General features: G+C 39.4%; 1 protein-coding gene across 1 annotated transcript; it reads right to left on the reverse strand.

Moving 5' to 3' along the window:
• Positions 1–5,492: 5,492 nt before the first annotated feature.
• TAF1B (TATA-box binding protein associated factor, RNA polymerase I subunit B) lies at positions 5,493–57,804 on the reverse strand. The gene is made up of 15 exons (XM_054822348.1): positions 57,608–57,804; positions 56,609–56,707; positions 56,037–56,124; positions 54,119–54,216; positions 53,730–53,825; positions 52,436–52,568; positions 48,411–48,567; positions 40,095–40,194; positions 18,536–18,683; positions 16,250–16,427; positions 15,907–15,953; positions 13,044–13,134; positions 12,532–12,602; positions 10,193–10,418; positions 5,493–6,152 (listed from the first exon to the last, which is right to left on the reverse strand). Exons 1-15 carry the CDS (start codon positions 57,623–57,625, stop codon positions 5,960–5,962), a joined length of 1,743 nt encoding a protein of 580 aa, XP_054678323.1. The 5' UTR covers positions 57,626–57,804; the 3' UTR covers positions 5,493–5,959.
• Between the last annotated feature and the right edge of the window lie 14,285 nt (positions 57,805–72,089).

A 72,089-nucleotide genomic window follows, 5' to 3' on the forward strand; every position in this document is an offset into this window, starting at 1 on the left:
GTTTTAAAATTTCATACCTGATAATTATCATCTACATGCACTGGCCATTCATACCTGTGTAATAAACAAGTTGCATCAAGTTTGTAACAGTACTTTTGATTTCACAAAACACATCAGGGAGTCAAAACAAGATACTTTCTACTTAATCTGAACTCCTCAGATGCGAGAGCCAGGCTGCGGAGCTGGCTGTAAAAAGCAGCGAATCTTCTATACTTCTCTCCATTACGCAGCACACCAGGCAAGCTTTTCTCTTCTGCAGTAGGGCTGTGGTCACTAATGACAGAGCTGGAAAAGAAAGCCCAAAACTAATCACTGACCCCCACAGAACCAGCCTGAAGGCATCAAAGGGCTGAAAAAGAGAGAAGAGCCCAGGCAGAGGTTCATGAACTCACTAGGAAGTGAGGTGAAAGCAGGCACAGCAGAAAGAAATAGATAAGTGACAGTGGAAAAGATAAAATGGAAAAAGCCAGGGGGAAAAAAAAGGGTAAAGAAATAAATGAAAGCATAATATGTGAATTACAAAACAGGACGGAGAAACAGTTTGCTTTTCACTTCAGTCACATCCCTATACGCAATCTTGCAGGCATTCCTTAAAGATTCCCCTTTTGATTCGGTATTTAGCCCTAAAGATAATGTAAATACTGTTGAGAGCATACAGACCATACAGGGGCAGGAGGTGCAGCTCCATCAGCCTGACTGAGGGTGCTCTGAAATGACTACAACGTAAATTAATCAATTTTGCTGTAGCCTATACATTAAAAAAAAAAGTTGTCAGCCTGAAGCCTAGAATTTTATCGACGATAAAATCTTTAGCATGCTACCCAGTCTCACTGGACATTTCTCATCTTTGCTCAATATTGTGCTTCCTCTGGGTTTGACTTCTGTGTACATAGGTCCTGCTGCACAGGCCGATAGTGGTGTAGCAAGAGAACAGCGTGTGCAGCTCTTTTGCTGCATACTGTTCTTTGCCTAATCCGCTTTGCTCTGCAGCATGGAAAACACCCAGTTGTCCAGTTAGGAGTTACAAATGCCACAGGTCTCAGTTCAGTAAACAAAAATGTTTTGTCACAATCTTAGATCAACATCGCGCAACTTGCTGTGCTGATGAGATCCAGGGCCAGGTGGATTCCTTCACATCCTAGCGTCAGAGCAAACTGCAAGTGGCTGTCATGGGGAGCCCTGCTGCACCGTGTTGAGGGACCCCAGTCAAAGTCCTGCTCAGAAGCACAAGAGCCAGCCTGCAGCCACGAAGCCTGCCTAGCTGCGAGGAGCTGACGGTTCACTGGGAACTCACTAGCTCTGCAGTCTGATATCCTGACCTTGAGAGCTGGGGCACTTGGATGTAGTTTTAGGATGCCCTTCTCTTCCCTGGGCTGTAAACGGTTGGTGTCTTCACCCCCTCGCTCGCAGCAGCCTCTACTCTGCACCCCTCAGGCGGCCCTGTCAGAGGCAAGCAATGCTCAGCCAACCACTGCAGGTACCCCCCATGAGAGGCAGCACAGAAGCATCCCAGGACCCAGATCGAGCTATCAGATCACAACACAGACACTAACCATGCTCCGTGGCATACTCACGAGGCAATGGCAGGTCTGCAGTTGATGAGCAAAGCCAGTGCTAGGGGAACAGGGCAGTCTATGAGCAGACACAGAATACTTCTACAATACAGAGGACCCATGGGAGATTATCAGAGGAATGCGCTTGTATTTTTTTTTTAAACTACCTGATGTACTGCCGGAGGCAGAGTGTAGATGCTGAGGATCAAGGAGGAGTGTTCTGGCTCTCAAAGTGCTGCCATTAGCAGTTGTACAAGGGCAGCTATGACCTCACGTGAGGACACAAGCATTCATCATCTCCTGTTCTGCCAATCCTTACTCACTCTCTTGTTCACTGTTTCAGCATCATCCTAGCACAAGCAGCAGTGAGGAAAGCTCTTTCACGTACGCCTGTTTCCACATCTTGGCATCCCCTTTATGCTCTCTCTCATCTCATCTGGTCAGGAACAAAGGAGCTTCACATGTGAGGAGCAACAGGACCAGTAACTGCGGAGGAGATGCTGGAAAGCAAGCATTCTGCATTTACTGCGGGGACAAAAGCACTGAGACACTGCTTTGACCAACCCACGCACTAATGTGCTCAGCCAGGAAATAGATATGACTGTATGTACCGAGGAGCCCATTTCCTTTTGGATCAAAATAGAAGATTCATTAAACAGTTATTCTGACTCTTTCTTAAAACTTACTCAACCTGACACAGGGAAAAGACCGATGAACCAGGGAGCAGACACCTTATTTGGGAACTTAACATTTTTCAGACTTTACCCTACCAAAAGCCCAGCGGGTCCTGGGTCTTTTGCTCCTGGCTCTGCAAAAGCATCCTCTTGACAACTTACTGTATATACCCTGAAAAATTTTTTCAGGACCATCAGCAAAAGTCTTGCTGACTATAAAGGAAGAAAAGTCATTCTGAAGAAGGAACTTCTGAGCTTTTCAAGAAGTTACAAGAAAGCAAGCTATTCACTGTGTTGCCTGCAACACTGCATGAAGCTTTCTCAAATCTTCCAAACATGATTGTTTCAGGGGTCATGCTAAAAATAGGTTAGGAAAGATGTAGTTGCAGTGAAGCCCACAGAACACACTATGTCCAGTAAATTAGACTAGCATTGCTACAGGCATTGGGCTTTGCTGAGTCTCATTCTCTGGTTAAATCAGGTTCAAGGCCCTCACTCTGCATAAGAGGTTAAGGAGAATGTCAAACACCTCCTTCATGTCTGGAAAATGTAAAAAGAAAAATGTATTTGCCTAGGACTAAGTTGATATTGAGAATGTAGAAACACTGAGGTAGTGGAAAACTAGTAAGGTAAAATACCAATTCTGCTGAAGGCTGTACCTTTCAAAAGAAAATGAGACATCTGTCATATTTCTCCACTGAAACAACAGAAAGGTTGCATTATTTAAGAGAATTCATAAAAAAGGTTACTTTTGAACTCTTAGAGATACAAAAAACCCCAGTGTGTTGAAATATAACACACAAACTAGGAAAAAGCCTAAATTCACTTTAGAAGGTGCATCAAGGTCTCAGAATAACTGATTTGCTATTGTCTAAGTTAATAATTACTTAACTATTCTAAGTATTCTCAATATATACTGTTTTAAAAGTTTAATCTAAAAAAGAAAACCTGCACTTGCCTTTATCTATATACTTCAGAACTCTCACTCAACTTTTAGAGTAAGAAACAAAACAAATCGAGTCTCTTTAGGTAGAATTTCCACAGGAAGAGGTAAAAAAAGAGTAGCTGAGCTTTCACCCGGTCATTTTCAGCAAATAGTTACAGAAAGGAGCTGTAACTTAAAAGTAGATAAAAGAGGTGTTTGGAACTGCTGGGTTGCAGCAAACACCCTACCCTTCAGCTATCCGCCGGTAGCTGTATGTTCAGCCAGCGCGGCTCCACCTCAGGGTTGTATTAACTGGACTGGAAGTAGTTGTCCCAAGAGACCTCAACTACACTTCACTGAAGATAAGGCACTCTTGCGGCTCGTCAGCTTCTGAAACATCATTACTCCCAACGTAAGTGTTGATTGATTAAACTGGATAGAACTAACATTAAGTATTTTAGGGGCACACCCTCTACTTTTAAATCTGACTCCTAACCTATGTGTCCAGAAGGCACATGGCTCTTGATGATTAACTGCAAGCTTTATTCCAGTTTATTAAAGTACAGCTTTAATTTATTCTAACATCTAAGGGAGCTTTGTTACATTTGTAACAATGTAACAATGAGCACAGTATTTTTAATTTATGAAGCTCAGATTTTACTACTACAGTAGTTTTAAAAGAAAGGTGTACCTATAATTAAGCGCGTCTTTCAAATAAAGACTTCTGAATTAAATTAATCCTTTATATATAATAAAGTCTTTTAGATAGTTAATTCAAAACTTTAACAGACATTATAGTAAAAAGAATGAGACACTTTAAGTTGCTTGAGCAAGCACTGTTGAAAACACTGACAACGTGTATTACACTTCTGCAGATTTTTAACTGATACAAATACTCATCTAGAACAACAACAATGAATAATTTTACTAAATATTTACAAACTTTAGTTATTCACTCAGATAAGGTCAAACATAATAAATAATGGCTGATTTTAAAACACAAACACCAGACACAAGATGAGATTCAAACTGGTAGATTCTGAGTCCATTAATGTAAACAGCAGTTCAAGACGTATCTCATCAGAAGTCTGAGGTATCTAACACAACATGGCAATTGATTTAGACATACTAAACTGTACCCACTTAGGAAATCTCAAACACATGCAACAAGTAACAACTCAATCTGCTCTTTCCTCTTCCCCCATCGAGCGCAGTTTAGCTCTGTATGGCTAAAACGATGCCTTCTCATGTGCATGTTACAATCACTTCATAGGACCATTGTTCTAAATCCCTGTTCTACAATAACTACTTAAAATATCTGAAAAAGCAAACACTTTCACTCAAACTGCGTTTTTTCTGTCACCTTAAATCAGGACACCATGCTTAATTACCTCCTGCCTCTACTCAGCCAGCGAAGCCTCCTGGTTTGCCAGTATTTCCAAGCGACTATTACAATTTAACTTTAATAGTCCTGTCTGCTCTACCCATGCTTGAAATCCTGCTTTATCACTTTGCTCCAGACAGGTAGGGCAGCACATATCCACTCCTATCATTCACCTGTTCTCAATTTTTAGACAATGGCATCACAGATTGAACTGCAACAGATTTTAAACCCTTCCATTATATTCAAAGTCTACTTGCTGAACTGATTACCTTCCCAGATCACATCTCACTGAAGCCCTTGCTCAGGAAGGGAGCTACTACTCTTTTTAAAGTCTGCAGACACCATTTTTCTTGTCTTTAACAATGGTTAGAAACAACTGTTGATTTTGGTTTTGATCAAATAGATTTGGCAACTTCTGTACTCTGTACTGATGGTTGGAGTTGCTGAATTTTATTTCATCTGACTGAAAGCAACATTATTCATCTGGGTATCTACTCAACATCTCTGTTCAACATATACATATGTTATGGTGTCTTTCATGTAGTGGCAGCACCCAACTTCATTTACACGTTGTCTGGGACAGTTTAAAAACACGGTGCATAAATAAGGTTGAGCGTGAGAAACTGGTAGAATGGCTGAGGTGGAAGCTGCTGAAGATGCTGGATTATAAAGCGGTCAGAAGAAAGTCAAATGACAACAGTAGCCTTGCAAAAGAAGAATGACAGGAGGACCTGGCAGCTACCGTTGCACAAGAAATAGGATGGGCAGTTCCACGTGTAAAAGTAGCTGCAAAAATCTGTGAAGCCTGGAGTGGAACGTGGACCTGAGAGGCTCATGTATAACAAGAGACTGGGAGATACACAGGATGGAAGGAAATGTAGAATATAGTGCCAGAGCTGCTCCAGAACAGCCTGTTTAGAAACAATGACTAAAAAACTCACTGCAGTGAAAACATCCACCAACTGCTCCTTTTATTTGTTAACACACCATTTCAAAACAAAGTAAACATTACTTTCTAGGAATATATTTGCTGTCATACAACAGTAGGTAAAAAAATAATATTTTTAATTGCAAAATCTCACAATGTAATTAGATGCTAACGGACTGTCCAGTACACTCAAAATATGTACAATTATGCCAAAAAAATGGTAAATTCATATCTTCCTGTTGGCTCTGATACAAAGTGACGATATAAATTGTGATAAACAGTTTCCTTGGTAACTTTCCCAGCTGGAAACCAGTGACTTAAATTATAGATAAAATGATATTACAACTAAAGTACCATAGTAGATCTCAGCACTAATATCGTAACAGAAAATTTCCATGCAGGCAGAAGGATCAGTATAAGTTTAGATGTAATACCATGGTTTGGGATCCAACCAACTAATTTACACGATTTTAATACTGTTATTTTTAAGCCTTTTTACTTCCTCAGGCCTATATTGTATTTTGGCTTTTTACAGAGTTTTTTATTAAAAAGTTTGTGTTCTATCACGCACACCTCATCATGGATATAAGAGGGCTGTATCCTCAGAAGAAAGGAGAATAACCTTAGTACAAAATGGTAACTCTGGGGAAAGTCCACTTCTCTGTAATGAGCCAGATGACCGCACAATCTGGAAAAAAAAGGGGGAGGGGGGAAGCACCCTAAATTACAAGTCTAGTTCATATTTAACTAGTATTTACATATTTAAATGTAATTAAGAGGAAAACTTTACATTTTACCAACAGCACAGATCACAATTCTGGTCTACAATGTCGATTCTATGAAGGCATCCACTCCTGCGAAACCTCCAAGTAGACAATCGGACCAAGACATGTTCAGAGATGGTGCAGACAGGGTAAGAAGGAAAACTGTGTACAGAGCTTCTTGCACTGTGAATCAGGATCATACTCAGTCAGGCAAAGAATATGTTCTTTGCCTTTCAGGACTAAATTGAACCAATGTTCATTCTGCCAGCTTTTAGCAAATGTTGCTAAGTGTGAAAATGACTACCTTACCCTATTTTTAAAATTTCTAAGACTACCCAATGCAGACACCTCAGGCTCTTTTCTCTATTCTTTGCCCACACTCTCCGTAGGGTCTCCTCTCTTCTTTCTGACACTAGGCCATATGATGGTAACCCATCCATTTCTTGTCCATTGCCCTTCTGTGTTAAATAGAAATTACCATCTAGAAAAATCTAAGTTCAAGCCAATGGAGTAAGAGAAAAACACTGGGGCAAACATTGGCCAGGTTTGACAGAAAGTAGTTAGTGCTATAGCAGCCTTCTGCTTAATTATTTTGTAGCTTTCATGGTGAAAATGATGATGTAATTTTATTGATGAAGTATATAAAGAAAATAGCAGACTGCTGGTAACAAGTGTCAGACTGAACAAAAGATGACACAGAGGACAGACTGCAGAAATAGCTCTGTAAACTCTAAGTTCAGCAATTTAGGTTGGAAAAATACCTTGTTCTGGGTTAGCCCAAAATTTGTTTTTATTAAAAGTGGTAAGACTAAAATAGTATAAAATTCAGCTGTCTCAATTTTTAAAAAATCTTTTACATTCATGCAGGGATTTAGGTGCTCTTCACCGTATAAGCCCTATGCATCTCCTAGCTCACTAGGCATTGCCCTGGGATGTGGAGCAGCACAGTTTAAAATTTCCCCTCTGTCTGATTCAGAGTAGCGGTCTTAAATATTCACCAGAACAAGGACTGGAACCTGTCTGTCCCAATTTATGGGCAAGTGAGCTAATTACTAGACTATAGAGTCATTTGCTCGCTCCCTCTGGCCCAACAAACATTTACATTTTACCTCAAACAGGAGGAACAGACGGACCCATCCCAGAGTGCCACGCAAGGCACGCTTTGGGGAGCAGAGTCTTTGTTGAAAGCCTCCCGAAGTCTGGCAGATTGGAAACCTGAAACTAGGTCTCTCACACCAGAGGTCCCATCCTCTGCCCTGCCTCAGATTCCCTGAAAGCTGCCGGCAACTTCTTACAAAAACTATAATAATGAGACATTTCAGCAGCATCGTAACAAATTAGCTGACCCCTCAACCCAACGTGTTTGCTAAATTCAAGCTTCATTGAGAAATGTCTGTCTTAATTCATATTAGCTCAAAAATGCATTTTGCTACGTCCTAGTCTTACCCCTGAGATTCAGCAATTACAGCTCTTATGGCAACTTAGGTGTCAAATCTCAGTTTTCACTGGGGGGGAGGGGAGTGATATTCTATATTCTGAGGCAAATGCATATTGCATCAATACTATAAAACACCTACTTGATTAATTGGAGTTACACTTTTCACAAGAGTACCTAAACACACAGACATTTTTGCCTCATTTTGTGCTATTTACCCTGAGAGCATCTCTGAAGAGCTAAAAAAAAATCCCAAGCAATTTAAAATTTAGATGTAATAAGGGAAATCTATTTTTCTCAATATTTTTCACATATTGTAATACCGCATCATGTATCACCTAAAGATTTCTATAGCAAATGAATTTTCTAAATTCAGTTTAAAATGGAAAGTTTTAAAATACATTGTACGTTTTTTAAAAGCATTTTACCAACCATCTGACTGATCTCAGCTTTGGCCACACTGAAATCATACCTTAGTCCTAGGATTAAAGCATTTCAGTAGTCCCAGTTAGACCATGCTGATTTTTAGAGAAAGAAAATTCGTAAGTTTGTTTTTAGTTCTATTATACATACACACACTTGCATAGTATAAAACCTCATATCTGAGGGAGTAGATGTTGTTTTCCAAAGTTAAGTAAGTGTCAGATGTATAATTAACTACTTGCATTGCAAATGATATAATGGGAAATTTAACCGGTAAGAATTTAAATTCAAATCTTGTTTCATGAAGGCTATGACAGTTTTCCATTAACATTTTAATATATTACATATGAAAATGTAGGCTTAAAAACAGACTTTGCATGAAAGATTATTCACACAAACATACACCGAAATATCCACTCATTCAGTGTGTACATAAGATTTACGCAAATTTGTGGTAAAAGGATTATTACCTCTCCTCCCTAAAAAAAAAAAAAAAAGCTTCTTATTCATACAAAAGAATGAATCCATACAACCAAAGGTCTTGTAATATAACACTGTGTTTACATTATTCCAACCCATTTCTGTCATGGTGGATATGTGAAAGGTAATATGAAAAAGAAAATAAAGATAAGCAAATAAATCCACTGAAAGACAGAAAAGACTGCATACATGTAAAAGCCAGTTATTTTCAAGGGGAATATTCAAGGTTTTAAAAATCAGGAACGTATCACTAAGATTTTGTAGGGGCTGTTGCTCTCTTAAGCATGACATTTAGAAGTATATACCAGATAAAGATTTAAGATGTTATCCAATGCACTAATGAAATCTCATTTCACATTAACATTCCCTGAACTCTTTTCCAAAAACCACCAATTGCATGCACAAGAAATTCAGAAGAATCCAATTCATCCTCAAAGTTCATCTTTTTCACTGATACATTCATTTTCTGGATTAGGATTTCATGATACAACCAATGGCAGAACCAAAATCTGGTGTATGATCCAGAAGCCTTATCTAAACCACCAAGGGAGTTTGTGAGAAACACTATTTTAGATATTTTTGATTCCCTGGAGTAAATGCTGCCAAACTCCTACACTCCCTCAGCAGGGGGTTTTGCCTTCTAGCTCTGGCCATGGTTCTCTGCCAGCACCCACCAAATAGAAAACTAACCCATTTTTGCAGAATATGACACGAGAAGATAGTAAAGGAAGAGTGAGAAGTTCAACACAAACCAGGCAGATACTGAAATATCTCTGTAACCTCATACAAGGCTGGATTATCTGGCCTATCATTCCCCTTGCTACTTAAGTCCTTTAGAGAAAAGAATTTTGCTAACAAATAGCATGACTGTTTTGATATACCCTTAACTGAAAGAAAACAAAAGTCAGGATTTGGGAACAGTTTTCTAATAAAGATGGACACTAAACTTCCTTACTAGCACAAAATGTTTTCTTTTCCCATATTTCTTCTTTTACTTTTCCAGTAGAAGAAATTTCTTCTTTTACTTTTCTGCTTGCAAAAAATACAACTGTTGATTGCCGATATACTTAGATGAAATAGTGATAGAGTCCTTCTCACTCGTAGTTATTCTTTAAAAAATATGTTCTGGAGGCATTAATTGCCTACTTATTTGAACTCTGACTGATACTTGTAATTTTCATTTTGATTAAGGGCACCACAAAAGGACAATAGTAATTAAAAAAATTAATTTCCTGTGCTTTTTTGGGGTCCAGGGGAGAGAGGAATGGAACCATTTTCCCATTCTCTGGAGAGCTGTGGCACAAGTTTTTTTCTAAAATACTACGAAGAAGGAAGTGAATATTTGTATCTAGCTGCCACTCTTGCCACGTGACTCTAGTTGTTGATTTTGTCTCATCTCCTCTGTTCTCAAAAGCTCACTTTGATCACTCCTCATATTATGATTTGTCTACTCCCAATCCAAGACTAACCATTCCACACACACCCCTTTCTACAAATGATTTTAACTATATGTGAGTACATAGCTGTGTACATGCCCCATAGTTGTCATTTGTAAAAATATATATATGGCACTTTACTTTCAGGAGAACTTTCCAAAATGTATTTAACAAAAATTTGAATACTTACTTCTCAGTACATAGTTTAACTGTACACAGCCAATAGTCAGGGTTCATGGCTGTAAGTAAACCACATTTTTCTTGCAAAATTCCCTTCAGGCTATGCCCGTGAAAACAACTCCCATCTGTGTTTTCTTCAGACCAACTTAACTGAAAACTGGAAGGATTTGGTTTTTCAGCAGGTCGCACTGAACCAGACAGCTTGCCAAACTGATTTTGTAAGTTCACAACTATTTCTGTACAAATAGAAACAAAAAAACACCAAGGCAAAAGTATTAAGTATTAGAATACTGTTTAGAGATAATTAATACAGGAAGAAAACAGGGTATTTGTGCTTTTCAAAAAAAATTTTTTTTTTAAAGTCTGTGTGTAATACTGAGAAACCTTGAAGGTCTGTATGTTCTCTCCCACATTCCATTTAAAATTCAACTGTGTCACATGTTTTAGGGAAAGATTTTGAAAGATAATTCAAATTGCCATGTCTTTCACACCTAATGATATTAATACTGGGGTACTCCAAAATAATTCCCCAAGTAAAACCTCTAAAATACTGCTGGTATTTTTATTCTGATAGAAAACACATGCCAGGATGCCTTTCACTATATTTACCTGGTCATATGCTATCACTCCGACTGGCTAAGATTTTTTGAGTAGATTCCTGTGTATCAGAATTAAGGAAGCCTGGTTTCATACACATATGGATTTAAAGTTAAGCTTTTCATAGTGCACATTTCAACTGGGGGGAAAAAAAAACCACCACCAACAAAACCACTCCACCTTTCCCCGCTGCTAGTGAAAGAATGACAAACTTTCCTAAGTTACTGAGACTGAGAAGGGAAAGAAGGTATGATGATAGATCAGCACACACAATATGACCACCTAAGCCTTCTTTCCCTAGGATAAGAAGCAAGTTGAAAAACACTTGTTGGAGCTTCAACTTCTTTTTATGACTTGTATCTGAATACACTCATTCATAAACTGCAAAAAAAGCAGAAGAGACATCCTAAAGTAATTGAAGGACTGGGAAGCTTATCTTTCAAGAGGACACTAAAATCTACCATCATCAACAAAGGCTGAGGAAAGTTTCTGAAAACCTGTATCTGGCACGTAAGTGTTCTAGAGCGCTCTTTGTCTCTACTGTTTTAAATTTGCTTTAAGATGAATCTTTCCAGTTACAATGGCATTATGTGATATTCCTGCTTGCAACAGCCAGTGGTACAGGTCCATAATCTAAGTGGTCGTCTTCTAGCTCAAAGAGAAGCAGAGCCAGAAGAGGAATCTAGAGTGCCACAGAAATGATGAACAATGAATCATTATTCACTTTTTCTTATAAACGCAGGAACTAAAGGGCATCTGAGCAAACAATCAGCTTGAAACAAATAAACCTAAACATGTTTTTCCACAGAACATGACTTGACTGCAGGATCACCTCTACCAAATTTTAAGGTGTAAGAACATTCCAAAAAACCCTAATTGCATTCTTGAAAGAGAAATTCAACATGAGTTACACAAACCAAATAGGATTATACAACTTGTTTAGAAGTGCCTGAACCAGTCACTTTCAGAAACTGGAAAAGTACATAAAGGGGAAAAATATCACTTGCCACACTTAACATCTCTCTCCAAATATCTGCTGCTTACTAGATACTATTAATTGTAGAATGAAGAACTTCAGATCTAATTTGGTTGAATAAAATTCCATTTTTCCGTATTTCCACAGATAAGTGGAATTTTTGTTGTTTTGTTTGTTTACTTTTATGTCAATGTAAACCCCAGTAATTTCTTGTAAGTACTTCTAGAGCTACTAAAATGAAGTAGAGGTACCTGCATTCTGACCATGTACAGCTAGTCACATTCAGACAAGCCTTCCTCACTTTCTATAGAAGACTGCAAGGAGTGGGAGAGAAGAGGGACATGCAAGGTCTACCAAAGGACATCCTGGAAAATCCATACCAAAGGATATGGGGAAGCAAAGAACAAAAGGGACAGGAAAGCTATGGAAGACCAATGACAATTCATGAAGATCACAGTTACATAAAGGCAGCTGACAAAACAGTGCAGATGAGGACAGAGTACTCATTCTGAGAAGAGGTTCAGTAGGTCATTACAAAGACTGGCAAAAACAGTTTCAGTTAAGGACGAGGAAAATTTCTCTTTGAAGAATTCCAGTCACAGGTTGCAAAATAGTACTACATTAATTGTACTCAGAGATAGTACTAGATTAATTGTACACAGAGAGAAAAGTATTTTAAGACATAAATGTTATTGCAGTCAGAGCTGCAGATTTTATATGATGGGAAAAGTTGGAGCAGATTTCTGCATTGCTGGGAAGAAGCAAAGTTTACTCACGTCTTCTCTTAAGAACTTTAGATTTCTTCTGGGCTGAATAAAACAGTGGCTTTTCACATCTCCACAGATACCTACCAGCAAGAGACATAAGAATTGTTAGGAAAAAGAAAGCTGGAGCAAACAAGAATAGTAATTTATTACAAATACTGCTAGAGGTATTAAAATAAAATCAAAATAATGTAATGGTTAGTGCTATTAAAAGCCACTGCCCCCCTAACACATCTAGGAAGTCTTTTTTCAGAGTAGACAAACTGAGGCATGTCAGCCTACATTTACTGTAATCAGTTAATTGTTCAGCTGTATAAGCTACTTGTCACAGAAAGAGAGCATTTAATTAATATGCTGGATAAACATTATGAGTGTAAATAGAAAATTAAGACAGGAATTTAATCACTCTATTCACCCAAGCTTGCTGGATGGAAATGTGGAGCAAATTCCTAACCTTTTCAATTTCTGTGAGGGTCAGGATTTCACGTAAAACTGACTACCTTAAAAAAGAAGAAAAACCTTACTTGGCTCTTTCTTCATCCAATTTCTTTTGCTCCACATCCAAGGAACATTTTATAACCTTGTACCACTTTTTGAACTCAAAATACGGACCACCTGAATAAAACATACACATTTTAGGTTGGGAAAAAGCGAAAGAAATGTGTAGTAAACAGAAGGTGGTCTCCATGCAGTTAGACCCTGCCTATTCCACCTGTATCCAAACCTATCCCGAATTATGTGTGCTTAAAGAAAACATACTTGATCCAACAATTCTGTAAGAAAGAGAAATGCAGAAATGCAGTAAAAGAACAGCATGTCATAAGAAGTGCAAATGAGCCCCTTAGCTTAGAATAGATTTCATAGATTTAGCACAATTCAAACCTTTTCCCTCCTTTCTGAAAGTTGTCTGAAAGTTTCCCTCCTCTCTACCAAATGAACTAGATCTCCACAGCGTGAAGTTGGCCTTCACCTGTTTGAAAGTTGACTTCAAGGGACTAATGAAACTATACATCAACATTAGGTTTAAACGAAGATCTACACAAGCTCAGATGTAAAATTTCAAACAGCTTCATCAACGTCCCACTGTCTCTCCTACTACCCATGAAACCTTACAGGGCTGGAAAGATAAACTTGATGATTGTATTAATTTTGTATCAACCTCCCATGTTTTTGAGCCCAGGAACTTCACTCACTGATATGTGAACAAAAATTTATCAGCTTATACAAAGACATTAAGTCATATGGCATTCTAGCAGCACATTTATCACTGATGCTCCAAAGAGGCACAGGACTGAAGTAGACCAACTAGGTACATAGAGTAAGTATAAGAATTCCAAACAGAACTATGGTTTAGATTTATATATTTAAAGTATAATCAACTCGTATTACCCACGGGTGGATTATCTGCATTGTGAATTAACCAGGCTTTACATTTCCCCATTACCCCAGCTGCACTGCATGCGATGCTTGCATCATGCTTAGCTTTGCCAGCTAGCTGTTTAAACTGTTTTGAAGGTGAATATACTGTTCTTATAATCAAGCTTATATACATTTTGTATTATCTGCATTTATGCTATTCAAGTTATCCTGCCACAGGATGCCTTAGATGCTAGAAATAAGGATGGACTCAAAAAGCAAGAGACAAATGAAGGGAAGAAAGACCCTTCAGTAATTCTTAAAATTCAAAGGTGTGGATACAACTCCTTTTACGAACTCCTTAAATTCAGAGGTTTAAGTAAGTACTCTTAAAGTGCTGGGAGGGCAGTCTTGGGGGGGGCCTGGAAATTTTTATTAAACATCCTACGAATTATTAAGCATCTGTCACAAGCAAGACCACTGTCAGAGACATGATGCTACACTATAATAATCATTTACCTGGCCAGTACTGCTGGTCTGATGTTCACATAGCTGAGCTGACTGAAAAATACACAGCTCTGTGATACACACATACATATATACATCTCAATCACATGTTTTATTTGAACATAAACAGTATTGTGTATGTCTGCAGTTCATAGAACATACACACAAACACACTAGGTAACTACAACTATCTACTGTACAGCTTCTGGTCTGTCTTGAAAAACTGTAGAAGCTGAAATACTATTTTTTTAATTAAAAAACCAAACGACTGGAGAAAGGATAGTTAAATTGAGAATGGAGTCAACATAAATTGGATCTTTAAAACTCAGTATTAACCATTATTCATTTCAGCACGCTAACTTTGGGAAAATGCCAGAGGCAGTTTTGAGCTCTGGCACTGATCAGTGCTCTAACAGAAATTCTCACATCAGCTCCTCTGCGCAGCTGCTCACCATCCCCCAACATTTTAAGGATAGGGACAACATAACACAGCATATGGATCATTTTGCACCAGCAGATTTTAAAGTAAAAAAGTGGGCAAAGAACGAGCTGTTAATTCCCAAGGGCAATGAGACTTGTTAATAAGGGAGAAACCCCATTAAGACATTAATGGTTTTGAGCCTCAGCTTGTAAGCAGTTGCACAACTTCTACTCTTGTCACTATTATGTGTTTCAAGTTTTCAAGGGAAAAAAAAAAAGATCCAAAATAAGTTTGTGTATCCACTTGAAAATGAGAACTACCAGTTTTAGTTAACAGTGATGACTATCTCTAGATGCACCAGTAATTGTGCTCATGCACGGCTAACACTGATTTTATTATTGACTTAAATTTTTAAAAAGTAGCAGAAGGGTCAAAGTGGACACAAAACTGGATGGAAGGCTTAAAAGATAAACAACGAACACATATTTGATCTTATCTTCAACTGTGATCTGGATCAGGCCATGAAACATCTTCCTGAAGATTTCTAATCTTTCATTTGGTCTTTCTGCCCTCAAAGAAACGTGTTCACACCATTATCTTCTCTATCTTAATTGCTGCTAGCTTTTCCACGCTCTCGCAGGATTATTTGGACTAAGAAAATAGATTATATCTGAAATATGTTACATACTAAGACATTTTATTTAACAAGACTAAACAAGTTTGGATTTTATCATAAACGTGGTTTGATGCCCCTAATAAGTATCTGCTATTTATGATCAAAGTGTGTTCCCCCTTTATGGGACATCCATTCATCTTCACCTACCATGCATAAAATTCTAAAACAAGAGGGAAACATGCACAGGGAGAAGCAGAAAAAATGTATACCAAATTCCCCTATCTGGTACAGTGAGAATTATGCAGGTAAACTGAGATTATTTTACGTGAACAAGATCTACTGTTTTCTTTGAATAAAGATTTGCCCTAAAAGAACACATGTCAAAAACACATTTTAATGTTCAATAAGACAAGTCCTTCTAAGCCTGATTACAAAGTTATTTCATTTACAAAATCGTAAGACTGCTTCTACTAGAATATTTATGTACCTTCTTTGTTATTTTTATTTCTTTCTTCAGCAAAGTCTGAAAGTAACCTGAAAAAAACAATATTTTGTAGAGCCAAATAATACACTTTTTACATGAAGTTCAAATACAACCAACAAAAATGACACCCTAATTTTTGTTCCAAGTTTCAAATTGAAACTGATGATTTTTAAAATCAGTAACATTTAATGTCTAAAATGCCTTCAAGTCTGTATGTTTTATGTTACCGAACTTAATAAAAATTCAAATACTGTAAATTTAACATTACTAGAGAAAGAATGATCCAAGACAATCATTTGCACTACTTGAAATTTGGGCTTTGCTACTGATTTACCTGTATACTTACCATTCATAGTGATCATCTAATAAAAACAATAATTTGAGCACTACTACAATAACTGCTACAGCAAGGACATCATATTTCACTTTTCTTGTTGACTTATTTCCAGGCATAAGAGTCAGGAAATCCACTTCTCCAATACAGATCTTTTTCACCACTCGACAAGTCCAATTATGCAATTCATCTGATTAATGTAAATAAAAATATTAAATGAGTTTGTTGAGACAAGCTAGAAGTACTTTTACAGTGCAAATATGTTGGTCATTTGAGGAAAACAATGCTCATGTCTTTTAGGACCATTAGACAGCAATTTTTTTTCAGGCTGAAAAGTATTTTTGGGTATTTTTAAAAATACTAGGCAACCTTCACCGTGCTTACATGGAAAACAGTCGTAACATTATATATTCACATGGAGAAAAAAAAAATCATATTTTTAAGAGTGTTTTGATGTTACTTGAATGATGTTGTTAGATCATCCTGAACACAGTTGTGGGAAAGCTTATCTTAAATCTACATGAATGTAGTTCCAAAAAACCCCAAAAGCCAAAAACTTGTCGCAAACTTTTTTCCCCGCATGTTGACTAACACCCATGTAGGGACAGATTCAGTACTGCAAAGAGGAACAGGGCTCACGTTAAAGACGTTAGTTGGGTACGAACAGCAGCCCAGCATGGCAGGGCGACACTCGCTGCTACCCCGACAAAACCCGGCTGAGGTACAGAGAATCGCAGCCTAGGTTAAAACTGGCATTACACTGTAAAGCCGGCTTATGTCAAAAAGATACAGCTCCAGCTCCAAAAACAGCAGGATGATATCTATACAGTCTCTTATTACTCTATGCTTATTTTTCACAGATACAAATCCCCCAAATTTCTCACCTTTCCTGTTCAGCAAGAAATACAGGAGTTGATTACATCACCATCAGATTCCACAAAGGTTAGCAATGTATGACTAAGTACAACCTTAATCCAGCCATACTTTGTACTCTCTTGCTGCTCACAAAGAGTTCAGTAGGAACTCATTTTTAATCCTCTCGTACATAACAGAAAAAGTTAAAGTCTGGAAACCACATTTTCTTATAAACACTGTCAGTATATTTTCTTTTATTTCGGACACTTAAAATGGCCTTCTCAGTAGTATTTAGTGTCCTAAGAAACATGGCCAATTCATTGCTTAATTTATTTTTTTTCAGAGCTGTTAGACAACAACAGTAGTCTTTTTTCAATTTGTAAAAAAAGGCTTCTACATGATAAAAACCTTAGTTGCAAGGAAAATGTGAAGGACAATATATTCCTCTTTTACAGTAATTTTCAAAGAGTACTTAGCTTTGTATTTCTCGGTAATAAATCCAAAAATTCCAAATTTCTACCTTTTTCTTTAATTCAATTGATACTTCAAAATCTGAAAAATAATATGATCCTCTATAGGATCATAATAGTGGTGCAAAACTACAAAACCAGAATTTCTCCTCTGCAATTTTAAAGCTAAATCTGTTGCTTATCTTCTCTTCATTCAACTGTAAGTAAACAGAAAAGCCAAGTAGCTTTATTCAATGTAACTAATTGCAAAATAAGACAATAAATCCCCCCAAAACTATTAATTGTTGGAATGCTATGCGGAAAAAGAAATAATATTAATTTACAGGCTATTTATCTGTATAACTAATCTTCAATAACAGCGGTATTTGATAGAAAATATTGTAGCCCGACGGTCAGTTCACATACAAGGACTTACTGGTCTTTCTTTGGCAATTCAACGTTCAAGACTTAATTTTAGGATAAACAAATATATTCAGTATTTATGCAACATAGAACTTCAAAACTAAATCAAAAATTAAGACAGCAGCCGATTTGTCAAACGGCATTGCTTGTTAAAATTAATGCTAATATGCAATATTATAGAATATATGGTCAATATTATATATGAGACCATTCCAGTACTAAGCAATCAGGTCCCAACTCCAGGAATCATTTAGCTAAAGTTAATGAATCACGTGAATTCAACTAGTGCCTCTCAGTTCACATGGAGACTGAAAGATTTGAAATGAAGTATCCACTCCACAGCCTTAGAGAGCCAGCACCAGAGTGCACCTGCATATCAGGGCCTATAATACATACTCTAAATGTTTGATGAAAGTGCTTTCTATAGAAATTATCTTTCGGTTCAAGCTTAAATGGGTATAAATTAGAAGGAAAAGAGTAGGCACTTTTAAAGTAGTAATTCAAGTCTTTTTGCTAGAGTTTAATAAACCAAAGAAAAATTTTATCAGTTCGGGTTTGGGAAAATATTTACCAGGTAAATTAGCTTCCATCAAGTACTTCATGCACAGCATGTCTGGATGAAGAAAGCAGCTGTCTGTTATATCTGGGAAACGAGGCAGGTCCAAAAACGCAGCAAGCTCAAGCATTTTGTTGTACACTTCCTCATATGCAGGCCACGACTGAAAGACAAGGTTAGAGGGTGTTATACATTTGTTCTATTACCATAAATATTAATGATTTTAAATTAGATATCGATGTTAAATTCTATATTTTTTAATATAGAATTATTTATACAGACTCTTTTAGTGCGCTCTATGACTAAACACATGTGCAAGAATGGAGCCATACAGTAGAATTGCAAAAAGAAACTTGTGCTAGTTTTAAAGCCCACGAAACGTATAAGGAACAAATAGAAAGTTGCTTCAGACCTGCAATGAACCCGCTGCCTTTCTTGTGAAGTGATCAGTACATCTCCAGATGCTCCAAAACTAAAAGAGCATTGGAAAAAAACCCAAACAGGTGCAACTGAGGGTGAACTCTCTCTCTGAAGAGCTAAGAGATCATAGGACCGCAGGTGGGTGGAGGTTGGCAGGCACTGTTTGAGATCATCGGGTCCAAGCCCCTGCCTGGTCAGCTAAAGCAGGCTGCCCAGGACCATGTCCAGTCGGATTTTGAATATCTCCAGAGATGGTAGCTCCACAAGCGCTCTGGGATATCTGCTCCAGTGTTTCACCACCCTCACTGTACAAAAGAAAAATCGTTTTGTTTTTCCTTATGCTTAAATGGTATGTCTTGTGTTTCAATTTGTGCCCGTTTCCTCTCATCCCATCACTGGATACCACTAAGGAGGATCTATATGGTTTTCCTCCTTTCCACCCTCCTGAAGGTATCACATCATACCCACCCTGACTCCTCTCCATCTCCAGGCTGAACAGTCCCAGCTCTCTCAGCCTCCCCTCATCTGTCAGATGCTCCAATCCCTCCATCCTGTTCGTGGCCCTTTACTGGACTCACTCCACTATGTCCATATCTCCTTTGTACTGGGGAGCCCAGAACTGGACCCAGCACTCCAGATGTGTCTCACCAGTGCTGTGTAGAGAGGATCACCTCCCTTGATCTGCTGGCAATGCTCAGCCTGGGGTGATGTTGGTGGTCTTTGCCACAAGGGCACATTGCTGGCTCACATTCATCTTCACAGCAACTTCTCCACCAGAACTCCCAGGACCTCCTCTGAAAAGCTGCTTTCCAGCTGGTCAGCCCCCCAGCATGTGTCTCCAGTTATTCCACAATACATATTTATGTATTTATGTATTATATTTATCAACATGAATGTGATTGGTATGAGGCTGACAGGCCTTTAGTTCCCCAGATCCTCCTTCCTGCCCTTCTGGAAGAAGGTGGTGATGTTTGCTTTCTTCCAGTCCTCAAGAAACTTCCCCCAGTCACCGTGACTTCAAAAATTATTGGTGGTAGCCTTGCGATGACACCAGCCAGCTCCCCCAACACTTGCAACAGCATCCCATCATGGCCCATGAACCTTCCTACGTTCAGTTTGCTTAGGTATTCCCTAACCCGCTCCTTCTCCACCAAGGGCAAGTCTGCCTTCCCCTAGACTTCCCCACTGGTTTCAAGGACCTGGGGTTGCTGAAGGCTGCTTTTATCAGCAAAGACTGAGGCAAAAAAAGCATCCATCACCTTAGCCTTCTCCTTGGTCTTTGTGACCATGCACCCATTCCCGTTCAGCAGCAGGCCTGCATTCTCTAGAACCTTTCCACAGAATCTTTAACATAATTTCATTTTAAAAAATATTTAATTCCATATTTGCAGATTTATTAATGAAAATAAATCTGCAGTTCTCTTTCTGAAACTATTGACTGTATAAAGAAAGTTCTCCCAATTTCTGCTGAGGTTTTCCTGATAGAGGAGAATATAACTTACAGACAGACTTTGGCATGCTTGTTCACAATGAACTCAGCAGGACCTGAAGTCTGCATAAGTACGGACTGTAAGATCTGACACTCATTTCTTAATACCCAAGCTGTTTTATTAAACATTCTTAATTCCCTATATTTTAAATGATTACTTGAAAGTTACTGCTTTAAGAGATAAATTCAGTTGTTCAGCCTATTTTACCATTTTAAACATACAGAAAGCAATGCTTTTTCTGCTTTAGTTGGTGGTTTTAATTCAGCAGAGCACTTTATCATGTACTCATATTTTATCAAGTTAATTTGTGCATAAGGTACTTTCCTTTAATAGGAATTTAGCAGGGGTTTACACTTCATAAGCAGGTTCAAAACTTTCCTGAACAAGAGTGAATTCAGGCTTCTAGGGTTTTTTTAATAGACCAGATTAAAAACAGAGCAATCACGTTTACAATAAGAAGACTGAAATAATGTGGTTTTAGTCAATCTTTTGGTTTCATCTATTTTAATATAAGTTATGGAGCCAATGCTCAAATTTTATTGTTTTGAATGATTGCCAATATTTGCTTTTCTTTCTTTAAATGATCTCCCCTCAGACTGCAGTTCAGACTTGCTTAACTGCGTGAACACATGCTTAAGCAAATGAATAATTCTGCTGCTGCTATTATATTACACATGCAATTTTTTGTAACAGTTAGGAAGTTGTATCATGTTCATTGTATTTTCTAAACAGTGTTAAAAATTGGCTTAGACTGCTACAGGACTACCTTGAGAAACAAGAAAAACACGCATTACCAGACTTCTATAGAAGACCAGGCTCACAGTACTTTCCATTCCTCTTACAAAGCAGTGCTAAATTGAATACCAAAACAATCTTGGAACAAAACCTCAATCATATGTAGCTTCTCTTGAGCGTATTTGGAGAAAAATTAAAGTCCTAGATAATTCAAATAAAAGCATTACATAAATACTATTCCTAATTAGATATAAAGGAAATATGTTTTTCCCTTTAATGAAAAGCAATTGAATTAGTAGCTTCTTAATAATGTATCACAGATGAAAACAAATTAAGGCACTGGGAATTCAGTCATTTGAAGCATTCCCATTCTCAAATATTAAACTATCTCCAGTGAAGTTATCTGAACAGTAAAATTTAGCAAACGTTCTTTAAGGAATATAGCACTTCACTGGAAGACTCAAGGTAGATTCCTATCTCACCTTAGACCTGAGCTCCTCTCACTGTAGCAGGGTAAGGAAACAGCCTTCCTATCCTAGGTAGCAGTGAATCAGCCCTTCCTCCTCATGCCCAACATTGACTTTTGTGTCAAAGCTTTTGTTTGCAATTTAGAGAAGGCAATTCGGTTCTTTTTCAAAATGGCTAGAAAATGCTCTGCTTTACAATGACAGCTGATGCTGTCATGGTTTTTCTGAAGAGCAAAAACAAGTGGTGTAAAACCTACAAATAAAAATTAATACCGAGAGCTATCACTTGGCTTATTTTGAAGAGAGTGTTAACAGACAAAAAACTGTTATTAGTTGATGTGTGTTCATATAGAGATGTAAACACAATTGGGACGTGCAGATCTAGGAAGGTCATACTAATCCACCAGAAAGATCAACCAAATCAATCGCTACTTCCCAGGGCTTAACCCCCTAAGCTCAAAAACATTCACTGTAGTGCTCATGTTTCTGCAACACAGCGCTGAGTCATGACGATGCAAGTTGAACCAAACACCACGCTTCCAGGAGTACGCGGTAATCTCTTGAACTGTAAACTGCAAGCGTAAGCTGGATCCAACACAAGATCACATCTCAGTAGACACATCATAGCAAAGGGCTGAAGGCTGAAAGGTTGAGGATTGAGGAGACTGTAGAGCGTTTCAGTAATCAAGCACTGATAATTTTCACCAGTCACTACATATCCTGTTCATACTCTGTTTAATTCTGTAAGAGCTGTGAGTTGACACAGCAAATCTCTTATTGTGCAAAGTTTCATACATACAGGGAGGGTTAAAACAGAAAGAACAGCCAAATTCCACACAACCAACATAGCAAATGTTAGGACAATATTAAGAAAAAGCAAGATACAGCAAACAAGCAGCCTCAAAATTAATAAAAGTTATCACCTTCTACCTAGCTATATATCTCTGCCAGAAGAAAAGAACCTGATAAAACAAGTTGCACTGAAAGTCAACCAGCAAATCAACTAGGAAAGCAAGATCTAGAGCTGGGGCCTCCCTCCTTCAGGTGAAAAAACTCTGCCTCCAGCACCCCATGATTAAACCCCAAGGGAGGAGTACTTGGACAAGAGGGGACAACGTTAGATCATATGCCACATGCTCTCCAAGTATAACTTTCACTTATCCAATAGTAAATTAAAAATTTTTGCATTACATATTTTCAAGTTGTACTTCTGTGTTAAATATTAGGACAACTCCCCTGTCCATCAGCATGTGGAGTTACTGAGCTCTCATCTTATTTCGAGAACCTGGGAAACACTCCACATATTAAAACTCAGTTACAAACCCTTGAGGGCACTTAATAATTTCAGGAAGACTGACAGCAAGCTCTTCTAAAGTTATGCCACCTGCTAGCCTTTTCAGGTGTTTCACAAGCTGCGATTTCTTCAAGACTGATCAACAACACTGACAGAGTCTATAACTTGTCTAGATTGGGTACAGAGGTTACCAAGAACTTTTCTTAACTGTTTTGTCTCTAAAGTCTCTATATCTTTTTCCCACACGTGACAAATATGGTAATTTCAGGTCTCCTCCATAAAGTAGTAGAAAAGATGAGTACTACTTGAGAATATTTTTTCTTTTCTTTTTTTCTCCCCATCTTCAACTGAGCATAGGAGGACAAAATACACACTGCTGAGTTGGTGAAGAAGTGTATAGAACAAGATTTTCATTATGATAAATATTCATTAGACTCTTTAAATTGTTTGCCTTTATCTTTCAAAGTTACATGGAATTTTTCACCCATATTAGAAAAGAGCAAGCTGGTTTTCAGAAGCAGATGAGCCAAACTATTAGCATGATAATCAGATCACAGTAACAGGTAATTGTTTTGGGTAAGCCAAGATTGCAGCCTCTCCTGCTTGTTTGGACAATATCAGAATGTTGCTGATCAACAAGCAGAAAACAGTAGGCACTGGCTGGCTTTCTAGATTCATTTGCAGGCTCCCTAGCTTCTTGTTTTAAATGTGGTCTGACTGACTCTCTTCTCAGATGACTGTATAGGCCATTTCCTTCTCCTGTATCAGGACAATGTCCCAGCAGCCATTACTTATATATGCACAGTTCAGTTTATTTTATTGTGATAAATATCCTTTTTTCTGTGATAAATATCCCTTTTATATTTTTTCCCCTCCATCCTCCTCTCCTCTGCAGTACTTCACTTTTTCATTATCAGCTTTTTGTAGGTCTCTGGGGAATCCTTCACACTTAAGAGTTTGGATGTGCTTGGAATTATCTAAAAACCAGCAAGGCTTCATCTTTTTTAAGATGACCAAGTCAACCTAGACCAAATCTGAAAAAGAGTGTACCAAACTTCTCAAGAAATGGACTAAGCAAGCAATTTAACTTGAAGATTTGAGAAACATCAAGTTAGGAGGGTTGGAGAAGGGGTTTTTACACTATAAGCCACAATATTGGTTCAATCCTTGCATAAAGCAAGATATGCTCATAAATCAAAATACATTTATTGTAACAGTAATAAATCAAGTGGATGCCCTAACATGTGAAAACATCTTTGAATGCAGCCTGCATTGAAACACAGATTGCCAGGAACCCAAACTAGCTTTAAAACAAATGAACAACGAACACAGCAGTTAAGTGCTCTGTGGAGCCTGGTTTACCTTACTTTGCTTCTGCTGCTCAACTGGTTCAGATGTATCTGTTCGTCTGCAGCATAAGCCTGATGTGGGACGATGCCAGCCAGTGCAAGCACATTACATAAAAGAACTGACAGTAAAGACAATAACTGTATCAGCTGTGAAATTTACACTCAAATTAGTATTTAAAGCTGAATGAAATGACCTTGTGAACCAATTGTTATGTACTAGATCCTTGTTGTGGTCGGCAAGCCGAAATTCCTAGATTACTAAAGGGGTTTTTTTCCATGTTTTTTGTGTACTCTCACAGTACTACCAATCTGGCAACCTCCCATACAAACACACACCAATGAATCTTACTGATGTATATTTTTTAAACGACATCTCCCCCCCGCCCCGGCCCTTGCCTAACCTCTATCTACTTCTCAGGGACTATCACCATCCCACCTGGAACAACAGCAAACTAATGCAACAGCCACCACACACAAATTAGATGTGCTTTAATGCTGTGTATTATTATGAATACAAAGTTTAAAAAATAAATAATACTCACAAAAACTTTTTTGCCAGCTAACCTAGCTGGAAAAAACCTAACGTAGTCAACTCTGTTGCACAGTTAGATTCTGTGTGGTCTCTTCACTAACGCCGCCTTTGCCAGAGCACAGGGTATATAAAAAAAGACATAGGCAACACTTAAAGGGAATCTTGAAAGGTGCCTTCCAACCCAAACCGTTCTATGATTCTATGACACTGTAAGCACTGTTACCACTGCTGTACAGAAATGTCCCAAACTGTGAATTGCTGGAGAGTGTGAAAGTATACTGGAGAGAACCATTGCAGCCTGCTCCTACATCCTTTCCGATGTCACTGTCACAAACAAGAGACCAGATTCAATGAGCCTCGAGCCTGACTCAGTGCAGCCATTTTTACGTGGACTAAATGAGCGGACACATTTCTTCAAACCCTGATATCCATGAATCACATACAGATGCTGATGTAACAGTGAGAGGGTGTGCCTGGAATTATTAAAAGGGAACCAAAAGACAAGAAGAACAAAGACAGGTGAAACTGCTACAACTCCATTTAGATAACTGCTAAGAAATATGCAGCTCGTGAGACTTCTTCCACTAGAAAAAGACATAAAGCACACAATTAAAGTTGCTGCTTTACAAGCCTGCCATCAAGCAGAAAGGATAACTGAAAGGTTAAGGCAGAAAAATGAAATCAATTTGTCCCCCTTGAAGACAGGCAAACAGGTTGCCCAAGTTATCTGCCTGGCAACAAATGGGCAGAGGAAAAAATTAAAAAAAAAAAGTCAAGATACCATTTGAAAATCATAGGAGTCGTCACACTGGCAGCCTCTCTCTTGATCTCTCCTTTGGTAACTGTTTCAGCTGAAACAACTACTACATCTTAAAATCCCAAATTACTCCTGATCATTGTTGCAGAGGAAGTGAGAAGGATCTTTGTATAGAAAAAAGATTAATTTTAGAAGATGACTCAATAAACAATGTTTATGCATTTTTGAGAGAAAAAAATCTAGGTGTGCTAGGATACCAGACTGCATTAGATTGACACAGGCAGTTTTTACTGAAGAATTCAAGATGGCATGTGGATGAGCCAGCAACCCACACACAAGAGAAAAAGCTAACTGAACATCCAGTCCAGATGTACTCCTTTACTAGGTAAAAAAAAGAAAAAAAAAAAGAAAAAAAAAAGATTTTCGTTGGATGTATGGCAGACCTTTTAATGTGCTACTTTCAGAGGAAGACACCTTGCTTGTTACATGATTCCTGGCTAAAGCTGGTTTTGAATAAATGAGTTCCAATGTTATTAAACCAACAGGGACACGTGCTTGAGCATTAGCCTGTTCACGCTCACAAGCTAACTCTGGCAAATACCACTTTTCTAAAAAATGTGGTCTTTCTACAAATGGAGAGAGCAATCCAATACATTATGACAGTTCAGCTCCTTATTGAAATTTAAGAGTTTGGGAACAAATTTTATTGAATTTCATAAATATTTTGATAGGTTTGTTTTCTTTCTTCATTAAGTAATGCTTTAAGACAGGTATGGACAAGCTAGAGTTTCTGTTACACAACAGCAAGCTCCCATGATAAAGTTGATTACAATAACCCTTTCAGCAGTGAACTTCCTCCTCAGCTTTTTTTTTTTTCTTTCAAATAAAAGCCTCACCCTTGCTTCTTTTCATTCTCCACTATTTTCTATCCTGAACAAGTATGGCATGCACCTGTTAAAATGCACAAAAAATATAGAGTTAGAAAAAAAAAATCCCACAGATAGAAAGACACCCACCCCCAACAAAACTAAGATTACAAGGTGTCTCAAAACACCATCAGACGAAAGCAGGAATCACTGCTTATTTTGGAAAGTAAAAGCAGCATAGCTGATTAGCAGAATTTGTATGGCTAGAATTTTATACCTCTTAGAAGATTTTTTTAAAAAATAAACAAGAATGACTGGCTTCTGTCTTAATTTGAATACTTTAAATAGTTACCATTTAAAAAAAAATCATATGGCAACTAAGCTCATCCAAATTTTAGTCAGGAAAAAAGGCTCCTACACATCAAACCTTGAATGATCTAGAAAAGGACCTCAGCAAACAGAGGAACGTGTCTAAAAGCCAGTCTGGTGGGTACACTTTCCAGGGAGGCAGAAAGCCATTGTCATTCCAATCTGAACACTCTGGGAGAAAACAGAGCAAACATTTTGACCTTCATTCATGAGTTTATTAATAGATTTAGTCTGGAATTACTTCGTTTGAATCAGACCCAAACTAAAAAATAAATATGCAATCCACCAAAACCTGGAGCGTGAGACAATCCAAATGGCAGCAGTTTCCTATGAGATGCGTGATGACTTGGGAGTCATGGGTATTAGCCAATAGCAGATTATTAAGTGACATGAAATCCTTTTGAAAAGCCAGCATGAAAAAAAAAATAAATACGGGAACAACTTTACAGAATTTAGGAAATCTTCAGGTTTCCTCATGATGGTGCCACAAACCCACCCCGTTGCCTCAGGCAGGTCTCTTTGTCCCAGTTTTCCACCTTGTGACAGAGCAGCACAACACCACCCCTGAGAGCCCGGCCCTGGAGGAGCAGCCGCCAGGCAGCTGAAGGCACCGTCGCGTGACGAGGGGCAATGACCAGCATCAAAAGAAAAGAAAGAACCAAATATTCTTCAACTGTGCTGGCTTCACACAGCATGTACTAACGCAGGCTTAAACTCCCACATTAAATGAAGAAAAGGAAAAGAAATACTGAGCAGCTCATTATTTTCTGCATGCTAAACTAAGACGCTATCTTGGTTTAGAAACAATATGAGATGAAATGATTAATGACTACACCCTAGCGCACTTACACATCGGTCTCAGCTAAAAGTAAATTCATTCCAGTAATTCCTAAATTCCATATGCTTAACATTAAAACCTTAATCGCTATTCAAAGACATGAGAAGAAGATAGTATTAGCTTAATCTATTCACAAATCCAAGACCTAGGCTTACTTTTAGGGCCAAAAGAGAACTGCACAGAACTGAAGGCTGTTTAGAAATATTACAGGTAAAGTGCAAAACCCCTTAAGCTGCCATCTCTGCCGTTCCAGGATAGCTCCCCCATGACCTAGAATTTATTTACTCTTACATGGCTTTTCACGTTTCTCCTCTTGCCACACGTCTAGGCCACACTTCTTGCAAGTGTTCCTTCTTCCTCCTGGCGTTGGGATCATCACTACTACTCAACAGTACGAAATTTTACATTGTGAGGTTTTAAACAAGCAATTCCTTTAGTTCCTCCACCAAAACAAACCAAAGGATCACTAGAAAAATACAAGCATACAAAATCTTTTTTTCAGAAAGTAAAGTTTTTGCTGTATAGTTTTCATTACTTAGGTTTCTTTGCCATCGGCTAGAGATACCCCTTTTAAGCAATGATTTTGCATACTTTTACCATTTAATCATTCCTCAACATTTTTCAAGTTGAATAAGAAACATCCCCAGATCTCTAAATCTGAAACTTTAAAGGATGGTATTTAGTTCACCTAACTTAAAGGCTTGAACTATGACTTAAAAAGAGAGTTGTTCTGAGATAACTAGTTAATGAAAAATTAAGTTTTACGATCTTAAAAAAAAGTCTCCCCAGAACACGAAAACCACAAAGCGAAACCCTAACTGAAATCCTGGAACAAAACAAAACAAAAAAAAAAGTGGCTGTACCACATCAATCCAAAAAGATCTATTCAGCCTTGCATCCAGCAGCGAGCAAGAGAGATGCGTAGGGAGGAATTTAGGAACCAAGCAAGCCACAATGACACTTTACCAAGTATCTGCCCAGCTTTACAGCATCTGTGGCTAAGTCAGTAGTGAGATCTCTGCATTTTAGTTCCAGATGCCTTTTCCTTCATGGCATTTGTCCAGGCATTATCTGGCCCTTTTAACATCCAGAACATCCTAACACGACGAGCTTCACCAGTTACCCACAAAACGTATGAAGCTGCATCTCCTTCTGCTTGATTCTGAACCTGCAGACCAGTAACCTCTTCTAACACCTCCCAGTCCTTGTACTGGAAGAAACATTGAACAGTTGCCTCCTAAACACGTTCCACAACCTATCGCCAGGTCTTTCTTCCTTTTAGTCACCTCTTCTTTAGGTTGAAAGGTAAGTAGATAATATTGTTTCCAGTAAGAAATTTGTCCCTACATTTGATAATCCCTGTTGTGATTCTCTGTACCTCTTAGTTCTTCTGCAACTTTGAGAAGATGGAGGGTAAGAAAAGCAAAAAACTGAACCAGAATTCCATTTGGTATTTAAGACATGGGTGCATGATAGATTTATATATTAACATAAAGTTGTTTTGATCTCCGTTCCTTTTTTAGCAGTCAAGAGTTATTAGAATATAATGTCAATGTAGCTGGGCTACAACAACTGCATGTTCGAAAACAGCATCATGAAGGGATTACAGAAACCTGCATAATTAAGATTACACAGATATTTAAACTAAGGCTGGTACATAAGCAGAATAGCACTGATAATGCCAGCTTTCAAAGAACACCACAAATTGTATTCTTTAAAAAATAAAACCACTTTCTATTTAACAAACATAGTAGCATGGACAAATCTGTTCATTGACATGTACTTCGTGGGTGTACTTGGACACAAAGCAGACATTGGTACGAAAAAGTATATCTGTGTGTTTTAATAGCAGCTTATGAGTCAATGAATTATAATATTTTTAAAGAAAACCTAAAACTAATGCGTAATGCTTACCCACTGTAATGATGCCATACAAAAAAACCCAAACTTGCATTGTATCTGTCTTTTAAGGCCCTCTCCTTCACACTCAATTTTTCTTTACTTATTTAATACTATTTTCTCCAAATAGACTCAAGATAGATAGGTTTTTAAGTCAACTGTTGGACAGGAAGAAAATTTGAGAAATTTCAAGCTGTATTTGCTCCATCTGTATTGCCATAACTGTGAAGCTCAGAGATTATATATTTGAGTAGATGCAGAATGGGGAAGGTTTGCCTTCCCCCCCCAATAAATCTGATCAAGAGGGTAGCATTTTTTCAAGACTTGTTCCAAATTGCTCAGAACACAGGATTAAGAATTTTATCAAGATAGAACAGAAGTGAAATACCAAGACTGAATAGAATGATGAAGACTAAACAACTTGTAGGTATACGTTTGTTTATACTGAGATTTTTTGTTTAAAATTATCGTTATGCTTTAAAAATGATTTCTGCAAGTGTAGGTAGTCTTTCCTTGCATCAATGATATGTATTTTACTTGTTCCTACGAGGTTTACTCATCAAAAATGGTCAGAAGACCATTTTATTTTAAAAATCATCTTCAGACCAGAAAATGATTTAACATATCTGCATTCAAAACATTAATGTCAGCTTAGAGAATGCATTGTTGTCACCTATCAAATCAGCAATACCAAAGCAGTCACCAGATGGTATAAATCATTTCCACAGCAACAATTTCAGTACAGTGACCTCATGCAATATTCAGAATACAAAAGTATACAGAGGAATTTCGCTCCTCCTTAGACAGTGGGACAAAAAACATAAAGCCCTAGAACAGTGATTCACTTCATCTGCCCCTCCTAGAAGAGTACTATAATTAGGAGACTAAATCCACACCCACAACTAAAGAAACACGAGCACTTAAGAAATACTGTCAAGTTTATAAACTTCTATTCACATACCCAAACTCTGTGATGAAGCAAATGCTAATCCTTCTGCTTTTAAGCTGATGAAATCACAGTACCATAAATAGCATCTTTGATATAAAACAATCACAAAGAATGAAATATCATTTGCTGTATAAAAGCACTCAGCCACATTGCATCCAATTTAGGATACAAATCAAGGAGCGATACCAGCAAACCTGAGGGAGGCATTAGCCTGAAGAGCAGGACAAATACCCATATTCTTAGCAATGCTAAAAACAGTCATCATGAGATTTCTGTGGATCTTCAGTGGTCAATATGACAGCTTCATACAAGCTTATGCCATATAAGCTTAGAGTTTACCCAGAATATCTAGCTCCTGGCTCTACATTTGGAGAAAAGCAGGTATGAGCAGCATGCTCTACAGCCATTCGCAAGTAAGATCGTCCTCACAGACATCGTGTGATGTGTGTCAAACCTCAAGGTTTGAGTACAGACCTCATTCTTTCCTGTGCTGCAATAAAGTTCACCGCTCATCTATTTTACTGTGCAACAAGATACTCATTTTTTCTGTATTTGAAAGAATGATGAAAAAGTACTTAGGCTTTCTTTTCAGTGCAAGGTGGGAAGAATTATCACCGTGAGTGATAATTCTCTACGAGCTTGCCCAGCCTTCCAGGAAAAGAGCTGAGCGTAGGCAAGAAGAGAGAAACATCAATACTCTAATAACAGTCCCTCTGCTAATCTCTATCTAACCTTCTTCAGTATCTACATTTAAGTTATCTAATGAAAATGCTCTCAGTGAGTGAGGTAGCTACTTTTCAAAGCCTTCCAAGGAAGATCCTATCTGTCTAAGTTTAGGCACTTCAAACACAGTAAAATATTTTATCAATTTGTGATATGCTCCTGACTGCAGGAAACAAAACAGAACAGAAGCATCTCAAAGTATCTAACAAGAAAATGCAAACAAGCGTTTCCAACGTGAATAAGCCGAGCAATATACTTAGATACAGAAGTAAGAAACAGTTTCCACGTGTTACTCAGTATTGTAAATGCAAGACCTAGTTTTCAAGAAACCTGTAATACTGATGGTACTTCTGGTCAGAATATAGACAAAATTATTCAACCAATCCTAGCAGCATAAATTACATGAACCTCCTCACACTTTATAACAAGCTGGCAGACATGATTAGAAATTTATGAGGACTGAATGCCAAATTACTTCTAAAATCGAGCCACTAGCCTCAGAAGCTACAACCAAGTCCTAGTTTTGGTCGTATACAGCAGGTAATTGTCAAAATATTGAGCAATCGTTTTCTCTTAATCCATGAGAAACCCTCCAATTTTATGCTTTCCTCCAGGCTACCTGACAGTTCTTCTGCCCCCAGCATTCACAGGGAAATCAAAATCAGGAGGCGTCTTAAACTACTTAAACTTGGCAACTAAATTTACAAAACAAAGTGGCTTTTACTATGTTTGAACAATGCTGAATTGATTCAAATACATTTCTGTGGCACATCCCCATTTAATTCAAACCAGTTTTTACTGAGCAACTGAGTTGTTAGATGGTCACAAGGGACAAAATGTTTATACAGCACAAGTATTGATAACCGTATTCCAATTGTAACGTTACCTGTAACAAAGAGAATCAGAAAGAGGGGCTGAATCTGAGGTTCGGTATCTTTAACCTTCCTGCCATAGTAAAACTCAGCAATATTTAACCATATTGTGACATAAATGATTAACATTACATCATCATTTTGAGCATGGAAGACAAGTCCTGCACTGGGTAGTCCTGCACAAGGATACAAGTCCCGAGTTTAAATCTTGTTCTAAAATTGGATAGTAAACGATAAAAAAAATGTGTAGCTCCTAGTCATGAAAGCACACACTTTAGGCCTCTCCAAATACAGTCCCGGTAGGTCACTACACTCCCAGACAGGTCTGGCATATCCTTCTTTTTATTGTGGGATAATGGAATAAAGGGAAAACCATGAATAAAAGATCCCCCTTTTGAAGCAGAGGGGAGATTTGACTGCATAGTGCCCAGGGACAATCTGGACAAAAAAAGACAAGAAACAGGCCTATAGATATTCTGCAATGAAACAAGATGTAAAAGTGACTAAGCCGTAAACAGTAGGGAAATTGGAAAAAAAACCCCAAACCACCCAAACTCTTGAATTTCAATGCCACAGGTAAATGGGTAAATCATGAAACAAATATGAAGAAAAATAAGATTGTTCTGTAACTGGAAAAAGAATATGAATTCATCTCATTAGAATCATATTTCAGGAAGAGAAAAATTACGTCTGCAAAAAAGCAAACCAGTATCTGATAGAATTTAGTATTTTGCAAAGGAGAGGCCCAGATAATTTACACACAAGAAGCTTCAAGCAAATAACTGAGGAGCTCTCTGAAACACAAATGTTGTTTTTTAAATAATCTTAAGAAATTCTAAACATCAAAGGACTCTCCACATTAATATGCAGTATTTAAAAAAAATGTAAAAGGGAAGATTCAGGAACTCTAGAATGATTAGCTTGGCACAGATCCTGAACAAAATCATACAATGGCAATGGGAAAAATGGTAGCTAAAAATATCCTGTCAGTCAAGCAACCTTCATAAGGTCAGAAGAGGAGAGAAGCTGAAGCTCCAGCTCCCACAAGGAAGACAGCACAATCTACTGGCGTTGCTGCTCTGAAAAACCTTTTTCCTTCTTTATAGGATAGCTAAAGGGGACCCAAATAAAAAAAAAATTACTACAAAGTATCACTGGAAGACTGTAATTCATAATTATACTCAAAGCTCAAGAGCTGCTCTGCTGGAAAGCAAAGCGTGCAGAACAAAGGAGCAAACCAGAAGCATCCTTGATAGCAGAGAAAAATCTTGGCAAATTCATCTCAGAAACTGAATTGCTCAAATCCGTAGCAGAAGTGAGATTTGGTTGAAGCTGAAATAGAAGGATGGGTGGCAGAAGGATTAGTGGCAGAGCAATAAGGATACAAAAGAGGTGACAAGAACAAAATCAAGCAAAACTAAGAAAAAAAAAAGTCAAGAAAAACAGAAGAGAAGAAAAAGAAAATACAAGCTACAGGATACTGTAAGAGAAGAAACTAAAGAACTGAAAAGTTTCTAGACAGTGTAGAGAAAAATTATCATTTCTCAATGTTTAAAGCAAGTCTTTCATTCCCAAATAAAAGAGCTAAGAATTTCAATAATCCAAGCTAGGGAGGGTTTGTGTGTGCACACATGCATGCAAGCTATATACTCCTCCAACTCAAATAAAATAAATCCAAAGCATCATATAGAATAAAACACTCTGCACTGAAGTGGCACATTGTCAAAATAGCAAGTTTTCCAGCCTACTTTATAAATACATTATGGTACCTACTTCAACACTTGTCACAGGTTACTTTAAGGAAAAGAAAGATCCTGGATGAATTCGATCTTTTCTTACAGCAGCAAATATTTCTTTTCAAACTCTTCCTTTTCCCATCAAAGCCAACATAGGTTCTTAATGGCGCATAAATTAAAATTCTTATTAAACGGAACACAATGGAGAGCTGCCCAGAGCTACTGACCTAATCTAACACAGACAAAAACAGGCATCATTTTTCTGTAGAAAGATAAGCCTGAAAGAAAAAAAGATATCAGGGAGAAGAAAAAAACAACAAGCCTTTCAGTTAGGTGGGAGAAAAGGGAGAAAATCCTGACATGTGCTTTTGAGTGTCATGATTCTTCTCCTCTTGCCCACATATTGATTTCTGACAAGCAGAAGATATTACTGCCACTTTACCAAGATTTTGCACAGACAAAGGTAAGGACAATGTTAACATCCTTCTCAGCTGGACATTTAGAAAGCATTTCTATGTCATGGAAAAAACTGAAGAGTAACACTAGGAGTTATTTAAGAATCAAGACATCTAGGGATGGAAATAGCTGAATTACATAGAGAATTCAAACTAAACAGTGCTTCTGTTAATATGGCTAAGTTGGAGGTAGGATGTGTAAAAGGAAACAGAAAAAACAAAAGTATACCAAGACAACCAAAATGTAACCTGGATATTAATTTTCTCACATTGCAAGGTCAAAGCTGTCTAAATAAGTACCTTTCTTGTTATAGGCAGCAATAGTCAGCGGATTATAAAAAGAACCAAACATAAAACACACAGAGGAAGACAGAGAGAAATGGAATTAAATCATAAAACAAAAAAGGAAGCATTTTTAAGATATAGGTTCCTAGACAGCAAGGTATATCAACACCATTCTGTCAACACTGAAGCATTCAGCAGCCTTCTCAGAAGACAGAAGGTTTCAGACAGACATAGAATTGTGCAGCTACTTCCACCGAAGATTAAAAAATAAAAATAAAGAAAAAAGAGAAAGGCTCATATAGAGATGCCATTCCATGACCCCACTCCAGGGCAGAAGAAGTAGCAAGGATAATTTGGTAAATACCCATTCCTTTTGTATTCGAGGGCAGGTTGGTGGACAATTTCTGAACAGAATTCATCTAACACCCACCAAGCTCAACTTTCTCCTAGCCTCCTCACTCTTGAGGAAAAAAAGAGATTCTTAATAAGTCTAGGAAGAAAGGAGTTATTTTAAAGTTGCAGAAGAGACTGAGAGAAGGGAACTTCACTGAGGTCACACATTGGGCTCCTTGCCAAGTCCGGATTCTTGTGCATCTGAAAGACGACCATTCCCAAAGCTCTTCAGAACAACAGGATCTGAAAGATATTTATGAGACTACACCTATCCTGTTCCACACAGCACATACCCCACAGTGACGTGTTTGTTATCTTCAATACTTCAGTAAATCAAGTTGCCCAACAGCCATGGGAGTGACCTGCTTACCTATGCGTGCACATACATTTAAGTTTGCGTGTGTGCGAGGATCAAAACCAAAAATATTTTTGGACATAAAAAAAAAATCTACAATGCATTAAGGGTAAAATATGCCAAAAAGTAATGAGTTTTATAAAAAATAATGAAAGCTAAAGGCAAACTTGAGACAGCAAAGCAGAACAACTTTAAAGCACAAACAAAATAATTACATAAAAGATAATCAGGTATAAAGTACTGAGTCAAAAACGTAAGGAAAAACAGATCTCTGGCAAGGACAAGTTGTTGCTAGCTCAAGAGAAAAGGGATGCTTTAATCAGTCTTGTGTGAGGATGCAGATAAATCCCTAAAAGCAAAACAGAGTATGTGTATCTTAGGGATGTTTCCCTACATCATGCAGAAATGGAAGAGGGAATTTGTGTGTAGCTCCACTGGAGGACAGATAACTATCAATAAAAATAAAACAAGCTGAAAACAAATTAGCCACGGAACTTTTTACATACTACTGCTAATTTACAAATTTGTTTTAACTCCTACACTAGCTGGCTTTTAAAGAAAGAGATACCCTGTGCATTAAAAAGGAAATAAAGATGACTTCCACCTAAAAGAGAAAGGACGACTGTGCTCAGCAAAGACGTGTTTGCTACTGGCACAAGCCTCAAGATCAGCAGGGATTTACTGTGGTTAAACAAACTGCAAATAGCAAGAAAAAAACCCCCTTGATCTCCTGCATAGAACAAAACCCAAAACTTAAGTATCTTATTCTTTCTTGATGCATAAAAAAAGTTTTAATCAAATGGAATAACAATACTTGTTGTAGAAAAATGAAATTTTGCAGAGTAAGATGAAAATATGCTTTACTTCTTTTGTACTGGGCGGGAACTTGGAACTTCTGAACTAAGCACTTAACAGGAGCATCCTGCTACAGCTACTGTTTGCCCTGTGAACCCTCTCATTGTGCATTTAGGTAAAACACATGTACCAAAGGCTAACTTCTAACATACACATGATTTTAATAGAGGAAGGGATAAATAGGATGACTAATCAAGTGAAGGCTTAGAAAACAGATTTGGAGCAATGCAAAGATAAACACTTATGGAAGATAAACAACAACTTTTACACAAAAATCTTTTACAGTACTTTTATCCTTCATAAAATACTTGCGAGGTAGTACTTATCTCCAGCTAGGACCTGCCACATTTCTAACAGTTATACATCATAATAAAGATGATACAGAAAGGTGGAGACTCCTTTTCTCTTTATTTCTGAGGCAGTTACGCCCAGAGCTCCCAGACTTCTGGACAGAGGTGTCCAGATACAATAACTTTTGTGGCAGGTACTTTAAATAAAGTTCTGTTTGGGCAGAATGAAAAATTACATCCTTCTTATTAGCTGTTCCATTACTAAAATATGAAAGGCTTATCTGGAAATGTGGAATAGAATACAAGGCATACTATACCATTGGAATCATAGCATACTTGAGGTTGGAAGGGACCTCTGGAGACCGTCGAGTCCAATGCCTCTGCTCAAAGCAGGGTCAATGACAGCAAGTGGCTCAGGATTGTGTCCAGTCAGGTTTTGTGCATCTCCAAAGATGCAGACTCTGCAGTGGTTCAGGGCAGCCTGCTCCAGCGTTCAATCATGCTTACAGTTAAAAGTTTTATGTTTAAATGGAATTTCCTGTATTTCACTTTGTGCTCGTTGACTCCTGTCCTTCCACTGTGCACCACCAAGAAGAGAGCCTGACTCCATTCCAGCTCCTTCCTCTTGGGTGTTTAGACACATTACTGAAATCCCCCCCAGCCTTCTCAGCGATAAAAATCCCAGTGCTCTCAGCCTCTCCATGTATGACAGATGCTGCAATCACCTCTAATTACTAAATTGTACACAGGACAGGGAAAAATCATCAGTAATATGGACTCTGTTCCTGTATTACACAGCACAGAAGTTCATCAGCTGGAAAGCCTGAGACTAGTCACATTCCTTGCATATGAAATACTACTACTAAATGACGAGGCATAAAAAAAACCCTCCTGCATGTACACATACACACGTCACTACATAGATAGAAAGTAGATGTGACTCATCTTGTAATAATTGTTGCATTCATTTTTTTAAAGCAATAACAACTTCAACCTTGTACAAATTCCTTGTACAACCTTGTACAAAATATTCTCAGTATCTGGGAAGTTGTTACTGAAAAAACCCACAACTTTAAGCTACTGAGAATGTTTTTATATAAGATAAGCCACATCGTTAGGCTTCATCTCTACTTAAGTATCATAAAATGATACTTAGTATGACTTCAAATCCTTCAAGCTACTACGACATAACTACTTCTCTATTCAAATTTGGGCTGCAGGGAATTAGCACAGGACGCAACTAAATGCACTAAAATCTGCTCAAAATAAAAAGGAGACATATTGAATAGTCCTGCCAGTTATCCAGACTTCTGAACATGTTTGCAGCTTGTATTCACCAGACTTGAAGCACAACAAATAATGGCATTAGAACATCTTACCTGCCTGGTTATTAACAGTCATAATCCCATAAAGGTTTTGAAGATAATTGTCTACAGAATATTACATACAGAACACCAAGGAGAAAAGAATGCAGGCTGTATTTTCAGGATGGAGTATTACAAAATCCAACTTCCTGCTCCAGGACAATAACCTCATCTCTTGAATTTCTCAAAACTCAGATGTCAAAACTAGATACGGTAAGCTATTGCTAATCTCAGTGCTGCAATGAGCAGCAAGATCAGTTCTGAAACATAAGATGTAGGAAAAAGCTAGTGAGGTTTTCTGCAATTGTCAGCCCAATGATGTAGTCAAAAATGTTAAAACTAAATAAACCTGCAGATGCATTGCTAAAGGAACATTGAAGGTAAAGTAGGGAGCAGATATTCCTAGAAAGAGGAAGCCGCAATGATACTGGAGTGTCTAGAAAACAAACTGTACAGTAAGCTCACAGAATTTTACCTATGCATCTCAATGAAAACAAAATTAAGAGGTGACTTGATTAGTACATATGTCTACTTATACTTTGGAAGTGAGCAGTGCAGGTATCGGTATCACAGACAAGCAAGGTGGAAGTCAAAAGTTACACAAATTCGGCTTTTAGATCAGCAAGTTCCTGTAAGCTAAATAGCAGACCACACTAGATACACACTCATCATAAGCAATATTAAGACCAAAAAATCAGATTTGGGGTTTTTTTCTCTGGTTTGTGAAAAAAGGAAAGTGCATATATGCTATGTAAGTTTTTAAGACAGAGGGTGAAGTGGCTAGATTTTCTCTTTTATATAAAGGTGGAATGAGATTAAATTGACCAGCTTGTGGCTCTCAAGTTGTGAAGTCCCGCTCCCACATCAAGACATGTTACAATCCATAGTGGAAGTGTGCTTGTGGAAGGACAGTAGAATAATCCAAATCAACAGCTCTGGGAGAAATTAAACTAATAGGGATCGATGAAATCACCTTTGGGATTGGCATCAGATCATCCCGCATGCCAGAAACAGCTCTATCTCAAAAGAAAGCAATAGGATCCTCCAAGGGCAATTGTCATGTCCACTCTGCAAACCAGATCTCCCACTTGGAAGCATGGTACAAGTTTTACAGCTGCAATTCATACTAAAATTTTATCTGTGTGATTTGTAGGATGGGGGGGCGGGGGGGTATATTTTATTTAGTCAGGCCAGAATACAAGTTCTATGTAACCATTTTTGAGAGACAAAAACACCTCCAAAGGATGGAGGCAAAGAATGACACAGACTGAGAATTAAAAGAGTTTTAGAAACAAAGTACACACATTTCAATTTAATGTATCTTTTCTATTAAGGAAAGATCTAAGACAGAAAAAGAAATCAAGAGGTTTTACATTCAATTTATCTCCTGATTTTTAAAAGTTGAGGTCATTATTATTATTTATCCAGACAGGATAGCAATGGTATATATTTAAAAAAAAAAAGCTACAGATTAGCTTCTGAACAACTTATGACCTGCTGAATAGAAGCTACATATTGGAGAACAGTAACATTACTCGCAACATCATCACTGAGGGCTTAAGCTACAAACACCTTATAGCAGACCAAAACCCAGCTTTTCCTGTTAATAGAAAAGTCACTTTCTGCTCTTAAAATCTAAGATTTTATTTGCACACTTCAAAAAAATCCATAATAAACTTTTTTTTTATGCAACACAAACACCAGTGGGCAATCATTACCACAACACATAATAACCTTAAATAAGGGAAATTTACATTTCACTCAAGACTGTCCATCACTATTCAGCTTCTAAAAGGGCCATAACCCCTTATGTAGATTTTAAGTTTGATATATTTCAACCAGTACAGCAAGAAACAGAACAAGAGATAGCATCTAAACCCTATTTTATGAAAAGAATATGGAATTACAAAAAAATTCAAGAAATATTTTAAATAAGCACTGAACAGGATAATATAGTGCCCTTAGATGTGAAGCCAAATCCTATTTCTGAGTGTTCCAAGAGCAGTTCTGAACACCTGTTTCTCCACAAGTACTCACTGATTTTGTTTTAACCTAGGTAATCAGCTTAATAAGACTGGTTAAAAATTAAAGCACTCCAAGTCACAGAGCGCACTGGTTTCTGCACAGGCTCAAATAATCCGAAACATGAACTCTACAACATAAGAATAGATTTAATCAACTCATTAGTACAGTGATCAAAAAAATTAAAATACCATGAGATAACTAGGTTTTGGTTGGGGTTTTTTTTTTTAATCTTTCCCTTTAAAAGAAAAAAAATTACCTCTACACAAAAGATCTTAAGATCAAGTCCACATAATTTCATCTTCTCTGGAAAATGCTGAAAAACATTCAAATATGGAATATGACCTTCAACAACAAACCTGCATTAAAGAAAAAAAAGGAAGACCAAATCAAAACAGTATTTCACATGACATGGATGTGTTTCTTCTAAAATTAATATACAAATCAACTTCTGATTTGAAATAACATCTGTATTATACTGCCTAAGAAATTCTATCTGAAGTTACACACCTCTAAATGCTCCATAGGACAAAAAACCCCAGTTCAATCATTTAACAGGCCTTTAAGTTCAAGCTCAGATATGATTGACAAATGTTAATGTTATGGCAGTAATCTTACAATCAACATGCTTATATGGAGTTTGTTCTGCACATTCTTCAGCTACTGCATTTCTGAAACTGCTGTAAGCCTCCTTTGAATGGTACGGATTTATTTTTTTTTTAATTCTAAAGCTTTAAGTAAATTTTACTTTTAAAACACACACTTTCTGCTGGAGGAGTTTGAGTCAGGTAATGTGGTAAGGAGAAAAGTCACAGAATGATGAGCAGATACACAGAACCAAAACCCCATTAATTACATCTGTATTCTGTTTTTTTAAGAAAAAGTATTGTTCAGGTATGAATAGAAATGATTTTGTATACTAGTAAATAAAAAAAAAATTTGTATTTGCACCCGAATAATGCATTTTTTTTGTTAAAAACTGGCTTTGGTAAGTCGTTGACAGTATTATTTGGGATTTTTCTTTACTTTTTCATATATGTAAGATGGGACTTAACAACAGATACCAATAAAAAGCCACCACCACAGCAAACCCCGGCTCTTATCTAGCATCTTAGCTGACATTCACACCAGGTGAAGCAAGCACTGAACAAGCATGAATCCTCACAAGGGAACAGACATTACTCTCATTCCAGATTAAAGCATGTTAGTGGTCCCCCATAGGACTAAGCTGGAACTGCTTTCCTGTCTCCTCTTCTCCAAAACAATTTTGTTAAAAGAATACATTAACCTGGAATAAATCAACATTTCAAACAGAGAAGACTCTGTTCTTTAAATAATATTAGAGATTTGAAAACAATTTCCTCTCCTGCCAGCTGTGTTATCTGCAGTGTCTCTCTCTGATCTTGCTACACAGATTAGGAACTTCTTGGTCTACAAACTCTGCAAGTCCCTCCTGGGTTCCTAGAGTGGTTGTAAGGCTGGGCTCTGCATCTCTCCCAACACGGGGCAGTACCTAAACACTTCAATGCTGTGGATCCGAAGTTGGATCCAACCCCACAAGCTGAAACACTGAGTTCCTCATAAAGCACAGCGTTCTGCCACTTTCATTCAAGCTGTGTCTGCAGGGAAAAAAAACCAACAAAACAAAATAAACCAGACCAAAAATAAGGCTGAACAATGTCTTCACAGACAGAGCAGCCACTGTTGAGGAGGACAGGAAGATTCAGCTCCATCCTGAGCCTACGGCAATTCACAAGCTCACCTTCCCTTTCCCAGTCCAGAGCCCTAAGCACCTGTGTTGGGTTTGCATGGCAGGGTTTTGGTAACGGGGGGGCTACAGGGGTGGCTTCTGTGAGAAGCTGCTAGAAGCTCCCCCTGTGTCTGATAGAGCCAATGCCAGCCGGCTCCAAGATGGATCCGCCGCTGGCCAAGGCCAAGCCAATCAGCGCCTCTGTGATAACATATTTAAGAAGAAGAAAAACACTTAGAGAGAGAGAGAGCTTTTGCAGCCAGAGAGAGGAGTGAGAAGATGTAAGAAACTCTGCAGACACCAAGGTCAGTGCAGATGGAGGGGGAGGAGGTGCTCCAGGCGCCGGAGCAGAGATCCCCCTGCAGCCCGTGGTGAAGGCCATGGTGAAGCAGGCTGTCCCCCTGCAGCCCATGGAGGAAGGATGAGGGGGTGTAGAGATTCCACCTGCAGCCCGTGGAGGACCCCATGCTGGAGCAGGTGGAGGCACCTGAAGGAGGCTGCGGCCCGTGGGAAGCCCACACTGGAGCAAGTTCCAGGCCGGACCAGTGGACCAGTGAAGAGGGGAGCCCACGCAAGGGCAGGTTTGCTGGCAGGACTTGTGACCCCGTGGGGGACCCCATGCTGGAGCAGTTTGCTCCTGAAGGTCTGCACCCCGTGAGAGGGACTCCATGCTGGAGCAGGGGAACGATGAGAGGAGTCCTCCCCCTGAGGAGGAAGAAGCGGCAGAAACACCATGAGATGAACTGACCGTAACCCCCATTCCCCGTCCCCCTGTGCCGCTGAGGGGGGGGAAGGTTGAAGCCGGGAATGAAGTTGAGCCTGGGAAGATGGGAGGGGGTGGGGGGAAGTGTTTTGAGAGTTGATTTTATTTTCTCATTCCTCTACTCTGTTTTGCCTAGTAATAAATTAGATTAATTCCCTCTCTAAGTTTGGTCTGTTTTGCTCGTGACGATAATTAGTGAGTGATCTCTCCCTGTCCTTATCTCGACCTACAAGCATTTCGTTATGCCTTTTCTCCCCTGTTTAGTGAATGAGGGGAGTGAGAGAGCGGCTCTGGTGGGCACCTGGCCTCTAGCCAGGGTCAACCCACTACATCACCACTTGTAGCATGTTACGTAGCATATATCTATTGAAGTTGACTAAAATTCTATTTAAAAGCTAGTTACTGCAAAGTTTACAGTTACATCCTGATTTTATTTTAAAACATTCTTAACTGAATTTTCAGTTTAATAAAAAATTTGAATTCAAAGCAGGACGGAAATGAAAAGTGCATTTCTTAATCAAAACTCTGTTAGAATTAACCCATCATTTATAATGATTTCTGGAAAATAATAGCAATCTGAAAAATCACATTGTCCAATAGTTTTTATTCTGTATTAGTCTCTTAAATGAAAAGGTAAAAGTCGCTACACAATCCTTCCTAATCAAATTGTGACATTTTGCTAACAAAATTTCAGTAGCTTTCCCCAACCACTGTAAACAGCATTTCCCCACCCCAAGTGGAGATGTGCACTGGTCCACATGCTCAGTGAGGTTATCATCCAAACCCAGCACCATCCAAGGACATGCTTGTCCTTGCCATCCCACCTGATCTGCTGAGCGCCTTGCACAACAGCTCCTTAACTCATCTGAGTCAAAGTCAGCTGTGCTAAACTGAAGAACTTAAACTTGAGGGATTGTTTCACAGAATGGATTGAGCCAACCTAAAAGCTCAACGTAAAAGCATTTCTCCTCCTGGTCTGGCTGCGTGCTCCTGTTACTCATCATCCTCTTCCACAAACAGAACTCGCAACAACAGCAAAAGATTGCCCGTTACTCTGTTTCAAGAAAGAAAGGTTTGTTTCCCATCATCTAATGAACTGAAGAGGCTCACAGATGGCTCCAACAAGCACAAGAGTCGGCAGAGAGAAGGGGATGCATCACACACGCAGGAAGAGAGAAGAAAGGGAAGCAAGACCTTCCTCTTTCAGCAACAGTGACCCATTACTGGCTCAGCTGAAGATAAGCTTTGGCTGACACGCGTTAAGGCACAATCACACCATTAGCTGTCAGATCTAAAGAGCTGGTACCACGACACCGGGAGCAGCAACCTCCTGAGCCAGCACAGCAACAGCTGGAAGAGGACAAACAACCAAGACCTTCCTTGGGGTGTGGTGTAGTGGTGATTGCAGCCAAACCACCCGAGCAGCTTGCTGCCTCCAAAATGGGAAATCCCACCCTCCCTTCAGTCCTCTGCCACACACTCCTCCCTGCTGACAAAAGCACTTGTGTGACTTCTCAGACAGAGGATTAGACTGAAAACTAGTCTTTTGTTTTCCAGGGTTTGATTTCATCCAGATTTCTAGACACAGCTGACTGCAGGAACATTATTGCCAGCACAAGGCGGAAAGGGACTGCAGTGAAACAAGTTAACCTGCACTAAAAGACAGGCTGAGAGAGTTGGGGTTGTTCAACCTGGAGAAGAGAAGGCTCTGGGGAGATCTAATTGCAGCCTTCCAGTACCTAAAGAGGCCTCCAGGAAAGATGGGGAGGGACTGTTTATCAGGGAGTGTAGTGATAGGACAAGGGGGAATAGGTTTAAACTAAAAGAGGGTAGATTTAGATATTAGGAAGAAATTCTTCCCTGTGAGGGTGGTGAGGCACTGGAACAGGTTGCCCAGAGAGGTTGTGGATGCCCCATCCCTGGAAGTGTTCAAGACCAGGTTGGATGGGGCTTTGGGCAACCTGGTCTAGTGGAGGGTGTCCCTGCCCATGGCGGGGGGGTTGGAACTAGATGATCTTTGAGGTCCCTTCCAACCCAAATCATTCTGTGATTCTAAAATGTATGGTGAAACTCTTGTGCAAAATTACTTTTCTGAAGATCTACTTCTTTCAAGTAATACGCCATAAACTGGATGAATGCTAGTACCCACGGCAAGAGAAAGGGCAAGAATGGTTATGCAGGACCACAGCAACAGAAACTCGGATCAGCTTAAACTGATGTTGGAACCACATCCTTACACTGCAAGAGACAAGCGATGTCCATCATGGCTTTTAAAAGAGAAAGGAAGTTTTCGCTAACTTGGCTGTACCAAGTCAAAGCATTGCAACTGTTTAAAGAAAAATGACATCTTTCCTAGCTTGAAATTACTGTCTCCATACAAAAGAAATGCTCTTCTCTCTCATGTTAAGAGTTGTTTTTACATTCTTAAAATACACGAAACACCGTAAATACCCTGTTATGAATACAATGTGCTGATGATTCAGGTTTTTAACACTTACTCCAAAAGCCCAGATTTAGAATAGCACTTCAGAACAGTTTCTTCTGCCGTTCTTCCAAACCTTTCATTTAACAGACAGATGATCAAAACACTTGTAAGACTACACTGTATCAGTGAAGTACTTGAAAACTTGACTGGCAGATATAGTACACAGTCCGTGTTCTTTTAATTACAGCAGCAGCGTACATTAGTAAGGTCCCAATATGAAAGAAACTCTACGTCCTCTGCATGCTACAAGGAAATGATGCATCTGGTAAAGCCACACAGTAATGCCACAAACTGATTACAAGTTTAGTCTTGCCAGCACAGCTAGGTATAACCTCATTTGAAAGGCATTAGTTCTCATAATCTCGAAGTCTAGCATCTTGGAAACTTTTTCCACAAGCCAACAATTTTATTATTTAGATAAATAATACACAACGTATCAAGTATTGCCAGACTACTCACAATGGAAAAGGATTCAATATGTCGCATAAACCTGAGTAGAAGGCTGTTAAAAATGTTATTTTTAAACTAAAATATCCCTGTCAGAGGAGGTAATTGTAGTGTTTTTCTGCTAAGTGTATCAAGTAGCAAGAAGGAGGATATTTTTGGTGTTGTAAATCCTTTAAAAGCTGGCAGATTGCCCTACCATAGTGCCTAAGCATGTATCACAAGGGAGAAGCAGTAGTCAGTGGACTTCAGGGTAGGGAGACAACCAAACCGAAGAAAAAAACAAGGCAGAATTTTATGCACAACTGTAATTCAGCTGTTTTAAATAAAACAATTTGCCTACAGAGATTTAAAAGGTAATGCTGAATACTTAATGTTTTCTCTGCATAGTTTTCATCTCTGGTCTGTTGCTATTTTGATCTGTGTATCTTCATGCATGCAAAAATGTGAACATTGTCTGATTTTTTTTAAACGTAAATATTCAGAAGTTAGAAAACAAGTATTTTATGGTAGTTCATGCAATTTAAAATTCTTTCCCCTTCTTCATCAAACTTGTGAAAGGCAAAGACCCTAAGGGTAGGGAGAGAAACATGATAATGTAATTAGTGTCTTATATAACTATCGTATCATGGTAAAACTTTGCAACACAAATGACATTATTTTAAACATAATTTTCTGCATTTAATTCAGTTCATATGTTCAGCACATTTAAAGTCACTGAATCATTCTGATTTACCCACTTTTAAGAGTATTACACCCATAAATTGTATCTAATTAAATATCTTATCATTCAAATAATCTTATCTCAATTTCCAATTGTTAGTTTCTGATTATGCCTTTCTGTGCTATATTCAGCACTTGATTTTTTTTTCCTCTCCTTTTCCAGCTTTTTTTTTTTGTTTTTACTGTTTTCATGTTTCCTCTAAATCCTTTCAAGCAAATGTGCGCATCTCTTAAGGATCTCAATACAAATGATATTCTCCAGGTTCCAAATCATTTTCCTGGATCTTTCCTGCAGTCCCCGATTTTTAAAGTGCCAAATACAACGATATACCATTAATATGCAAAAAACACAATCTACCTTTCCTCTTACCAGTTGACTTGACAGTTGGCAGTTTTTTTGTTGTTGTTGTTTGATTGTTTGGTGGGTTTTTTTTCAAACCACACCATCACACTGAGAGGAACTTGTGAGGACGTATTTGCCTCGTATAACCCACACGCTTTCCAGAGAGTTTCCAAGATAGAGCAACCAAAGAATAAATACTTAATTATTCATTTTTCTCTCCGAACAGGATGGGCTAAGCAATAATTCTCTACTGTGAGCCATTTGCTCCATCCAGTAACTGTAATTTACTACTTGGATTTTTGCCATATATGAACATTATCAGACAGGATTTACATATTTATTTTCTAATCATTGACAAAAACACAGAGTATGCTATGGTAGTTTGACTCCTACAGAATTTCCTTAGGAAGATACTAGTCAGTAATAAATCTTGTTATTGAAAACTACTTTTCAGTTTTACTATTTCTTAATCCACTCAATAAATACTTCTGTATTGCAAGGTGCTAGTTTGAATTCTGTGGCGTTTTGCTGAACATTTTACAAGCATCTTTTATGCAACAGCATATCCAGTTATGCAAATATGCAATGGTTTGTGCAATTCTGATCGATGTAGGCAACGGCCTCCCCTAAAGTTAAATCAAACAGTTAAACATTGTTTTGCATAGAAATAAATTAGCTAATATTAACTACTGTACTTCAAGACATACAAACCTCCCCTTTTTGAAAAAAGTACTTGCAAAAGAGCATTCTTCAATGCCCATCCTTCTCAGAAAGCCTGTGCAAAGCTAGAAAAAAGCAGGTGGAAGTTGACGCTCCAGGGGAGAGAGGCTATGGTGGAAGATCAGGCTCTGGGGTAAACTTCCCTGGCATTCATCACGCTTTCAGCAGCAATAGCAGTTATATGCAGCACAGGTGGTGGATGACGGACTCATTGCCTTGCCTTTTAGTTCACAGGTTATATATTTGAAAAATAAAAATTAAAGAACTGAAGTCTACCACATCAACTGAATTTTGAATCAGTTTTTCCTTTATTTTGTCTGGGTTTGCAATTTGAATCACCAATGTACAGTTACTTGAGTCTTTCTGTTCCTTAAATTTTGGCAAAGTAACATTTTTTCCCCATCTTTTTAGAAATACCTGGTATTTCAGCACCTGTTAAAAAGGAGTAATAGCATACAAGAGGTCTTCAAGGAAGACCTGAGAATTCCTGAATTTAAACTATTTGAACCTGATTTAAAATATTTATTGCTAACAAGAAAAGTTGAATTATTTTCCATTCCTTGCGTAGAATAGAATATTTCAGTTGGAAGGGACTTACAATGATCATCTAAGTCCAACTGCCTGACCAGTTCAGGGCTGACCAAGAGTTAAAGCATGCTGCCGAGGGCATTGTCCAAATGCCTCAAACACCGACAGGCTTGGAAGTAAATAAGGAATGCGTTCATAGCCTCACAGAGAGGAGAGGGGAACTGCACTGTCAGCAATAGTTTGACAGTCTCAATTTAGCATCAGACCTTACTGTTAGAACATTTTATTTCTACTGTATTAAAAGCTGTATTATTCTGAACTCTGATCATTACAGATACAAAGATATAAAGGCAAAAAAGGACTTCCTAAATTAATTTCTGTGCCCAACTCCATTGCATAAAGCTACTTAGCTACCTTTCAGATCACTGCATACTGCTGGTATTGTTTGTGTGATGACACTGATGTAAGCCCTGGAGAATGTTTACTCATTTAATTCTGGCATGCTGACGACAGCAAAAATAGCAAAATTGTGACCATACACACCTCCAGCAAATCTTAAGAAATTTTGAAGAAGGATAAAAACTTCTTTAGCTCCAAAACCTCCCTTACACGTCTTTGAGATTCATTGCAAGCAACAGAGGAGCGTATTCTCCACAAGCAGTAACACAAATTGTTATGTCAAAGAAAAGATAAATAAATAGAGCCTCTCACTGTTTCTGAGCAAATTTGTAAGAGGTTAATAGTAGAGAACTAGTTTTTAAAAAAAATTATTGTATTATTTATGAAAGCAACAAATATTTCACTAGAGACTATTCATACCTTAAGAGATCAGATAATGTCATAGGTTCTCTCAACCAGAGGAGTGCCATGTAACAAAATGAAAGGGTCATTGGCATTGTCATCCTCAGTTTCTCCTTTTGGTTCTTCATTAAATACATGCTACCATCTACCGATCCAGAGCACACAGAGGTGCTTTCTTGGGTTTATGTTAAAAACAGAAAAGAAAAAAAAGAGAAAAAAGTAATTGGTATGATATACACACAATCCATGGTATACAGAAAATGAGATAAAGGAACATACAAGGACCCTTGTGCAGCAACTAGTAACATTTTGAAATAATTACTCTGAGTAGTTTGGTAGTTTGTGTACTTTTCTACTAACGGCTTAACTCTAATTTACTCACCTACCATGTTATGAGATGACAACCTGTTTCATAAACTGCTACTTCACTTGACTAAGACACTGGATCATATGAGGAGACAAAACTCACTCTAGTACCCATCAAAACAGACCTTTTGTTGGGAACTAGACTTAAATCTGGAGTTCTAAGAGGACATTAACTCCTATACAACATGTAACTAATGGTACTTATGTCCTCGTTTCGGCTAGGATAGAGTTAATTTTCTTCACAGCAGCTGGTATAGTCCTGTGTTTTGGATTTAGGATGACAATAATGTTGATAACAAACTAATATTTTAGTTGTTGCTAAGCAGTCAAGGACTTTTCAGCTTCTCACACTGGCCTGCCAATAATGTAGAGGGAGCCCAAAAAGCTGGGAGGGGACACAGCCAGGACAGCTGACCCAAGTTGGCCAAAGGGATATTCCATACCACATGATGTCATGCCCAGGAGGCAGCTTGGCTCAGGAACTAGCTGAGCATCAGCTTTGGGTGGTGAGCAATTGTACCGTGCATTACTTGTTTTGTATATTCTTTTATCAGTATTATTATTTTTCTCTTCTGTCCTATTGAACTGTCTTTATCTCAACCCATGAGTTTTACCTTTTTTTTTTTTCCAGTTCTCTTCCCCCATCCCACTGTGGGGTGGGGAGTGAGCGAGCGAACGGCTGTGTGGTTGTTTTAGCAGCCTGCCAGGTTAAAACATGACAACTTACAAGCTGGAAATATTATTTTGAGAGACAAAGGAACAGTAGGGAAACGAGAAAATTTAATGTGCTTAAAACAATGCCTCAGAGTTGGTGATTAAAACACAGAGCTTTAAAGTTCACAGTCAGGACTTTAACAAGAACATGATCTACACTGCAGAAATTTTGCTGAGGTTAAGGTACGTAACCATGTGGAAGTGCAAGTACTCTTTTAAAACAACGTATCTACATTCAATGAAAAAGAAAACACCTTTAGAACAGAAACAAAGCAAATGGTAAAGAAGGTGTTGGAAAAAACCCAACAACCAACCAAAACTCCTTACTTCCTTACTGAGATGAATCACTTAAAACTAAGAGAAGCAGCAATGAGAAATTAAATTTAGGGGAGTGATTTATGAGTTAGGAACCTTTTCAGCAGTGAAACCTGGGAGTTCAGGGAAGGAGGAAGAGAAAAAGAAAAACTTCTCTCTCCTACATGATGACCCAGTTAGGATGAATGAAATTGTTTTGTATTTAAAGCACGCCAGTACAAAATATCAGCATCGATTCTGTAGAGATTTTCTCAGTGTGTTTCCGCACAGGCTGTTCACCTGTTCAGACAGGAACAGCGAGGGCTGGATCCACAGCTCCTCAGCTGGCAGCTGCAGCGCCATGGCAAGCAGCCTGCAGAAAAACAGTTTAAAACTTCAGAGAGCTTGGCAGCTCCACGGTTATGCTGGCAGATGACAGCCAAGCCTGTAAGGTGACAGTGGTCAGTACACAGAGGTCTGACGCACGCTGACATGCAGTATGAAGACAGACACTGCAAACATCGTGTTCCTGAGCCAGAACTGGTCTTTGATGCCACCTACTGGCTCCTAAAACGGCGGCCAGTAACACTAGGGAGGCAGCAACAGGTTAGAAGAACAGGCTCAAACATACACCTTGTACAGACTAAGACAAGGTCCAGATGAGAGCATCCTACCAGGCCTATTGCGTATAGGTGCGCCAGAGAACAAAAGCAGGAACATCAGTTAATCCTTTTAGGCAACAGTTGCACCTTTTACATGAATAGTTGTGCTTAAAGGCAGCTTCACGACTGAAGCTTCATTATTAATTTCACATTCAACTCAATTTAAAATAATCCTCATTATATTTGTGGTCTTAATGATGGCGCACAATTTCCTTTTATTTCTTCCAGCTTATGCAAGGCATGACAACACACAGTTACACACATATAATAATTTAAGAGTTTAATAGGCTTCTCTAGCAATATCTCAGTGCTATACTCAGTGGAATTTGCTATTATCCTTACACAAAATAACAAAACAAAAATGCTTGCATGTTGGACAAGCCCCTTAGGGAAAAAAAGGGTGTTGAGATTTCCAGTCTGTAGCAATAACACCTTAGTAAAAAGGGCATAGAAAAGGAATGAATCTTCACAACAGTTTATAGTCAACTAGAACGCATCTAGTATTATTTGTCTTAAATTTCAATATACAAACCAATTCCTATGTTTGTTTGATTTCACCAAAATGTACTTCTAGTGTCACTGAATTCTTATCCACTTCAAGTGCTTTTAGTGAAATCGGTATGACTACTTAAAGCTGAAGTCAGTCTCTGAAACAACAGACCAAGAACACATTAAATTATAGCCTATCTTAAGACTATCTAGCTGTTCTAAAACTCTAAGAAACATAACTATAAGAGGCACAAACACCAAGGAAGAAAGGAGTTCCTCTGGACATCAAAAAGGGGAAGAAAATTCAATGGAATATTTTCACTATTTCACTCAATTCTTTCCTCTTCATATAATATGTCTTTGTGTAACACCCAAGATCTGCTGCATGTACTAACGTGCAGTGACTCTTTACCTGAAAATTTTGTCATTTTAATATACAGGGATGAAAAGTACTTGCATTATATTCACAAAAATTTGTGCCCCCATTTTTGCACCGTTTTCCTTCTCTAATTCTGTTTGGATTTTTTTTTTTTTATTTGCTGCAGACCAAGTTTCTCATTCTAGGACCATTTCTGGACTTTACAAAATAAAGATGAAAAGATGAAAGAACAAGATTGCCTTCTTCTGAGAGCAGACAGGCAATATCACAGAAGAACAGAAATGGGACACAAAGAGGACAGTACATAAGAAGGGAAAAAGAAACACTGAACAGACAATGAAGGAAAAGGCAAGCAAAGAATAAAGCAAAAAAGAGAAACCATCAGAAGTTTAAAATGCAGGTAAAAGCTTCAAAATGTGCCTTCGAATTTATTTCCAATATCAGACATTGCAGCATTGTCTGGCATTACACTTGCCCAGTAGCACCAAACACTCCAATTTTCTATAACATTTTAATTAAAATGTTTAGTGTTCTGTAAATATTTTCAAGTTGATATTGTGGGCAGAAAGGAGAAACTGATGGAATGCTAAGAGATTTTTTGACAGAAGGGGCTATAGGGGAAGTAGTAAAAAGAACACAAAAATTCAGAAGTACCAAAAATACTATAAGGAAAAAAATTAGAAAGCTAAATATATCTATGGGGAAAAAAAAAAGAAAAAAACGCAAACTCATGGCTTTTAACATCGAAGTCACAACAGATAGCTCTGCTATTAGCTAAACAAGTGTTTATCCTTTAAAGCTGCTGTGTTTGTAAACATCTAGCTTTGCAGATAAAATAGCAATTTTTTCCCACTCCAAACAGGAGGCAAGGAGCAAACTTGTTATAAAATAGAACTTCCTCCTGCATTTCCCACTGGATTTCCAGGTCCTATTCAACTTTCATGGCTTTGGGTGGGGTTTGGTGAGGGAACTCTTCTACTTCTGGTAGAATATAGAGTGCTCTAGTGGCAAACAGGACTGAAAACTTTACACTTTCCAACCAGTTACTCCAATTCATTGTACACAAATACACTTTATACTTATTCACATTAAAAACTATGCAAAAATGGTTTCCAGATAATTCAGTTCATTCCTCCTACCTGATATCTTGCTAGTTGATGAGGCAAAGCTGCAATCAGTCTGTAGATCCCCCTCACTTTCAGAGAGAGACAACAAGTGAAGAAGGCTAGGTCTCTCTGGTTCACTATCCACATCAGTACTGCTATCACATACCTGTTTTTTGTAAATAAGTCATTGTATTATCTACTGTTAGTTACTGTTTCAATCTGAAGAAACCAAATAAAGCATAATAGATGCAAGATCAACAGTAAATTAAGTTTATACCCAAACTGTTCACATTTTTACTTTCTCTATGAATTACCAGTATGTAAAGAAACCCTGAAAAAAAAAGGGGGGGGATTTCTCAAGATAAAAAGATTTCTAGTGATTACATTAAATTTCAATCTGCTACAATGACCAGAACATTGGCAATACATACAGTCATCACAGAATCATAGAGTGGTTTGGGTTGGAAGGGACCTCAAAGATCATCTAGTTCCAACCCCCCTGCCATGGGCAGGGACACCCTCCACTAGACCAGGTTGCCCAAAGCCCCATCCAACCTGGCCTTGAACACTTCCAGGGAGGGGGCATCCACAGCCTCTCTGGGCAACCTGTTCCACTGCCTCACCACCCTCACAGGGAAGAATTTCTTCCTAATATCTAAATCTACCCTCTTTTAGTTTAAACCTATTCCCCCTTGTCCTGTCACTACACTCCCTGATAAACAGTCCCTCCCCATCTTTCCTGGAGGCCTCTTTAGGTACTGGAAGGCTGCAATTAGATCTCCCCAGAGCCTTCTCTTCTCCAGGTTGAACAACCCCAACTCTCTCAGCCCGTCTTCATAGGAGAGGTGCTCCAGCCCTCTGATCATCTTCATGGCCCTCCTCTGGACTTGCTCCAACAGCTCCATGCCCTTCTTATGCTGGGGCCCCCAGAGCTGGATGCAGTACTGCAGGTGGGGTCTCACAAAGGCAGAGCAGAGGGGCTGGATCAAAGCTTGATGAAATAAGTAACTTCAAGAGAGCCAGCAGGAAAGGATGGTAGTTGATGATGCATTTTGTATTGTAATTTCTGCTCTATCTACTGACTACCTATGCCAAGACAAAGCAATATTTTTAAATAAGCAGTTGTCCATATTCAGGGAAGTATTTGCCTCTCGAAATGGGAAAAAAATAAACAACAAAATGGACACGTAGAACCCTGATTAGAGGACATCTTTCATACTGAAGTGACATTAATACAAGCTAGATGCATAGCTTGAACAAAGAGGGTTTCTGTTATTGCTTTTTAAAAAGTTAGCCACATCTCATGGAATTTGAGCTTTTCACTTACTGATAATGCTTTGACAGTTTCCCCAGCTGGTCTGTTGCAATATGCCTGCTTGCTCTTCTGAAGATAACGCCTCCAAAAATTGCACAGAATTTCATCCTGATAAATACAAATGGACAGTGATTACTGCAAAGTTTACAAGCTCAGAAATTGCCAACAGCACAGAGTGTAATTTCTAACTCAGGAATCTGAATAATGTTCCAGCTTTAATTTTATCAACTGTAATTTATAAAGTATGTTTTAAAATTACCAGAGAAACTAAGTTTGTTTTCATATGCTCAATGTTATTAAATAGGGAGCCATTCAATTCACTTTAAAAATTACAATCTTTTTACAGAACACCCCCTGTTACACACTCACAGCGAGCAGAACTCATGCTGACATCCACATACCTTCATTTGTGGACATACTCCTAATGCCTCCAAAGCTTCAGCTTGTTTCTTGAGCACAAGCTGAAACCCTTCACAAACATACCATTCACAGCCTCCATCTAAGTGAAAAAAAAAAAAAAGTATGTTTTTTCGTTTGTACTGTTTTGTTTTGTTTTTTAACCTTATGCACACTTATTTCCACTTGGTATCAGGACAGAGAGATCTCTCTCTACTAAAAATTTCAGATCCTAGAGCACAGACCAGCTATGCTAAATACTCCATTAACTTCCATTTATTCACAGCCTTAATCAAGAAGAAAAGCTACTGAACAAGCACTGTTCTCCACACATTTCCTAAGAATAATATATTTCACTATAATTTCTAGTGTGGCAATCAAGTGGAGAGTTGTTAAGTGACCAGTTTTAAAATAACTGAGAACCTGTCATTAAAAAAAATGAAATATGATCATTTCTTTCCCATCCCCAGCACGGAAAACTGGAACACATTCTGAAGAAGAATGGTGAAGAACGTGGCAACATTGGTTGTTTTTCCCTGACTCACCATTCTCTCCCACAGAATCATACACATTAAATGAAAGAAACTCTCTCAGATATTCAGAGCTTCTAGCAAATCTCAGCACAACATAGATTTTGTAAGGCATGGGCCTTCTCCAATCTATTCATTATTCTGTCAGACTGCTACATTTACTTTTTGCCCTTACCTCTCTATATTTACAAGTCCTTTTCTACAGGCTTTTGGTCTTAGAAATTTTCTCTGCACTTCTCAACTTCCTTTTCATTCCCTCCACACTTGTTCTTCATTATTTTTCCTTCCAATCACACCTTCCATCTCACCATCTTAGAAGTTATCTGCCCAGAGCTTCTGCCTTCCTTTAATGATGTTGGCTTTAACTGTTAACCACAGATGCAGTTTAGTCCCATAAATGCATGAAAATAAGCTGCCATAGTATAACTTAACTGGGGACTGTATGAAGCTAAGGATTTCTTTCTTAAGAAGCCTGGAGGATGGCTAATGACCTTCCTAACAACAAATAAAAACCATGAAGTGGTACACAGCTCAGACTTTAGGAGTAATACAGGATAAAGACAAGTGGAGGTGTGAAGGTTGTTCCCCTCTTCACTCCTCCCTTCACTTCCCCACAACCGTTCTTTTCAAAGGAATGTAGTAAGTCACTGCCACCACAGAAAATAGGTCAGCGTATCAGAGACAAAGATAACACCATGCTTCACTTAGCATTGTAACGCATTTTTGCTTTTTGAAAGTGGCCACAACAGTAAAACATCTATCCAGCCATCATAGTATACATACAGAGTAGCAGCCTTACCATAACACCTTTGTGGCACATATCATCATACGTAATGACTACTATCCTTCTGAATCAGGAAATTAAAAGTACAGAAGTGACTCTGGATGAAAGACATAACACTGGTTCAGCTATTGTAACTGCATGAAAGCTCTTCCATGTAGGTTTGTGTGTAGGCTTCAGGGCCAAGTACCTGTAATGCAAGTCAGACTGACATTCTAAGAGCTGGACCACCGTCACATCTCACTTAGGAAAATAGAGAACTTTTCTGGTTTTGCGATAGCCATCACAAGGAACAAAGGGATCACCACATCTGAATGCATGCCACCAGTATCTTCAGCGAGTATTGGCTTCCACAAATCAAAGTGGCAATAAGTAACATATAGTTCTGTTCAATGCAAAAAAACCAAACCCATCACCAGGCTCACAGAGGTCACCTGTAGCTCAGGAAGTCACCAAAGGTGACCACTGAAGGTTCTGACAGCATCTTTTGTTCTTGTTCTTACAGTCTTTCCTAGCTATCTGCTTTTGGACACTGTGAAAGGCATAATAGGCTAGGTGACCCTGGCTGAACAGCCACTGTTATGCAAGATACAGAGGGAAACTCATACATACCAGTTTTTTCCTGCTTTCTTAAATCTTTGGAGATTGTCTGGATTCTTGTATTAGAAATAAAATCAGTGTTTACAACTTCTCTAGTTCTCTGCAAAACAGGAATGTATCTTAGCAAGAAAAAAGCCAGGCCTAACTTGCATAGATTGTCCCATCATAAACATAATGGAGGAACTTGTTCAAATTTCCTAAACTAAAGGGAGACAAAGCATTCTAAACTTTTCAGTCAGAAATCACAAATATAGAGAATTACTATGCTGGACATACAGGTTACGTGCATCGGGGTTTGCCTACATTGGTACTGTACCAAAGTGCAGCAATACCCAGGCAATACTTCTAAGGCATCCAGACTGCATGCGTACAGCAACACAGCATCTTACAATGGCTCACTGTACATTTTGTGATTTCAGGGAACATTAGTTTTAAACAGTGTCAAATAAAATATGAAAAAGGAAGAATCACAATACTGCCTTCAACTCCTAATGCCAAGGAGAAAAACCTAACATTTTCTTAATACAGAAACAAAGAAACAATCAAAATAAACCTTTTCCAAGGCCAGTAGCTTAGCTTTTTACCTCAGTAACATTGTGGCAAGATCTGCAATAAAATCTGCCTCCATCAGTAAGACCCCAGTTTACTTCTGAACATTGGGCACAGCGTTCATTAAAATCTCTCTAAAAGGAAAAAAAAAACACCACCACCACAGTTTCACATGTGTTCAAGTAAAACAAATGGCACTATTACTAGGTTATTGCACAGCTTTTGAGACTATTCACAGAGGAGAATACTTAGATTAGCTCTAGCATGATAATAAGCATTTGCTAGATAACTGCGAGCAAATAATTTTAGCTGGCAAGCATCAGCTCTTGTGTATGTGAACATTAGTACAAGGGGAATAGTAATCCACACCTAGCACACATGACATCGCTTGAAAAAAAGCCACTCATTAGAAATAGAAGCAGGCACAAAAAGTAGAGAGCAAGAGATGAAAGTAAAAATAAATTTCTAGAACTGTGAAGAAGCACGTGCAGTGGAAGAAAGCCTGCACAAGCCGGTGAAGAGACGTGCCAGAGAAAGGAGAAAAGAGGGAAACCAGATTTTTAAAAAAGTGTTCTTCAGAAGCATCCCACACGAGCGTGCTGGGGACGAGCAGCTCCCTCAGGGCCCGGGGGGCGGCTGGCGGCACACCCGCGGCTCCTCACCGGCCCCCGGCCGGGACAAAGCACCCGCCACCGTGGGCTGCCGAGCACCGACCCAGCGGCCGCCACGCCGAGAGGTTCGGGTCAGTTCCTGGCCCGCCGCCTACGGGCCTCGGCCGTGCCCGGCGGGCGGGGCGGGGCAGGGGCAGGGCCAGGCCGGGGCAGGTAGCGCCCAGCGGCGCCTCCGCTCTCCCGCTGGAGCCGCCGAGCGCGCCGCCGCCAGACCCCCTCCCCCCCCAGCCCGCAGCCGCTGAACGCCCGGCGGGGAAGCGCCTCCCACGCGGCTGCAGCCGGCGCGCTCCGCCACCTCCCTCCGGCCCAGCGAAACCAGCCGCCCCCACCGTTCCCTGCGCCGCGGAGCCGCCCGGCCCGCACCGTATCCTCCTCGTCCATGGCGGCTGCCGCCCCGTGGCCCACACTATGGCAACCGCGCCGAGCGCCTGCACTGCGGGCCGGCCTGGAAACGGCAGCCCTGGCACTTGCGTTCCGGGCCCGCTGCGGGGCCGGACCCCCCGGCCTGGCTGCTTTGGGCGGCTTCTCGCTTAGTCAAGCCTGTCGCCGGCTGGGGAATCACCATCTCTCGTCCGCTTCGGAGGCCTGGGGATCCCATCCCGTCTCCCCTCGTCGGAGAGCTGTCGGCAGGGCGGCTGGGAGGCGCTGAGGGGCTTCGGCGCCCCGGCGCTGCTTGAGGGGGCGCCGGGGGATGGCTGCGTGGCTTGGCGCTAGGCCCATCGCAGTGGCCGAGGGGCCTGCGTGGACCCCAGGGGGAGAGCGGGGCACCGAGGGAACATGGGTGCTTCATCTCTGAGGGAACACGGGGTGCTTCACTGAGGGGACATTGGGCGCTTCACCTCTGAGCAAACATGGGTGCTTCACCTCAAAGGGAACACAGGGTGCCTCATTGGAGGGGACATGGATGCTTCGCCTCAGAGGGGGCATTGCAAATGTCACTGACGGGACACAGGTCCTTCAAGGGGACATGTGGTGCTTCCCCACTGCGGTGTCTCAGAGACTGGAGGGGACACGTGTCCCTCCCACCATGCCTCTGCACTGAGCTCCTGCCTCTTGGCCCTCGCATCGCCCTGGCTGGGTACGCATGGCGAGTGACCGCTGGGGCTGTGCCAAAGCTGTTGGAACAGGGACCGTGCTACTGCCTGTACAAAAGGAGGCCACAAGAACTCATTTAACTATGTAAAGTGCTTGGAGATCCCTGAATGAGGGAAACTATGATCTGAAATTCATTTTCAATTAAAAAAAAACACCCAAAGCTCCAGATCTTGATGTAGGTCTCTAATTTCTTGCACGCTAATAATAATGTTTAAAGATGTCTAAACACCGAGATCTGTTATTGCAGTGAATTTGCCCACAAAATTGGAGAACAGGTTTAGGCCCCTTAAAAAAAAAAAAAAAGGTCCACTAAGTGAAAGCATGGGAAAAAATTAAAACTAAAATATACATAGAAAGAGGTGAGGCTGCCTTGGCAGCTGTGGTTACATTGATGTTGGAGGATATGTACAGAGCTAGAGGGGAACTATTTATGTTCAAGAAAAAAGTTATTACTCATACCAACTGTGATCTTTTCTCAGTGTGGGATGAACATTTGTAACACCCATTAAAGAGAACTACGCGTATAACTCCTGACATGTTAAAAAGGCGATTGTCAGCCTCACAGAAACGTAGCTAATACTTTGATGAAACAGATCTTACTTGTGATTTTAATTTCCATATTTTTTGTTTGTGGAAATACTGTTCTGGGAAAGCAAGGCCATTTCGTGTGACAGAAAGGGTTTGATCTTTTTCTAATGAATTTCTAAGATGAAATACTACCTTGAAAAAAATCAGAGTAGCTGTATCTGTGATAGAACAGGAAGAGTTGTGTTCCAGTTCAGAACGTAAGGCATTGCTCCTACTGAGAGCAGTGCTCATGTTTGACTGCACGCTGCGAGCAGGCAATGGGCCTGCTCAGTGGGTTTAACTACATCGAAGAACTTGTTTAAATTAAGTGTGGAAGTGCCTGCTTTGATGAGGCAGGACCTTGGAGTTAGCTTTTCTGTTTTCTAATTATAGCTGGTCAAAAAAAAATGTTAAAGTGTAGTCATGAGACTCTGCCAGTTTGTCAAAAACAGAACCCTTCATATTCAATGGCAGCAGTTGAAGATAAGCAAGAAAAGAAGAAAAGGATGGGTGGCTGTACAGGGAGCTATGTTGGTGTAATTCTGGGCATACTGGTGTACCGTGCTGGTAAAGTTTTTGAACGGGCAAGTGCTTACTCTCTGCTTTAGGACAACACACACTGCTTTTCTGAGCCGCATTTTCCATGCAGGTGAAACAAGCTTCCAAACTGGGGAAGGGAAATTGTACAAAGACTAACAGTGATATTACTAGTTACTTATTAGTATCCAGACTCTATATAAATGCAAAGCTTCTATCGGTATTTCTTAAGACCATCAACTAATTAGAGCAGACTAGTAATCTAGTAGCAAAAAATCAAAGCATAATAGGGGTAGCAAGTCTTATATCTGTTTCTTAAACATTTTTTGAAATGACATGTATAAAACCGGTTTTTCAGCATATAAAATTATGTGTAACCTTTGTCCCTAATTACAAGTTACCCAAGCATACTGATAGGGGTATGATAATTTCAAAGCCAGGAGACAGACTGTCTTCCTGCTTTGGCTTACTTTTCTAATTAAGATCATTATGCATAGTACTCAGATTGATTCAAGGCTTAGATAAATAATACGTCTTGTTGTTTCCATTGATTTGAATTTTTAATGAACTGGGTTCCATTGCTGATATCACATTTCTGGCTCTTGACTGCAGACTTTCTACATGTGAAAACATAAAAACTACATATTGGACTGAAAGACATGTCCTTTGGCCTGTCCTTCGGGATATTGCTCATGAAATTGTGCTGGCTCCAGGATACAAACTTCTGTAGCAGAGATGCTCTCCAGAGTCTTTACCCATTGTCAGACACCCACTACAAAGAGTTAAAGGAGAAAGGCAACCTTGACTTCTCTAAAGATTGTGCAGATGAACACAGGGCAGATCTACCAGATTCAAGTTTATAGAAAATGTACATCATTATTAGCACCCACAATTTGCTTTTTGCACCGTCTCTCCATGGAAGAACTCATATTTAAAGACAGACAGAAAACGAAAAGGGAAATTAGGAAAACAAGAAGCAGATGGCTTTGCTTTAACCGATCTTTAAAAGAGACCACACTATAGAAAGGGTCAAGGGGAAAAGCTGTGCCGAGCAGAAGCGCGGCGGAGGCCAAGACGTGGAGAGACAGTTGTGCAAGGAGCCAACAGAAGGGACAAGGGTGGGAACAGCACCTAAGTGTAGGGGTTGCATCAAGCTCGGCAGGGGAGGATAACCAGGGAGGGGCTGAGCTCAGCGGAGCTTTGAAGGAAGCGACAAGAAGAATGAATTTAACGTTACAGGTTAGACACACCCAGCATTGCCTTGTGATAGTGTTTATTATACAGCTTCAGCTCTCAAATTTTATTTTTTAAATAGATTTCTAGCCCTGCTGTGGAAAACCTGAAAATATGACCTCAAACATCTAAAACAAGAGAAAGCAGATAACATTTTTTTCCAAAGTTTACTCAGGTTTTCTTAAGCTTAAGGATGTGAGCAGCATGAGGTTGAATTTTTGACTGCTGAAAAGCAGCAATACTGCATCCAAGAGGGAGGGCAAACTTATCCGGTGTGTGAGGTTCGCATCATCGGCTCCTGCTTTGCACATACGCTGCAGCTCAGCCCATCTCACATTGTGGTGCCACGGTCTTGCTCCAGTTTCATATGTGGCTCTCCATGCCACAGAGAGCTGGCGGTCATCTGGAATCATATAACCAGAGATGTTTGGAGACACAGACCATGGAGGAGGACTTCACATTCAGGAAGTAAAACTCTTTTGGTTTGACTTCCTTGTGTGATCTGAAGCCATGCTAACTTGTGGTCAGCAGCAAAGTGATTTGGGAGGTCTGCCTGGGGATGCTGACATCCTGGCTGGAGTCATGTAAAGACCTCATTGTGAGTCCTCACCTTCAAAAGCAGGACCTCTTTCCTGATGAGCACCAAGCTGCTATCTCTCTGTCTGCACTAGCAGAGGTTGCACCCCCTGGTACCTGGTGACTACGTTAACCTGATCCTACAGAGCTACAGAATAGGGGAAGGACACCTCTAGGAGAGAAGGTGATCTCAGCAGCCACAAAGGAACAGAGCAGGCAGTGGGTGTTTCAATGTCCCATTTCTCATTCAGTGTGTGCCTTTCTTTTCTCCTTTTTCAGATTTTATTGAGCAGCTAACATGAAACACTCCTTCAAATTGTAATTCTTTAATAGTGTTGGTCTTTGCCTAGTTTCCACCTTTACTGAAAGAAAAATACACAGCATATTGAAGGGGATCTTGGGTTCCACTATAGCCTTGTGTGTCTGTAGAGCCTTGAAGAGCGTTCTCAAGATCATTCTGATTGTATTTAATCCACAAATGCAGTGGTATTTTTAAAGGAATCGAGAGCCACCTTGTGGAGCTGGGATTCATGAAGGGGCTCCAAATAATACTGCTGGGAGCAGCTACTCACTGCTAGAAATTCAGATCCAACAGGATCCTGGAGGTTGTTAATCTGGTAAGCATGCATATGCCTGTGCATATTCAGTGAGTGCACAGTACACAGCTGCTCTGCTGATTAAAACTGGGCAGCAAAGAAATATACTTGTGGGCAGTGGCAGGCAGGAATGTAAGACTCACGGAAAAATGCAGAAAGCAGCAGAATTGGGGAAGCAAAGTAATGCACTCATTATATCCTACACAGACTTGGTGGGGGGGTGGTGTTCACAGGGCATTTTTTGCCATATAATGATTAAGTACTCAAAAGTGCTGATAAGATTTTCAATCATTATATGTAGATTTCTGTCACAGGCTTATTTTCTCTTGCAGTCATTCATTAATGTTGGGAATTAAGATTACCAGAGCCCAGATACTGGCCCATGCTCCATAACCAGAGAAATAGCAAAGATGGGATCACTGATCATAATCCATAACTGGAAGTATTCACCAATCATTGTTCCTGCATAGAAGTAAAGAGTACCCTTGGTTCTAAGGCTGCAATAGGGGCTATAAAATGTTTCTTTTACCATTTCTCTCCCATCATTTCTCGTGATGAACTCTGAGGTACTTATCAGTACCAGTATGTGGAAACCAGCACATGGTCTTACCAAGAAAAGATGTATTTTATTTTTTTTCAGTACCTTTATGCAGCAGCATTTTTATCTTCAGGACATATAGTCATTAGATGATGTCTTAAAAATGTATTTTATATAAGCACACATTTTAAAAGTCTCTCTAAGTGGTGGACCTTAAATATCTAAAAACTCACACAAAAAAGAAGGGACTGTGATGCAAGAGTCATTCTCCAGGTGCTAGAGAAGCCATTGCTGAGGTAAATGGCTGGTAATCTGCTAATCAGTCTGGTTATTGAATCGTGACACAACCAAGTCCAGAGCAGGACTTGAACACTGAGCAGTCTGACATGCTATTACCCATCTTCTAGTGAACTAAGTTTCAGCTCCAGAAGCTTTTTTAATTAGTTACACACTAGCAGAGCTCTAAGTTAAATTAAATTTCAAAAAAAGATACCACTTGCAAAATCCTTGTTAGCCAAATGGTCATTAATATCCCAAAGCATGCTACAAAGCAAGTAGCATGTGAAAGCAACCTGAGAAGTCATTCTTTTTAGGCTAAGTCTTAACAGACAAGCCCAGCATATCCTTTATGCTTAATAGAGTTTAGATTTCCCTTTTGTTCAAACATTGTTTTGTAAACAGGAGATATCTATTGGTACCCTTAATGGTTGCTTCAGACTGGTTTAATTTTTCCCCTGGTAATTTAAATGTAACCACATATAAGATGACATGTGGTAGTAGGAGAAAATTCATAAAAAGGCACAATAAGGCTATGGCAAGGAGCCAACTTCTATTCTGGTTTCAAAAATATGGAAATCTCAAAAAACCCTGCACCTTTTCCTATCATACTTCATTCCATCATGCTTCCAAGAGGCCATGGTGCATGGATCTATAGAGCACTGGGAGCAGGTTTCCAATGTTTGTTCCAAAAACAAACCACGATAGATGATTCCACATTAGAATACATAGAGGTGAAGGAGAGCCAAATCTAGAAAAAATAGAAATGAGCAGAAAGCAAACCCATATTTTCAGAACATTCCCAAGCTTTGGACTCAAGTCTGCACTTCCCAAGTTGTCTCTGTCAAAAGGAGAATGCAGCAGCATTCAGGAGAATCCAGAAGAACCAGTAGGATCACCCTAGCCAGGATGCTGTACTCTTCAAAATCGATGTGCGTGTTCAAGGTTACAAAGGATGTTTGATAAATGCCGTTCTAAATTAGACATGGTCCTGGCAAAGTGAATGTTCTGCAAAGAAAATTAAACTGAAAATAATACTTGATATACACTTAAAATAAAGAAAAAATTATCTTTAGTATTTTCTATTCCCCACCCACAATACACAGATTTTATGATAGTTTTTATTTTAAATACTTATGCAGAATTGTGGAGTTTAAAAAGAAAGTTGAGAAACATGTATTTTCTGTTCTAACTACAACATAAAATAATTGCAATTGAATTTCCAGGACTGCCTGCAGTTCATGAACTATTTTTAAAGGGGGGAGGCTATAAAAAGTAGTTGTGATTGCTGTTATAATAGTAAAAATGAAAATATAGTAAAATAGAGGCATAAGTTTGCTTTGACTGACAATCTCATTTCACCAATGGCTTTTGCCCTCCTTTTCTCATGATCTATTTTTCTGTCTTTTCCTTCTGAAGAAAAAGAAGGTCACCATCCCTATTCAAAGCTTGACTAAGCCTGTGAGTGACGGGGTGCTGTGGGACCTAGATAGCCTCACACCAGCGTGAATATATTGAGCCTCAGCAAGGTTCAGTGCTGTCTTGAGCTCACCTGTGCACTGGGGCATTTGTGGTGGTACTAAATACACTGGAATGGCAAGGGGACAGAGCCATGGGGGTTCCTTTTTCTCTCACCCCTACGTAATATCCTTAAAACAACTTATTTCTGTGGATACGTGGAAAAGTCACAGGGGAAAGCTTTGCTCCTGCAATGCTGAAGACTGCACACGTCTTTGGTTCAGGTATCAATTATACGATGGAAATGTCAAAAGTGTACAAAGGCTCTGGCCAGGACTGAGATTTACCTGAGACTCCGTGAGGACCTGTTTGAGTATAGCAAATTGAATCGCAGCCCTGTTTTATCACTACAGTTCTAGCAAATTTTTGGTATACTGCATTTAGTAGTGACAAAGGGATCAAGAATTATAATCAGCAGAAAAATGTTGAAACCAACTTTTAAGAGATTTGTGCAATAAGGATGAGAAGAGGAAACCTGGGGATGAGTCATACTTTTTTTTAAGCTTATTGATATATTTAATCTTAAGAATTTTAGTTTTTAAACAATATAGTCTCTACTTGAGGACAGTGATTTAATTATGATTGAAAATTGTCCATCTGGTGGCCTTTTAGTGCATTAAAAGTACTCATTGTGTTCCTGCACTAGTTGTTTTCTATTTTTAAACATAATACTGTTTGGCTGCTCATTAAAGTATAAACTTCAAGATCCCATCCAAAGCCCATTAAAGTCAGGGGAAAAAATTTCACTCATTTCAGTGGATTTTGGATCATGCCTTCTTGGACGCTGACTTGGGCTAGGTGTATGTATGTATATTGTAGCAGTTATCACAGGTGAATGTATTTAGCCTTAGCTCACCCTTGGGAAACAGAAGTATCGCTGTCACCACTTGCAGATGGATCTGTAGATCTGCACACCACGAGTTCTCTTAGTCAGATCAGCACATAATCCTGCAGCACGTAATTCTGGAGTGATAGCTTACTATTGCATCAGGGATTTCTTTCCCTGCTGTGTCTCCGTTGTTTATTTATTTATACCTTCTTTTCTATTCCTGGCACGTGAAGAACTTGTAAATAATGAATTTTCTTACAGCCCCTACTTCTTGGGTCAGTCTGCATGCAGAAAACATTTCAGGTTGGCTATAGAGGTTTAAAAAAGTAGTTAATTCTCTTTCCCTGTCCGTGCTGCCTACCTAGAGCACCTCTTCAAATGAGCTCTCCTCAGAAGAGACTTTGAAACTGGAAAGGTGGGATGCAAATCCCCAACACGCGGAGCACTGCGTGAATCCCACCCTCGCCCGGAGGAAAAGCCATGTGCAATAAAGTCACCTTTGCTTGGTGGTCTGATCATACTCTGAAGGTAGCATGTGAAATCTTGTGGCCTCACGGAGTAGGGATTTGGGGCTTGCTTTTACACAGGGATTTTTTTCGATGGTAGCCAGATAGATGCTTTCTTTCTCACATGAATATAATATGTGGTAAAAAGGCCACGTGCCCAAATTACTGGTGCCTTCACGATCTTTGTTCCATTTCTTTTTTCTAGCCACACACTTAAGACACTACGTGCTAATTCAAGAGTATATGCAAGATAAGGAAAGGATCACTTAATTAATCCTACTGATTTAAAAATCCTAATGTGCTCTAAGTATCCTTCACAATCATCGGAAAGTAAGAAAAAGGAGATCTGAAAGTCAGGCCAGGAATCTTATTTTCATCTCATCCCTGTCTGTATGACAAGGGCAAGCAAACCCAAACAAAGGCATAAACAGCATACACCCATCCCCAGAATTGCTCACACCATTTAGGCAATTTAGAGCAGTAAACAAAGATAAGCGATCTGCATAGAAGCAGCTTTAGGTGACCACAAATGGATACCGCTGTTTAATTCAACCCTCTCTCACCTAAACAAGTTTGTTTTCTCAGTGGTGTTTATTTGTACTAGGGAGTGCTAGGGAAAAAATTCTATCCTCCTCCAGATTATCTGCTTCAATGTTGTGAAAATTCAGTATTTCCCCAGCCTGAGAATATATTCCTCCTACAGACACACTGTATTTTGCGATCTTGCCAACATTTGTTGGTTGGGTTTTTTTTTCCCTGTAGCTCATAGAATTTTGCTGGGACTGGAGCTGATCTCTGAAATGGGAGAAGCCCTACAAAGCTCAGTCTGGAAGGGAACCCCCATCTGATCAGCATTTCTGTCTCAAGAGACAGGGAAGTGGGGAAAGGAGAGGTAAGGCAGAAGTAGGTATGTGAAGGTTTGAAAAAATAAATTGGGGGATGGTGGCAGGGGAATGTTTTTCCCCTTTTTATAAATTTTGTGCTGCTGAAAAATGGAAATGTTGAGGAGAAAAGTTAAGAAAAACCTTTGTGTGAAATATTTTTTAGAATCCACAGTGGTATAATTGCTAGACTAAAAAGTTGAAAATTACATACACTTCAAATTGTCCACATGTTTTTCTGTAGCTCATACACATTTCAATCTTTTCCACTTCCCTGTGAAAACATAGAGTATTAGGCAATGGCACATCCCCTGTGATACTGCTGGCCTGGATACTGGACGCCACTCTTGCTCTTGGTCCTTACTGAGCCGTAACTTGGTTCACCTCTCAGGTATGGGAATTCGGTAGGAAGAGCCCATCTGTCACAGGTTCCCTTCATCTGTCTTCCTTCTTGTCTTTCTGTGCAACACCAGGCCTGGGAAGGTGGAATGGAGGAGCCCACGGTGTTTTCCCCTCTGTCTGAAGGTTCACAGACTCCCTGATTAGGCAGAGGAGCACACCTGGGGCTGGATGGGTGTGCGGAGGAGAACTGGTGTACGGGCTGGGAATGGAAAGGGGAAACAAGACTTCTGCATCAAGGACTACGTTCCAGAAATGTAGGGGATACCACAGTTCTTCCCTATCTACACCCAAAGACAAGAAAGTCTTGGAAATACCAAGAGACAGATCAAAATCCACAACTTCCCCAAAGAAATTGGGGCTAGTTGCCTGATGCTTAGGCCCTGGCGCATGAGCTTTGAGCTTGCAGGGTGACAGTCCTTAAGAGATCTCAAGCTTTGGCAAGGTAGTGAGAAATTGTCTGCATTTGCCCCTCTACTGGGGCATTCTTTTGCCTGGCAAACAAAAAATATGCACATACAAGGCGAATACATGAAATTGGTGCAGAATTAACATCTGAAGTGAAAATCTATCCACTTTCCATCCTTATTCATTCACAAACCCATGAGAAAGAAACAACACATGGTTTATTAGTTAACTTTATGATTTCTAAACTTGCAGGAAGGTTCTTTCAACAAGATTATATAATAAAGTATATTAAAATAATCCATTCACAAAGCAAGTCTGAAATAACTTTGAAGCACAGGCTGCCAACAACAGAAAGTACTCGTATGTGACCCTTAGCTTCAAAAGAGTTAAGAAGGTGCTGGCAAAGGCACAGAGATAATCTCCACCCACACAGGAAAACATACATGGCTGAGTAGCTCTGTAGCAGCACATAGGGAAACAAAACAGTCTAGCCCGGAATTATCCTTGTGAAGGAAAAAGTGCACTCTGCTGGGTAGCAGAGAGTTTCCAACCTGGCAAACAGATCAGAGACCTGCAGTCAGGTTGGAATGCTCCATCCTTGCGTCTCCATCGCTCTTCAGATAGGGTGTAACCATTGAAAGAATGGCTAAAACATATATACATTCTGGCTATAAAAAAAGATGGAAAATATGATCTAGGTTTTTACAGCTTCCCCTGATGTCCACGGTCTGGGTGTCCCATGCAGATGCTGATCAGCAGCTGCAGAGCATACCCCAACATCTGGGGAGATGGTGCTGGGGTGTGTCAGGCTGGCAGAGCTGTGATGTTACTGCTCCCTGGGTGTGCCAGGCGCTTTCCAGACAAATACTGTTATGCACTCCTTGCTCCAAAGACTTCATCATTAAGGAGGCTAAAGTAATACGTGAGAAGACTGAGAAGAAGCAAAATTAACTGGTTTCATATATATATATGTGTGTGTGTGTGTCTATTTAATATGTAGCTGCAATTCTAACAGCTCTCCACTCAACCATCACTTTCTGGGAATGTCTTGTATTAAGAAGCGGGGCTTGAGGATGAATTGACACACAGCGTAAATATTCTCCAGGCCTAACTCAGAAAAGTGTCATGAAGAACATTCCCACTAGAACCAGAAAACACAGAACATTTTTCTAAGTCTTTGTCTGTGGCAGAAAGATATAGAAAACTTTGTTTGCCACTTCTTTTTGCAACTGTCTCTTCCTGAATCACAAATTGATTGTCACTGAACCCCATGGTCTGCAACTTTCTGTCTGGGATGCTTATCATCACGAGAGCATGAGGTTCATCAGAGATGTGGTCACTGTGGTCAGTACACAGCGATTGGGCAGGAACCTGTTGTTTGTGGCATGCATATGCCAAACTGGGTCCTCTTTTCCATTCACCTTCCCTGCCCTCCTCAGAGAAAGTTGTTCACTCCTTTTCTCTCCTGGTCGCTCTTATCAGCAGCCTTTTAACCCCAAAGACACAAAGTGAAGCACCTGAAGGAGACAATCCTCAGGATTCTCACTATAGGACCCTTGGGAACAGATGACAAGCCTTTGCAAAGTTTCCTATTTACTTTTATCTTTTGCCTTCTTTTCCTGGGTATTGCTGCATGGAAAAGCCATCCGTGGCTAAGAAGCAGTGGTGACAGCCACCAGTGTCCCAGTGCTGGAGAAGACCTGGTGGCATGCTCTGGCCTGGATGGCAAGAGGCAGGAAACCATCTGGCCAGCTGCATTCAGGTGGCAGGTGTATTTAGCATCTCACTGATACGGCTCCATCCAAATTTACTTGTACTTGGGTTTCTGCAGTGTAGGCTCTTGGTGTTGCTAATAGTGCCCTCACTCGGAAAATGCACCCCAGTGCTCTCATTTCAGCTTATCAAGAACAGCTATAATAAAGTCAAGCTCCTAATTTCAGTCACTTGGATCATATTTGGGTTAGATGCCTAAAGTAGGCAGTGTGAGAAACCTGCCGTGCTCCCAAAGTGATAGGAGCTGCTGAAACAATATACCTGTATTTCCATAATTGCATGCCTGAATGCTTATACTGAAGGGCGTATGATAGTTTAAAAAAATAATATATTTCTCAGTTCTCTGTCTGAGAAAGTGGAAAAGATTTTCATATCTGTGCCCATGTGCTTTTCCCTTGATGCTGGCCAGAGGAGACCGGGGTTTTGTGGAGGTTTGGTAGAGCACTCGGTGTTGGTGCCATAGCTCCCCGTCTGCCTTGCTGCGGTGACTGCTGTCAAACTCGCCCCGAGGAAACCCCCTTCCTCCCTTCCCATCCCCTACACTGGTAGTTTCCCTACACATATTACAGCTTCTAAAGCAGCAGTATGGATACACACTGTACATTTTAAAGCACTTTTCAATGCCTCTCAAGAAAAAACAACTAAGAAGCTTTCTATGCCGGGACAGAAGTTTGGCTGCTGTGTTGTACTGAGGCTGGTATCATTATGTCGCCTTGTTTAACACAGATTGTCTTCCAATACAGTTTATGCATGATTGCCAAATTAGAAACAAGTAAATATGGTCAAACAAATGCAAACATTGCAAAGGAGTTTTCAGACTTTCAAATGTAGCCCCAGTTTGCACAAGTTGTGCAGCTGTGCCCAGCCCTGGAGCGGAGCTGCAAGGCTGGCTGTTGGCCATCAGCTGCTGCAGAGCCATCAATACAACCGGTGTTTCCCAGGTCCTTTAAAAATAACAGCTATGGAAAGTTTTGTAATGACATTCTTGAAGCAAAAGCTTAATAGAGATCAGAGGGATTGCCTTAAAAAAATGAAAAAGAAAAATAACTAATTCAGAAAATGGGAAGCATTAAAGAAGTGCGTATATCTGTGCACCTACTTCTAGGTTCAGTCCTACAAGCAAAATAAGATGCATAAATCATTCTCTCCATGCTGGAAAAAAGGTGCAGCCCCAGGACTAATAGTGCTGATGGAATCTATGACTTAAGTATTTTAGCACTGTGTAGAAACACATGTCCTGCTAAAATATTGATGGGAGTGAGTAAGCCGTGTGCACACAACTGCTCCTGCAGTTACTGCTGGTCGTGGAGCTGCGTCATCTCACGTGGATCCAGTCTGTAGACAGACACCTTTGTGTTACGGTGAGACAGTGAATTAGGTAGAAAATCGTTAAGGCAAGGTTCCAGCATCTCAGCTGGGGAAGGTCAAATGATGGCCAGAAATAGCGTTTGGACAAGATTCGTAAGATTTGCATCAGGAAGAGAGCTTCAGTTCTCTTCACAGCTTCCTTTGGTTGATTCAGGTGGTAAGGATGTCAGACAAAACCAGGCCGCTCAGAATTGGGTATAGTTCCTTTCCAGCTCTTGCCAAAGTCCTTTCCAGCATCTTAGCTGACTGGAATGTAAAAGGCCACCTCCTTCTGCTAGGAGAGTCACATCCTCAGAAAGAGCCCAGGACGCTGCCCTTTGGGGGTTATTCTCAAACCTCTCCTGGAGATGGGAGCTGCGCCTGCGAGAGAGATGCAGGTTGAGGTCTCCTAACACACTCTGCAATATAAAATGACACTGTGTTACTTCCAAGCAATATCAGTAAAGATGCTTATGGCATATTGTTTTTAGAAATCTAATTTTTCCATCTCAAATTGGACACCTAAGAGATTATAGAGTACTAATCCATTCTTCAAAGCTTTTGCATAATAATTCTGCTTTTTAATCTAAGGCAGTTAAACCATCTAATAAACAAATTCTTGTACTTCCAATAAATATATATCTGTATGCCTCCCAGTAAAAAATCATGGAATCACAGTAATATCATACATGACATTATGCAGGTTAATTTACCTTTGAATAAACCATTAAATATATATTGGTTTTAAATGACATCGCTCATACCCACAGAAGTTCTGCTGATAAACCATACATAGCAGAAACAGCTGCATAAATATTTATTGAGCCCCTAAGCAAATGGCTACAGTAATAAATAATTTGTCATGTGTCTCAATAATAAAATAGGGCTGAATTCCTAACCGATGCAATGCCACCATCTTCAAAACACCCTGTTTAGCTTGTTGTCCTTAGATAATTTGTTACCTGCACTTGACGAAACATTTTGAATTTCTCTTGAGATGTATGCACAGCTTTACATCCCAGTTCTGGAAAATCTTATGGCTTGTGCTTAACAAAGACCTTTCTGTAGGAATAAGGGTTTCAAATTATGTGTTTCTAAAGGTTCACTTATTTCAGCTTTCTGGTATATAAATAGCTCAGGGGCCTAGTGGAGTGCAGGTAGTCATCCTGATCATTGATGAATGAAGTATGAATGGAAATGTAATCCTCTGCTGTCATCTTGATTTTTTTTCTTGTTTTGAATCCCAATATTGCTTTCACACTGGTGTCCCATTAAATGTATCATTGATTTATCTGGATTGTACTGCGGAGACCGGCAGTAGATAATTCATCACACATTTTAAATGTTGTGGGCTTGTATCTGCCGCTTCAATGCTGAGCTACAAGCAGCCACTTTAATATATTTGGCTTCCCAGAGTTTTTATCAGTCTGGGATTTCCACTTCTTCTAATTTTATTTATTTGCTTTGCACATTTGGAAGTGTTAGGATTTTTGATAGTTTCCAGTTTACACATAGTTTTCTCGAGGCAATCATCAAGGAGGGGCCGTGGTCATTCTCGTAGGAAAAAATCTTTGCCAAACTAGGTAGATTTGGAGGACTTCTTTCCAAGCAGAGCTCGGAGAGAGAAACAAAGGGTATTACTCTCACATCTGGCCAGAATTACAAACTGTTACTGTTTGAGTAGATTTAATAATCCCATTACCAGTCTGGGAGCTTGGTGTGGTTTAGCTGCTAGTGGGCACCAGGACAAGTGTGCCCAGCACCCC

This window comes from Grus americana, chromosome 3 (assembly GCF_028858705.1).
Source record: "Grus americana isolate bGruAme1 chromosome 3, bGruAme1.mat, whole genome shotgun sequence".
In the NCBI taxonomy this organism is placed as follows: domain Eukaryota; kingdom Metazoa; phylum Chordata; class Aves; order Gruiformes; family Gruidae; genus Grus; species Grus americana.

Coding starts and splice junctions, on each gene's coding strand:
- TAF1B (XM_054822348.1), bottom strand. Junction 54,217..56,036: donor AAGAAAGCAGGAAAAAACTG/GTATGTATGAGT, acceptor TTTTTCACTTAG/ATGGAGGCTGTGAATGGTAT. Junction 53,826..54,118: donor GAGTATGTCCACAAATGAAG/GTATGTGGATGT, acceptor TGTATTTATCAG/GATGAAATTCTGTGCAATTT.